Raw genomic sequence first — 68,330 nt, 5'->3', positions numbered from 1 at the left:
AACGCCTCGCGCTTGCGTGAGGCTACAGGAGCGTTCACTTACCTCGGGAAGGTGCGGCTCCGTAACTCCCGCACGAACTGGGGACTGCCAGTCTGCACCAGTCGCCCGGAATCTCTTCTAGCATCCGACTGCTTGTGACCGCCACGGCGCTTCCGCACTAGACAAACCGGGGCAATCGTGGCGTTACGGCTAAGCTTTTGCACGTTGTCGGTACATGCTACCATGATCCTCCGAACACGATAGTCCGAAAGCCATGTCCACTCACCCCCAAGAACTGATATATCACTCATTCAGGAGACATGCGTCCCAAACCCAGAAAGTTAATAAAAATAAAGGGAACTTACTGACTGGAGGCCCATGAGTGACCTGACAGTTGGGACAGTGATACAGGTCTATTTCTGCAGCTTTGTCCTCCTCCACCCCAACACAGCTAGAGCAACAACAACACAAAAAAGAAGAAATGCAACATGAGCCCGGTGAACATTTGTAAAAAAAAAAAAAAAAAAAATTGCATCGTTCAGCGAGCGCAGCGCTCAGTCACCTTCCATGAAACCAGTCCTGACAGACGTCACACTCGATCATGAAGCGGGTCACGTCGTAGGGCAGACGGCACAGGCAGTACACGGGAACCGAGGCCATCCTGGCAACGCCTGCGAGCGGCAAGGCCGAGTTCCGTGGCTGTGGCTCAATGCAGGTTGGGGTTGGGGGAGGCAGTTTCCAGGTTCTCTCGAGCCAAGTTCACCGTTTATACGCCCCACGCTGAGCTTGGCATGGCGCCGCACCTGTCAGACACACACACACACACACTTCAGTACATTCATTCATACCGCAGCCCAGCTAGCTTCTTTTGATGCTCCATGCTGATTGGCTACCATCACCACCACCTTCATCAATTTGTCTTATTTTAACACCAGCACACGCCACCGTCCACGTGGTTTTAAAGCAGAACCCGAATGAGTGACCCAGCCTAAATAAACAGCAAATATGATGTGCGATTAGGCGAAGTTGGCCGGGGTCTGCGATCGGGGCAAATCCTTTAGGGCGGATTATGGCATTACCAAAGTGACACGTTGCCTTGTGCAGTTAAGAAGTTACGGGACTGAGCACACGATCCGCGAACTCGACACTTTCGCAGTTTAAGTCCGCTATTCAAGTCTAGCGGCTCAGGCTGCCTTACTCGGCTAGCCGGCGGGCTAACGCCAGCGCTCGCTTTCACACTGACAGCCGACGAGAATCAATCAAGCAGCGAAGGAGAAGCCGTTTCACTAGCGCGGCCGGAGGGTTCAATTACCAGCGACACTCGGAATTAAATGGAAAACGTCGCTCCGATCCGCCGACGGGTTTAAGCCTATTAGCCGGCGCGCTAACAACTGTTAGCATTTAGCGAGCGAGCGGGGCGCTTTGTTTACAGGCCCGCGGCAGCCCGCAGCGAGTTATTTACTCCGCTTTTAACCGCACTCGCGTTCGGAGGTCGGGCCGGAGGTGGTGCTATTCGTCTGCAGAATTCCCGTGATGGAGGGAAGGACGGGGAGGAAGAAAAAAAAAAAAAAAAAGAACGCTCGGCAAAAAGCTTACCGGGTGGAGAGCGTCACACGGGGCGGAGGGCCGCGCGTTCCATGGCGCCGCGGGAATCTTACGCTAATCCGAGGCTCGGCGCGGCCTTCTGGGCTTCGCGGCGATCGTCCGAAACGCTCCCGTATCTCATCTCCTTCGCGTACAAACCCGGCCCGCGGGAGTCCGTGGAGGTTCAACGCGGGGACGGGGCAGCGCGGAGGACCGTGGGCTCAGGCGGAGCGCGTCGGAAGTGGCTGCGGGCGGAGCGGTCGCATCTCAGCCCGTCCGCGCAGGGGAGCAGCGCCGCTGTCTGTCCGCACAACTCGGAACAATAAAGTTGGTTTCGCACGCTGTCCTGGACACAAGCCCTCGATCTGTCACCGGGGACAAAACACCGCGGATAAAGTCCAACATTTGCTCAGTAGAGACACCCAATTAATATTTTGACTCCATTAAAAATAAATACGTCCTCCCTTTAATCGTCCACTTAGGTGAAAGTAAAAAACAATTTCCCTTCACGAGGAAATGCATAATTTCCTAAAGTAAAAATCCAGGGATTTATAATGACTGGTGTCCTAAATTCAAATTTTTCAAATTAAAATGTTATTTGTCACATACATAGTCATACACGGTATGATAAGCAGTGAAATGCTTGTAATTTTTTAAAATCATTTTTCGAATCCCTGTTTAAATAAAGTGTATTTAACCCTTAAAAACTCGGCTCCTTCGTTATCTTGCGTCTGTACGTGCATAAAAATAAAGCGAACGAGTGAATTTAGCGAACGAGTGAATTTCCTGACAGTGAAAGTGAAGTGAGTGTCATTGTGAAACACTGCAGCACAGCACACGGTGACACAACGAAATGTGTCCTCTGCTTTTAACCATCACCTTTATTGAGGTTAATAGTCCCAGTTAATGGCAGATGAACAAAAAAAATATTTCTCCACAAGCCACACAACTGCATTTACACAACATTCAATGCCATTACAAGCAATACACTTCCAAATACAAAAAAACCAAAAACAATATTGAATGCACTTTTTAAATAAGAGCAACATGGAGTGGGATGTGCAACGAGGCATTGTTTAATTCAATTTCAGATTAAATTAAAGAGAGAAAACTAAGGTAATAAATATGTATAAAATACATTATAAAACACATTACAAACAAGATCTGAACTGCGTGCAAAAGTTATAAAATAGAATGGATGTGCATATTGTATAATTATCATTTCCAGAAAATATTCCAACTCCTATTGGACAGGAAGTCAGCTGATGATGTTTAGGCCTAGCCCCATGCTTGGATGCTGAGGTTGGGTTTCGCCCCATCTTCGCCCCATCTCTTCACCTGTCCCTCAGTAAATGTGTCAGCGGGTGAGTTGCTATGATCAGGTAACAGGTGTGGTGATGTGTTTTGCTGGTTAAGACGTCACAAGGCTTGATGATGGAGTTCTGGCTTGGTTTTAGCAGGCCAAACAGAAAGCAGTGATCTCGTTTGCTGTGGTTCTGCAGAGTGAAAGTGAAGTGATTGCCACTGTTAAACACAGCACAGCACACGGTGACATGGTGAAACATGTCCTCTGCTCTTAACCATCACCCTTGGTGAGCAGTGGGCAGCCATGACAGGCGCCCGGGGAGCAGTGTGTGGGGACGGTGCTTTGCTCAGCGGCACCTCAGTGACACCTTGGCAGATCGGGATTCGAACCGGCAACCTTCTTATTACAGGTCCGCTTCCTTAACTGCTAGGCCACTGCTGCCCCAGAGACAGAATATCCACCGCCTGCAACAGTAGTTCCCACCTTTCTGTAGTGTGATACAAATAAGACACAAAATGCAGATCATAAATCATAAAGTGCATTTGACAGAAGAACCTAATTGCATATTTCCAATTTAACTTGGTTTGCTGTGCAATTCCTACTTGTCCAGGAGAGGGAGACAAATGGCAACGTTGCTTTATGTGCCACTTGGGTTCATTTTAAATCCATTATTAGGTGACAATGATTGATTACCATACTCAATACCAGATTCAGCTTGAGAATAATGTTTTGGTAAAGTTCAGGTCATGCCAGTTTGATCTTACACTACAGGTTGCCAATGTTTTTGTGTGATTTCTTCATTTCAGAGACTTTTTAATTGCAAAGAGAACAAAAAGTGAAAGTGAAGTGATTGTTATTGTGAAACACTGCAGCGCAGCACATGGTGACACGGTGAAACGTGTCCTCTGCTTTTAATCATCACCCTTGGTGAGCAGTGGGCAGCCATGACAGGCGCCAGGGAACAGTGTGTGGGGACGGTGCTTTGCTCGGTGGTGGATCGGGATTTGAACCTGCAACCTTCTGATCGCTTCCTTAACCGCTAGGCCACCACCGCCCCCAGTGAGGGGTCAGAACGGATCCTTTTTTTAAAGAAGAAGAATCAAGTCCCCCATTCCCACCACCTCCCTCCTGTTCCCTGGCTGCACTTTCATGGTAAACTCCAGTGACTGTGGTGACAGCTCCAGGATCCGGTGTGGGGGTGTAACGCAGGGGAGCTCGCCGAGTCCTCTACATCACTGCTGACATCTCCGATGGTGGCCCTGGCCAGAGTGTGGGGGCAGGAAGGTCTGGCTCCAACCGCCGTCCCCACTCCCATCAAAGATTGATGAATTGATTGCCGAGCTGCTGCCAGCGTGTCTGTCCGCCCTGCGCGACGATGCCCCGGATACGGCAGAGAATCCCAGCTATGGCAGCCACCGCAGTGCTGCTATTGTGGCCGGCCTGCAGGAGGCCATGGGGGCTGGCGGCCCAGGGAGTGGCCCTGACCCACATACTACTGTCACACCCCTGGAGACACACTTTGTGGGTGAATGTGAGTGGTGTAGGTGTATAGGTAAAAGAGGGCAAAAGAGTAATGTGGACCTTCATTGAGCACCTCCCAATGTAAGTTCTCAAAACGAATAATTGATCAGAGTCTCAATTTAACAGAACAAGGCAAGTAGACACAAAAAATATTTATGAATTTCTGTGGCAGCACGCACGGAAACATATTCCACAATTATACGTTGTTCTACCTTTGTTGTGTCCATGTGAATCCCATATTTCACGAATAGCATTCTGCAAAATAGACAATAACTACTTTTTAAATCTTTTCAGACATCACTACAAAGTATGAAATATCATTACGTATTTTTAATAAATTACATTTACGGACTGCCTTTTCCAAAGCGCCTTACAATCAGTAGTGACAGGGACAGCCCCCCCCCCCTGGAGACACTCGGGGTTAAGTGTCTTGCTCAGGGACACAATGGCAGTAAGTGGGGTTTAAACCTGGGTCTTCTGGTTAATAGGTGAGTGTGTAGGCTACATAGGCTACTACCATGCAGTAATTCAATATAATTGTATGTAAAACAAATAATTTGCACAGTCTCAGAGAACAGCTCAGGGCACATTTCACTACGTGTTGAACAGGTATAACCATTCACATATTCACATATAACAGTTTCACATTTTGGCACGAACAAGCATGTGCATCTCCTCGAAACGCGCTGTTCCAAGCAGATAAAGAAGCTGCCTCTGTCATCCTGAAACACATTGATGCACCCTCAGTTCATACCTCCCTGTCTCACTGCATTCGTTCATTTTCAATTAAACTACATGAGATGTTTCACAGTTTTGATCCCGGCTCGGATCTTGTGTGTGCGGTGTTTGTATGCTCTCCCTGTGCTCTCCCCTGAGTGTGTGAGTCAACGGCTTTTGTTCCACCAATAGAGCACCACTTATACCCAATTTTATATCAGTTTAATTGGTGCCCTAATACTGTATCTGAAGAAAAATTCAGCTTTGGGGCGGAATTACAGCCACTCTGATCCAGTCCCACAATGAGATTTCCCCAAGAAGTGCCATTGCAGTGTGTGTAGCTTTAAACTGAGGTGAACACGCATTCTTTACTCAAGTAAGGGTATAGATATCTGCATTAAAAAAAAGACTCTAGTAAAAGTATTGACTGAACTTTTAAACTCAAGTTAAACTAAAAAGTACAGGTTCAAAAACATACTAAATGTATAAAGTAACTTTGTGAAGGACAACACCTTTCCGATCTTTTCCATCTTTTCCTAGTGTAAGCAGAGAAAAATGAAGTGAAATTAATTCAAAAAGCTTAGTCGGCCAATCTTTTCTAAACACAGTCAAACTCAATGCAAACTCAATGTCCATGGTGTTCAAAAACTTTATTGGTATGCAAACAGATATACAAAGCCTACACGGTAATATTAAATGCATAACCTATGACTAGCAAGATCATGTGTAGGATTTAAGTGCTGTGTGAAAACTACCCACATCATTGTGTGTTTGTGTGTGTGTGTGTTGGGTTTGGGGGGTTGAGACACAGCCAGTGATGTGATTTAACTCTAAATTTGTTCATGTCATCATTCAATCTCCTGAGTCCCTTTAAAAAACAGGTAAGTAACTACACAGCCACCAAAACCGCAGGTATACCAAGAGGGAAAAAATTAAATATACGGCTAGGTAAGCGTTGCAGAGAGTCTGTATTCTGTGGATTTTCACGTCATTAAAATGCAAGAGTAATGACCCTCATTGGAAAATGTAGGGAGCAGAAAGTATGGAAAGAAAGTAAAAGTCGAAAGTTGTCACACAAATAAATAGCAAAGTAAAGTATAGACACCCACAGATTTTACTTAAGTCCGGCTATGAAGTATATGTACTTTGTCACTTCCCATCTCTGTCTTTAAATGCTAGTGAGGGGCATTCACAGAAATGACGCCATCAACACCATTTACCAACCACAATGTTTGGCGCGAGATGGAACCAAAAAAAAAGAATTTGTGCTCGTTTTTACATCCAGTCACCGAGCAACTGCAACGCCTCGCACGTTTGGAAGCCATGACGGTCGGTGGAGGTAATGTTTTAGGGGAGGGGTGGGAAATGCTCTGGGGGGAAAAAGCATGAGAAATGGGAGGTAACCTTTCCCCTCATGACGTCATAAGGGGACAAACTCCAGATCCGAACAGTGAAGCAAAGCACTCTTTACGTCTATCGCCATTTCTAGCCACTACAGGACCATAGACAGGCCGGGGGACTCGTATTAATGTTAAATCATATCACAAAGTCACATTTTCATGTCAGGGGACCTTTAAGGCTTTGCAACCACTATGAACCCAAAAAGTGAAAGTGAGGTGATTGTCATTGAGAAAAAGTGCAGCACAGCACACGGTGACACAACAAAACGTGTCCTCTGCTTTTACATTTACAGCATTTATCCAGGGCGACTTACAATCAGTAGTTACAGGGACAGTCCCCCCACTGGAGACACTCAGGGTTAAGTATTTTGCTCAGGGACACAATGGTAGTAGGTGGAGTTTGATCCTGGGTCTTCTGGTTCATAGGTGAGTGTGTTACCATTTAGGCTACTACCACCATCACCCTTGGTGAGCAGTGGGCAGCCATGACAGGTGCCCGGGGAGCAGTGTGTGGGGACGGTGCCTGGTGGTTCAGATTTGAACCCGAAACCTTTGTTACGTGGACACTTCCTTTCTCGATAGGCTGCCACTGCCTGGTATTACACAACCAAGGATGCAGCACTTTGCAGCCTCTGATGGGGATGCGTTTAGAAAAGTGCTGCTCGTCGCTGAGGCTTCGCTTCTCCAGCTGTGGTGTGGAGGGTGGTGTCTTACCTTGAGTGTTCTGGAATTAGCGCCTCCAAAGGGGCCGGATCTTGTCCTGGCCGCCCACATCCCACACTGTGAAGCTGATGTTCTTATACTCCACTGTCTCCACGAGCCGAGACAACAAATAACAGAGGGGAATTTCTATCCTCCATTAGTTCAACATGTCTACATTACTAGAGTTCTGTAAGGGCTATGGTTGGGATGGTGGTCACAATCTCCCCAAGCTTGAGCTTGTACAGGACAGTGGTTTTCCCAGCTGCGTCCAGTGCATCTCCTTCTTCCCAATGAGACTCCTCAGCAGGTCCCCAAAAACGTTGCCCATGGCAGCTGACTGTCTGCACTGCAACAAGAGCCTGGTAGGTACTGAGTGTCTTCAGGGAGACTGTCCCTGTAACTACTGGTTGAAGAGTGATAAATGCTATAAATGTAAAGCGGCGGTGAAATGTACGCGGCACCTGTCCATTTCAGTTTGATTCAGTTTATTTGTCCATTTCAGCATGATGTGGTGTTCAGCTGTTTTAAAACATTTATAAATTGAATTCTTTTAATTGAATTTACAAAGAATATATATTGCGTTCTGGTGCTGCCAGCACGGGGCTCGTCTCCGCGGGAGCGCGCACCTCTCCGGGAGCGCGCCGTGGTCCTGATGCTGCAGGCGCGCCGCCGTCACCTCTCCACCGCGGACGAGCGTCTACCACCTCACCTGAGCGGGCACGACGTCAGGCGGAAATCGGACGTGCTCAGAAAACTTTACTTACCCACCCCGCCCCCGGACGTTTTTTTGTGGCAAGTAACCGCCACGCCGCGAAATCTCGCGATACGCGACGGGCGGAAATCTCGCGATACTTACGGAGAACGGCGTGCCCCGTGACCCGCCGGTGCGTTCCAGTGTCGTTAACGGCCTACTCGCAGTTTGTGTGCGAAATGGGAACCAGGCAAGAGGCATCACCATATACATCCGAGCATGAAGTCTGAGGGCCGCACATATTGTACTGAATTATTCAGCCTTCATGAATAAGTAAATGGGGGGGGGGGGGGGGGGGGGGGGGGGGGGGGGGGGGGATTTGGCAGCCCGATGGGGGGGGGATGGAACTTGCCCTGCAGACTTTGGGGAGTCGTGTAAACGGGGCGCGTGGACGACGTGGCGCTGCAGGACCGGGTGAGGGTCAGGTGTCGCTCCATGTGCGCCCCCGTGATGGATGTGTTTATCAGTTCGGCGGTTCGGAGGACGAGGACTGGAGGGGGGTAGGGGAGAGCCCGGCAGATGTTTGCAGCTGCACACCAGATTACGGGGCGGAGTGGCGAGCCTGCCGCCTTCGCGAGCGCGCGGGGGGTTACGGGGGGGTTACAGTCGGTGGGGGCGGGGGTTATAATTTTAAAGGAGCCCTTCCTCTGATGTGCGCGCCAAGCCGAACCCCAGCGAACACAATCTCGAGCCGGGCGGACTAATGAGGGCCTGCGCAGTCGGCGGAATGGCTTTGATGTTCGGGGTAGCCGGCTCCTTGCGCTCTCTCTCGCGTTCCATTTCTCGCCGCGTCCCTCATCAAACGTGGAAGGCAGGCTGGACGCGGGGCCCAGAAGCAGATGTTTCCAAGCTTCTTTTTTTCATGCACGCATACACAACACACACACACACACACACACATGCTGGATGAAACGGACGCCTGCAAACAACTAGTCTGTCTTATTCTCTCTGGCAATTTGCGTTTTTTAAAACCCCTCGGCTCCGCCCCTCCTACCGCTATTAGACTTCTGAGATACGTTTGCTATATACCTTGTGTCATCGTGGAAATGCCCCATAAACTGTGAACGTTCAAAGTGTAGGGGTGGTAGTAGCCTAGCGGGTAGTACACTCGCCTACGAACCAGAAGACGCGGGTTCGAATCCCACTTACTACCATGGTGTCCCTGAGCAGGACACTTAACCCCGAGTGTCTCCAGGGGGGGACCGTCCCTGTCACTACTGTTCCTTTGCGATTCCGCACCACTCTCCCCGTCGGGACGGGTATAATCCCGCCGGTGGCACCCGAGGGCATCTAGCTACACACCCGGGTACGAGACAAGCAACAGGTACAGACAGACGAAACGGTGTAGTCAATATAATTATTTCATTTCCCTATAAAACATCTTCCACTTCCAGAATATGATTGTTAACACTCTTTAGGATTAAAAGTCTTCCGTCAACGTCCAGTCCCTCCGCGAAACAACACGAGTCTGTTTCTGATCGGAAAAGGAGGAGGCCAGAAGTGAAAAGGACGCTCCGGTCCGGCGAGAATCCGAGGTCCGACCCTCCTCACATCGGTCTACGTCGCGTGGAGTCGTTTGGCAACGTCTCCAGGTTGCCCGGAGCGATTCCGCCGAGCGGCACCGGTTCGCGCTCTGCGGCGTCACTCGAGTGTCATCATCTCCAGCGGTGGGGGAACGTCAGTCACCGTCTCATCCCGTAGCCTGTCCCCGGCCGCTGATCTTCGCGGGGACGCCGTTCCACGGCCCGGGTGTCGCCTCGTCCTCGTCCTCGGCCTCCGACTCGGCATTTCGGGAACGGCGCGAGCAGCAGAAAGATAACGGATCCCAGATGGCGGGATGAAGCAAGTGCGGAGGCGGATAAACAGACACTGCGGTGGCGGCGGAGTGGCGCGGGAGGGACGATGGCCACGCACGCTCACTTGCACACGTTGACCCGCTCGGTGACGCGGCACTCCTCGCACAGCACGTAGCAGCACCAGTGGAAGCGGCAGTGGCAGCGCTCGCTGCGCGTCTGCACGAGGATGTTGTGGCCGCGGCCGCAGCACAGCGGGCCGCAAGCCGTCCATGCCGGCGCTGCTCTTGTTGCAGATGCGGCCGTGGGTGCCGGGCGAGTCCACCGAGGGCTCGCGCTCGCAGAAGTCCGGGGACTTCTCGAAGTAGACCAGCTCGCGGAGGACGCTGCGCCGGCCCCGCGGCGGGTGTTGAACACCCCGCTGTTTCTTGTTCTGGGAGTTGATGAAGATGGCCGACCGGAACTTCTCCCGGAGAGAAGAGAGCCCACCAGGCGGAAACTGGGGTTGAGACGTACCAGCAGGTCTTGAACTGGCAGCTGCCCGACGTGCCGTGGCACTTGCACTTCCTCTTCATGTTGTCCATCACGACCTGCGCAGACAGAGACGGTGACACAACCAGCAAGATGTAATGACAAACACTGCAGCACAGCACACGGTGCACCACAGTGAAATGTGTCCTCTGCATTTAGCCCATCACCCTTGGTGAGCAGTGGGCAGCCATGACAGGCGCCCGGGGAGCAGTGTGTGGCACCTCGGCGGATCGGGATTCGAACCGGCAACCTTCTGATTACGGGGCCGCTTCCTTAACCGCTAGGCCACCGCTGACTCTGACTGACCTGTCGGCCGACACGGTTGTTGTGGATCTGCATTCGGGCGTGGATGTCCCTCGAGGAGCCCCACGGATGCAGCCAGTCGCGGGAGAAGCGCACCCCGAAGCGGGCGTCGTGGCTGCAGCCGCCCCACTCCCACGTGTCCTGCAGGGAACCGGCCTCCGCGGGCAGCGGCTTCAGCAGGGCCGCGGGACGGAGGGAGCGGAAGGCGTCGGGCGCGTCGGCGACGCCCCTCTGCAGGGCCTGCAGCTGGAGTTGCGTCAGCTTGAGGCGGATCTTGTCGTCGTCCAGCCGGCGCTTGGCCCCGCAGCCGCAGCCGCGCAGCTTGCCCATGCTGCAGGCCGTCGCCACCGAGTGCGCCACGCCAGCCGCCAGCAGGGCCTGGGAGAAAGCGCTCTCCCGGAAACCTGGAGCGTCGGGGGGGGGACAGGCATTTTTTACATTTACAGCATTTACCAGACGCCCTTATCCCGAGAGCCTTACAGTCAGTAGTTACAGGGACAGTCCCCCCCTGGAGACACTCAGAGTTAAGTGTCTTGCTCAGGGACACGATGGTAGTAAGTGGGATTTGAACCAGGGTCTTCTGGTTCATAGGCGAGTGTGATACCCACTAGGCTACTACCACCCTACTTTCAGTACCCTAACATCCTTACAGTCAGTAGTTACAGCCATGCACCTCCCCTACCCGGAGACACTCAGGGTTAAGTGTCTTGCTCAGGGACACGATGGTAGTAAGTGGGATTTGAACCTGGGTCTTCTGGTTCATAGGCGAATGTGTCACCCGCTAGGCTACTGCCACCCACGACGTCGCACGTGTTCTCCTCGGCCGGACTCACCTCGCCTGAGGATGGCGCTCTGGTGCGGCAGCTTGCCGTGGCTCTCCAGCGAGGAGCAGTTCCAGCGCTGGTCCCTGAGCTGGTGCTGGCACTCGTGGACGGCGACCTGGAGGCCCTGCAGGGCGGAGGCCGTGACGTCCGGGCTGTGGATGCACAGGCGCATCTGCCGCTTGCTCAGGCTGGCCAGCCGCAGGCACACCACGTTGGGGGTCAGCACCGGCTCACCGGCCACCTTTAGGCTGAGGACGTCATTACACAGGACCCTGTGGGTCAAAAAAGGGAACTAGTCGTAAGCCAAGGCTCCACCGGCTACAGCTACAACCACATCTTATCATTCCAAGAACGTGCGTAGAGTAAAGAGTTACACCGAATGTCCGTGGTTATTGTGTTACACAAGCGGGGATTTTCCCCGCACATCCCCTCACAGTGCTGAAAAGAAGGAGCGATTTCGCTGTCCTCTTATCGCTTTCCCCGGGACAGACGGAGGCGGGACGGGGGAAAGCGCAGCACGGGCGCGTTCCAAGCCTCTGTTCCCGATCAGCTCCCTGGCAGGGGCCCTCCGTTGCTTCGGTTGAATAAGGCCAATAAAAGAATCTGTGAAAAGCGCTCGGGGACGATTGCCATTGTCGGAAGGGGAACAACACATTGTTGTCATTAGAGGCATTTTCTGTCCACTGACAGTTGGTGAGGAAACTTCATCATGCTGCTTCCCGGCACAGCCACAACTGATGGTTTTTATTACTCTCTCTGTGTGTGTGTGTGTGTGTGTGTGTGAGTGTGTGTGTGTGTGTGTGTGTGAGAGAGAGAGAGAGAGAGAGAGAGAGAGAGAGAGGAAAAAACTTCTGTTGTGATGATAATGCTGACTGTGTCCGTTCCTGGAATAACGTGGACCCGGTCTGCTCGACGAAGTGATAAACGTGATAAACGAATAAACTTCACTCGACGTTTCGTCATCCGACGTTGGTTGCGCACGACCGGCGCGGCGAGTCCACACACACACACACACACACACACACACACACACACACGCTCCGGTACTCACGTGAACGCCGGCGACAGGAGCACCGCCGCCCAGACCAGCACTCGCTCCCGGCGCGGGGTGCGCGGAGTCTCCATGGCGCGCTGCTGGACGCGGAGCGCGGGAGAGTGGAGACGGGGACGGGGACGGGGACGAAGATGGAGAGGGGTGTCGCTCGGCAGTGGAGAGGAGGGGGATGAAGCGAGGGAGGGGAAATATGAGAATAAACACCCGCGGGGAGGACGTTGTCTGTTTATTTATTAACACCAACGATGGAATATGAATTATTCAAAATCGCTGGGACAGACCGGATTATAAAATATTCTAAACTTTTTGAGGTTTGTTTGTCGTAAATTAGCTGTATTGCCACTGAACACATAAAACTAAAAACTTTTTTGATTTATGAAACACTATAGACACACACACACACAAATCATGCACGTCAGGCCATTATTTTAATATTAACAAAAAAATAAGACGAATGAACGTTAGCCTTATTGCGACACCGGATTGTTTAATACAACTCTTCATTGATAGAGACGAGTGAGAAAAAAAAAACTTTAAAAGTGTGTGTGTCGTGTCGTTTCTTTTTTTCGTTAAAAGTCCGTGATGGCGTTTTATTTTATTCCCGTCTCCGTTTTTTTTGCAACAGCAGGCAGGCAGGAACAATACACACCCACCCAACCCACCCGGTCACCCCCATCCAACCCCACTCACAACCTGCATTTCATCTAGAAAAGAGGGGAAAATACACGTTCATTCTACAGACACCACGACGTAAACGGTGCGTGTCGTTTTATTATCGCCGCGTTGTCTTATTAACGGGGTGGTGGCGGCCCAGCGGGTTAACACACTCGAACCAGAAGACCCAGGTTCAAACCCCACTTACTACCATCGTGTCCCTGAGCAGGACACTTAACCCTGAGTGTCTCCAGGGGGGGACTGTCCCTGTAACTACTGACTGTACGTCGCTCTGGATAAGGGCGTCTGGTTATGCTGTAAATGTAAATGTGGAATTAATACACCGGTTTCATGCGATCAGTAATAAAGTGCTCACACTCCGAAGAACCTCTAAATATTCGGATAACAGATTATGTTAAATGATCGCGTTATTGCATCACATCGTCGCTTTATTCCTTCTTTCTTTAATCGAACATCTGTTTCGTCCGACGTGGAACCCGCGAAAAGCGCATTTGCATTCCGCTCCGGCGTGTACGTCTAAGTGGCTTAAAAAAAGTGGCCCGAAGTCGATTTGTGTATAAAAGGCCGCCGCTTTAACCGGATTGCGCCTCTAATCTGCTCCGCGTCGCATGAGCGCTCGAGGAGCGGGACAAAGGGGACACTTCCGCGGCCATTTGGCCCCAAACGTCCGGACCGAGGCCGGGTCCTCGGCATCACCCCGCCAGCCCTCCTCCGCACAGACAGGTGAATGAGGACGCCAGGTGACGTCAGGTGACGCCAGGGCACGGCGATGAGTATTTTAAAACGGGGCGGCTCCCCTAAACCAGATTAGGACTAATCTCGGTCTAAATCGCCCTCAGATCAACTGCGAGTCGGATGATCCGGTTAGGAAACCGAACAAAGCTGCATTTACACACCAAACGTCCCTCAGAAACCCGGTCCAGATGTGGGGCTCTCCAGCTTTCCACTTCGCTCGCCGATTAGTCGCGATTACTTGCCCCGCCTGCTCACTCGTGTTTCTATGGCTACAGGTTGGATGATCTGGTTAGGAAGCCAACAAAGCTGCATTTCCACAGCAAACGTAACCTCACAAACCCGGTCCAGATGTGGGGCTCTCCAACTTTCCACTTCGCTCGCCCCGTTAGTCGCGATTAGTCGCCCAGACTATGCGCCTGTGTTTGGGTTCAAGTCTCAGGGAGATGAATAACCTGGCCTGGGGGGGCCGAGGTGCCGGAGTGTTTTTATTCCCGTGAAATATTATTACTAATGCGTTATTAACGACCTCTCGGAATACCCAGCAGGACTCCAGTTCATATTTCAACTGGTCAATATTTCCCAGGAAGGCTTGTAAACGATTATTAAGGATTTTTTTTTCATTATAAGAAGATGTATGTGTTATTTAAAGATGGAGGGAGGGGCCGCAGCAGCCGGCCGGAGACTCGCGTCCCAGGACCCTGCACTGGGCGACATGGACGCCAGGCGGCCTTCCCTCCCTCCCTCCGTCCCTCCTTTCGGGTCCATTCGGGGGGGGGGCGAAGAGGACGGGAGAGGAGCAAATCCCGTCTTTATTCCCCCGCTGGCGCCCGGCGCGTCAGGAATGCGTCTCCTACCGGCCACCGGGGGGATGATGGCCACGGGACAGCTCAGATAGAGGAGAGGGTCTCCGCGGCAGCATCCCTCCATCCCGCTCTCCTCTCCTCTCCTCTCCTCTCCCTCGGCTGGAATGTGGAGCGGTGAGTGGAGCGATTTCTTGTTCTTGCAGCAGCAGCAGCACTTGGTCTGGAGGTGAATTCCATGATCGCTGTTCGGTGCTGCCTGCCGGGAACATCCCTCCTTTCCCCCGCTGTTCATTACAGTTTCTCTCCCTGTGCTCCAGACACCATGCGGATCCTCGCCTTGCTGCTCGGGGTGAAAGCCGCCTGCGTCCTGCTGGCCTCGTCGCTCTCCGGCACCGGGGCGGTCAACAACAGCGGCCGGTGGTGGTGAGTCGACGTTCCCGCGACGTTCCTGCGACGTTCCCGCGACGTTCCCCCTCCGCTGCGCCGGGAATAAAGCGGCCAATCAGAGAGCCGTGCGGCGCGTCGGTCGTCATGGCAATCGGCGGCCGCCGGTGATCGAAAATATCGAAGGAAACTAAACCTCGTAAACCTAAATTGTTCAGAATTTGTACACGCCTTTAACTTTACGTGAAGATTTACTTCGTACTGATAACAACAGAAATGAATGAATGATTATTATATAATATATGTGTATGTGTGTGTGTGTGTATATATATATATATATATATATATATATATATGTGTGTGTGTGTGTGTGTGTGTAAAATTATATATATACACACACACATACATATATTATATAATAATCATTCATTTTATTTTAGATGTTATCAGTACGAAGTAAATCTTCACCTGAATATATATATATATATATATATATATATATATATGTGTGTGTGTGTGTGTGGTGGTGTGTGTGTATGTGTGTATGTGTGTGTATGTATGTGTGTGTGTGTGTGTGTGTATGTATGTATGTGTGTGTGTGTGTGTGTGTGTGTGTATGTATGTGTGTGTGTGTGTGTGTGTGTGTGTGTATTTAAAATTGGAATATCGAGCCGTGGGGCGTCTGGTTCGCCATTATGTTTTTATTGAGTCGTGTCTTATCACGGTGATATACGTGGACGTTTTCATGGGAAAAGCCACAAAAAGAACAACCAGCATCAGAAAACGATGATATATTTTTAAAAAAAGTATAATATAATCATAATACAATATTTTTTACTCCCAACTGGGCTCCGTTTAATCCGAGTTCGCGTCCCACGGGCGACAAGCGTGGCCGTGGCCGCCCTCGCCCGGTCGTTTCGGCGGAGATTTCACGGTCCGCCCTCGCCAACGTCCACACGTTTATGTAAAAAAAAAAAAAGCAAAAGTTGACTTTTTTTTTTAATAATTTTTAAAAGTTTTAAAACTTTACCCCGTGACCCGTCCACGCAATCCGCCGGCCAGATAGACCATCTCACCACTGTCCTCCGAGCCCGGGTTCTGCGTAAAACATCGTCTTGCACCAAGTTTTTTTCCCCCTTGCACAATCTTTTTCACTTTATACCTTTCTGTAACACATATTTTATGTTTTACGTTAAAGACATAAAAGTGTAATATTTGCCATATTTGCATATTGGTAATAATTGCACACTTGCAATATTTGCAATACTGTGGTCTGCAGCATTTCGCTGCCTATCATACCATGTGTGACTGTGTTGGTGACGGATAAAATCTGAATTCCCAAACGCAGCATATCTCCCCACCCACACTGGACGGATGGATGGATGTGGTCGCAATAAAAGGGACAGTGATGGATGAGGGCTTTCAGGTGCACCCAATACCCCTCGCTCTTAAAAATGGCACTTCGCTCAAACATCGGCCAATTCGGGCCGGGAGTTGATGTCCGGAAGGGGGATAATGGCAGGTTATTAATGCTGCACTGCCGTCACGGCGCGGCCCAAACGGGACAATTGGATATGCGAACGTTTCCTGCAACACAAACACGACGGGGGCCGAGCCTCCCCCCAGGATTTACGTCGCGGCGCAAAGCGCCCGGGGCCGGGGTGGCGTTAATAAATCCATATACGTTGTCGGCGCCTCCGCCTCCGCACATAACTCAGGCCTCTTGACCGAATAAAAGTCCCCATTTTCTCTCTCTCTCTCCGCCGTCCTCTGTTTACAGTGGCCCTGCTTTTTTTTTTTTTCTCGTGACGCGCAGTTGTGCCTTCATGAAGGGGAATTAACGTGCACTCTCGTGTTCTGTACGGTTCCTCTCTGCCAGGGTCACGTTTTTGGAAATTTTTTGAAATTATCGTTCGAGGCCGAAGGCCTCCGTAAGGCGCGTGGACGGCGAGGCCCATCGGGTTTTCCTCTTCCTTCCAGGGGCATCGTGAACGTCGCCTCTTCTGCCAACCTCCTCACCAACACCAAGAACGTGCAGCTGGTCCTGGACCCCAGCCTGGCCCTGCTGAACCGACGCCAGCGGAAACTGATTCGCCAGAACCCGGGCATCCTGCACGCCATCGCGGCCGGCCTGCACACCGCCATGAAGGAGTGTAAGTGGCAGTTCCGCAGCCGCCGCTGGAACTGTCCCACCACCCACAGTCCCAACGTCTTCGGCAAAATCGTGAACCGAGGTGAGACGCCACAAATCCTGGAATTCAATAGAGAAAAGGTGGATTTTTCTTTTTGTGATTTTTCTAGACTTTTCTAGATCTTTCTAGGTAAGTGATAAAGCGAAGTGATTGTCACTTGTGATGCACAGCAGCACAGCACACAGTGAAATTTGTCCTCTGCATTTAACCATCACCCTTGGTGAGCAGTGGGCAGCCATGACAGGCGCCCGGGGAGCAGTGTGTGGGGACGGTGCTTTGCTCAGTGGCACCTCGGCGGATCAGGATTCGAACCGGCAACCTTCTTATTACGGGACGACTTCCTTAACCGCTAGGCCGCCACTGCGTGATCTTTCCCTTGGCTGGAGACACTAAACTTGCTGTCGTTTGGGCAGGTTGCCGCGAGACGGCGTTTGTCTTCGCCATCACAAGTGCGGGCGTCACCCACGCCGTGGCGCGGTCCTGCTCGGAAGGCGCCATCGAGTCCTGCACCTGCGACTACCGGCGCCGGGGGCCCGGCGGGCCGGACTGGCACTGGGGGGGCTGCAGCGACAACGTGGACTTCGGCCGGGCGTTCGGCCGCGAGTTCGCCGACGCCAGCGAGAGGGGCCGAGACCTGCGGTACCTCACCAACCTGCACAACAACGAGGCGGGCCGAGCGGTACGCATTTATCAGACATTTACAATTACGGCATTTACCAGACGCCCTTATCCAGAGCGACTTACAGTCAGTAGTTACAGGGACAGTCCCCTCCTGGACACACTCAGGGTTAAGTGTCCTGCTCAGGGACACAATGGTAGTAAGTGGGGTTTGAACCTGGGTCTTCTGGTTCATAGGCGAGTGTGTTACCTGCTAGGCTTCTACCACCTCTACTTTCAGTACATTACCACCCTTAAAATCAGTAGTTACAGGGACAGTCCCCCCCTGGACACACTCAGGGTTAAGTGTCTTGCTCAGGGACACAATGGTAGTAAGTGGGGTTTGAATCTGGGTCTTCTGGTTCATAGGCGAGTGTGTTACCTGCTAGGCTTCTACCACCTCTACTTTCAGTACATTACCACCCTTACAATCAGTAGTTACAGGGACAGTCCCCCCCTGGAGACACTCAGGGTTAAGTGTCTTGCTCAGGGACACAATGGTAGTAAGTGGGGTTTGAACCAGGGTCTTCTGGTTCATAGGCGAGTGTGTTACCTGCTAGACTACTACCACCACATAACCTCGGCGTCCGGTGTAGGCGCGGCCGTCTTTCCTTCCGGCTCATTCCTCTGCTCTTCCTGCAGACGGTGTCCTCGGAGATGCGGCAGGAGTGCAAGTGCCACGGCATGTCCGGCTCCTGCACCGTACGGACCTGCTGGATGCGCCTCCCCAGCTTCCGCAGCGTCGGGGACCTTCTCAAGGACCGATTTGACGGCGCGTCCCGGGTGATCTACGCCAACAAGGGCAGCAACCGGGCGTCCCACCGAGCGGGCCCCCGGCACCTGGAGCCCGAGAACCCGGCCCACAAGCCGCCCTCGTCCAGGGACCTGGTGTACTTCGACAAGTCCCCCAACTTCTGCGCCTACAGCGGCAAGGCGGGCACGCACGGCACCGCGGGCCGGGCGTGCAACAGCTCGTCCCCGGCGCTGGACGGCTGCGAGCTGCTGTGCTGCGGCCGCGGGCACGAGACCAGGACCGAGAGGGTGACCGAGAGGTGCCACTGCACCTTCCACTGGTGCTGCCACGTCAGCTGCCTGAACTGCACCAGCACCCAGACGCTGCACCAGTGCCTGTGATGGGGTCCCCGGCGGGTCTCCAGACATTTCTCTTGGCCACCGAGAACAGGGTGAATAGAGCTGGTCGGTTTGGGGAGGTGGGGAAAAACAAAAATGATCATTGAAGCGTTCTTTTTTTGCGAAGCTATAATCGAGAAAAAAAAAATCCCTCTTCCTTCTGTGGGGATCTTCACGTTAGCAAGAAATGTACAGAATGTCCAAAATCCATAAAACCGAAATACGAACGGGACTGAAACCACTTTGCGTGACGGCAGCTCCGGAGCAGGAAAGGGGGTGGGTGGGTGGAGGAAGACGCGGGGAGAAGGCCGAGGCCCGACGCCGCTTCCTCCCGGCTCGGCCGGGGAGGGGACAATTGGACACGGCCTCTGACAGACGTCTCTGCGGCCGGGGAACCACAAGCATGCGCTCTTGTAAAAACCCACGAGAAACCCGGCCTGAGATACCAGCGCTTTTTTTTTTTTCCTTCGCCACGGCAGCTACGGCAGATGTTGGACGGGCGTGGTGTGAACGTAGTATTAATACACTGAAGGACGACGGCGACATTTGATGATGCTGGATGGGGTGCACTAGCCACTGAATAGGTTGGACGCGTCAACTCCACGGAGACGTCGATGCAGTTTGTTCATCATCACACGCATCTCAGTGACATGACCACTAATACGCAGCAGCAGAAGTTCGGGTCTGGCGGAAAACCGTCCCCAATTTATGGCGAAACGCTGTTAGCGCAGCGAAGCAAAACCTGGAACCTCTCGCTTAAAATTTGCGTAAAATGTTTGCCGCGACATAACCGCACGAGCCTTACTTCGTAGTTTTGAGTCTTCAGTTTTGCTCTACAGTGTAAAGTGGCTGCTGGCGAGCAAAGTGGGCGTGTCCAAAGGTTCGACTGGCACGGTGAACCTACACGGGGGTGCAATAACTTTTTCTAAAGACCAATTGGGCCACAACAAGATTCACCACCAGCAACTGTCACAGGGGACCATGATAGCATATCAGCTGACAGAACCAAAGTGTAAATAATATCTATAAATAGAAATATATTTATGATGATGGGACATGCAGTGCGGGAACCGTTCGAGATTCCGCTTCGCACTAATTTATACAGTGGGACGGGACTAACTGTCCCACAGGACTTACATCTGTGGCCAAACATACAGCGACGTGGTCGTCTTGCTCCGCGCCCCGTGTGTATATGTCGTAACACCTGTGTTTACATGCACTGAATATCTTGTTCTCTGTAAATATGGAATATTTATTACTGTATGATGGATTTTTTGTTTTTATACTGCTAGGGTGGACAGCATCAAATAAAAAGTATTTTAGAACTTTGGTGGCGTGCTGTGGAACAGTTCAGGTGCTTCTGTTGTGTTCCTGTAGTGTCAGGGATCTATAAAACCACATGTGACACCAACATTTACATTTACATCACATTTGTCCTGCAAATCGTGCACGATTTGATTCATTTGCACCAAATGAACAGGGACGTCTTCATCTGGCACTTGCGGAATCAATAAAGTCGAGAGCGGAACAACTGATACTCGCAGAATCGATCACACAACTGTCCTCGTCGTCTCCATGACTCCGGCGCAGCCCACCACACGTTCCCCCCCCCATCTCCACAGGAACCGCGGAGGAGTCCCGGCCAGGGGCACACGCAGCCTCGGCTACATTCGCGCCTTGCTTTATTTACTTGATGTCAGGGGGAGAAACGAGAGAAATAACGGGAGAAATAACCCCCCCACCCCCCATCCCCCCACCCCGCGCCTGGCGGACGGGCCGCGACCACAGGGGCTTGGAAGCCGAGCGTCGGCTCTTCCCAGCCAGCCGCGGCCCAGCACAGGGGCAGGGAGGGTCAGCCAGACGGAGCGCCGCACGGCGGCACCGCGCCAGATATCACAGACGCCCCGACCACGAGACGAGAGAGTGGAACAGACAGAGGCCTTTTCGGTGGGAAGAATCGAGAAATAGAGGTTCTAGATGTGCCGTGGGGCTATATTACATTTACAGCATTTACCAGACGCCCTTATCCAGAGCGACTTAAAATCAGTAGTTACAGGGACAGTCCCCTCCTGTAGACACTCAGGGTTAAGTGTCTTGCTCAGGGACACAATGGTAGTAAGTGGGGTTCAAACCTGGGTCTTCGGGTTCATAGTCGAGTGTGTTACCTGCTAGGCTTCTACCACCTCTACTTTCAGTACCCTACCACCCTTACAGTCAGTAGTTACAGGGACAGTCTCCCCCTGGAAACACTCAGGGTTAAGTGTCCTGCTCAGGGACACGATTGTAGTAAGTGGAGCTCGAACCTGGGTCTTCTGGTTCATAGTCGAGTGTGTTACCCACTAGGCCACTAACACCCTACTACCGTGTGCATTAGAAGCACACGGCTGTAGATGAGAGACGGAGAGACAGGAAGTGAGGTCAGGCGTGGACATGAAAGAAGAACAGTGAAATGGTGGTAAAGAACCAGATGCCAAGACAGATGAAGAATGAGGGACAGACGTGTCCCTCCCAGAAGACAGGCGCTCGGCGTTTCGCCGCGAGATCCATGGTTAGCGGCTCCGTCGCCGTTTGTACGAAAGGGAGCGGCCTGACAAGGAGAAGCCTGGCGCGGCGATGGCCTGCTAGGGCCGGAGGACGGGGCGAGGGAAGGTTCAATTCCCAGGCGCTGCAGGGATAAGGCGGGCGGAGGGGGTCCATCATTGTGGGAGTGCTGAGGAGTCAGTGATAATTAGCTCAATTAGTGACAAAGGCAGTGTAATAAATACCGACTTAGTGTCTGGGTCCCCGCTGGCCTCTCCCTGCGCGGCCCACGATGCGGCCCAGGCCTGACGGACAATTCATTAAACCGACAAAATACCCCACCGTCCAGGCGTGACGCTGCGAGTTAGCCCCCTGCCGGCGCGGCCCATTGTTCTAATTGTCTGGGCTGGAGTCGCTCGCCGGCTCTCCTCCCCTCCGGCCCCCCCCCGGCCTCGCCCTCTCCTTTCAGCGCGGAAAAAAAAAAAAAAAAATGGCCGGAGGAGTTAATGCCCCTACCTAACTCCGTAAGCAGGCCATCGGCAGGTTGGAATGGAAAGAGTTTCTTAGAGGAGGGTGGCGGGGGGGCAGGCGGCGGGATTAGGGGATGGAGGGGTTGCCCGGGAGTGCCGGGACCGGCCCCGATCGGAATGCGGGGGAGAGATGAGTCCAGGAGCCGGGATGCGGGACAAAGCGAGAGTTAATTAGGAAAGATTGAAGGGGTTTGGCGACAATGGGCCGCCACCCGAGTCGAGATGAAATTGCTTCCGCGGATTATTGGGGGAGCGCGGTTTCTCCGGGCGCAGGGGGGCGGGGGGGGGGGGCGCTGGAGATGGCATGTGTGCGTCGGGACGGGATTGACGGGTACACCTCTGGTTTTTTGGGGAGCAGGGGAGCGAGAGAGGCCGGCCGGCTGTTCCCACAGTCTGTTCCCCTGCGGCCACCTTTGACACGCGGGCCTGCCAGGCGGCGCTCGGGGAGGGAGGGTGGGAAAAGATGCGGCGCGAGGGACAACAAAAACAAACAAGTCCTCGGGAAAAGATTAGACCCATCCTGCGTCTTCGGCTCCAAGGCACTGGTGCAGAAAGAGGTGGAGCGGGAGGAAGAGAGAGAAAGGGATGGGAAAGAGACATTTTGAATAGCACCCAAGGTAGCCTTTCACGGGATCAGTATAATCCCGTATAATCCATTAACAAAATGTAAAAAAAAAAAAAAAACTATTATTAGAACTTAAGTCATACAGGATATTCGAATTCTGGCTTCGTCTATTCAGAGGTGAAGCCTCCATTTGATGGAATTGGATTCGATTTCGTTTAGCGCTCTTGGGCCCTTTAAGGAGGCTCTCGCCCGAGAAATAACCCGGCGCAGGGAGCGCCTGGGCCAGGAGCAGTTTGGAGCTAATTGAATAAATGTGCGGATTAAGTCACTTGATAATTGTCCAGGACGAGACCGCAGCGTCCTGGCGCGTCCGCTTTCACCCCAGAATGCACCGCTGCTGCTGGTGGGCTTCCGTTTAGCAACGGAGCCCGAGAGTCTCGGCTCTGGAATCGCCGTAAACAGGTCGATTACGGCTGTGTGTTTTGGGCTTTTTTTCTCTCGAGGCGAAGATGATCTGTCATTCTGAAAATGGCAGAACAGCCACGGGGGCGGGTTTGAGGAGCACTTCAGTAGGGGTGCAGATGGAGCGTAGAGAGGTGCGGAGCGGGCGGAAGTGAGCCGGCTCCGCTCTGGGGGGGTGGGGACAGCTGGGAGGCAGGCAGGGTTCCAGAAGAACACTGACCCTCTCAGCAGATGGTGAGTCTGAAGGTGCCGTCATCTCCCATCACAATGGGTCTCCATTGCTAGCATCTCCATCACCTTCTCAGACGCCACGCCACAGTGGGCGACCGTCAAGGTGCACATGACCCTGCACTGCCCGCCACTAACAGAATCCAGAAAGAGCTTAACTAATTAAACAAACCACACAATGGGCCTGCATGTTGGTGCTGGTGGTGGGCGTGGTCACATTTGAGTACAAGTGAAAGTGAAGTGATTGTCACTTGTGAGACACCGCAGCACAGCACACGGTGCACACAGTGAAATGTGTCCTCTGCATTTAACCCATCACCCTTGGTGAGCAGTGGGCAGCCATGACAGGCGCCCGGGGAGCAGTGTGTGGTATTAGGAGGGTAGAGAGCGCTACACCTGGGCGTGTCACGGTAACATGTTGATGGTAACATGGAAGCACGTTGTAAGTCACTCTGGATAAGGGCATCTGCCAAATGCCTTAAATGTGAATGTAAATGTCATATATGGACAAGAGGGGGTTAAATTGTCCCGAATGAGGACAGTGTGTGACATCTGTCAATCGTGCAGCTCCTCCCCCTTTATACTTAGCTTACTTTTTTTTTAAATCATTACATTTACATTTACAGCATTTATGAGACGCCGTTATCCAGAGCGACTTACAATCAGTAGTTACAGGGACAGTCCCCCCCTGGAGACACTCAGGGTTAAGTGTCTTGCTCAGGGACACGATGGTAGTAAGTGGGATTTGAACCTGGGTCTTCTGGTTCATAGGCGAGTGTGTTACCCACTAGGCTACTAACACCCCAAATCATAAAAATTAATCTTCTAAAATGATAATAATCCATAATGTAAAGATGTATGGAAGTCTGTCTGGGAATGAAAGTTTGATGAAACATTTGATCAGAATCTGTGGTCCTCAATTTGTGTTTTTCCAAAATTTTGTTTTTACCAAAATGTCATTCTTTCGAAATACAGAAACTTTCTACAAAATTCCCACAAGACCTATTTGATCCCTGTTCGGTTGGAGAAAACGTTTTCAAATATTCCTAAAATTTGTCCCAAAAGTAAGTCGCACAGAGGTACCTTTCGTGTGTTTTGGACTTCCAGACATTCTGGAAAGATCTACATGCTGTTATACAACATTTAATAACAATTTTCTTGGTCTCCTAGGTTGTATTTGCTAAATGGTTTGAATGGGTGCATTTTTGAGGGTGCCACTTTTTTTTTTTCAGGCCAGGACGGGGTTCGGTGCGCTTCAACTTCAGGACGGGACAAGGGCGTGACCCTCCAGAAGCCGCGTCAGGCCGCTGTCTGCGGATCTCGCCGCCGCGTCCCCCCGAGGAGGGAGATGTTGAGCTTGGAGCGCGGCTGAGCCGGGAGGGTGGGGTACTCGGCCGTGCGTGGGACGGCCGCGGGACCAATAAATCACCGCAGCGGCATCCTGCGCGAAACGGGCCCCGGCCCTCCCGTTCACCCCCACCGACGCGACGGGCTGCTCTAAATCTTCCGCCGCACGTTTCACCGCGCGCATCTAACGTGTGGGGTAGTGGGTAGCACACTCGCCTGTGAACCGGAAGACCCAGGTTCGAATCCCGCTAGCTACCATCGTGTCCCTGAGCAAGACACTTAACCCTGAGTGTCTCCAGGGGGGGGGGACTGTCCCTGTAACTACTGATTGTAAGTCGCTCTGGATAAGGGCGTCTGGTAAATGTTAAATGTAAAAAAATTCACGTGGGGGCCAAGCAAATGTTTTTTGCCCCTATAACGTGTGTAAACATGCTTCTTCGGGGCATGTGGTGGCCTAGCGGTTAAGGAAGTGGCCCAGTAATCAGAAGGTTCGAATGGCTGTCATGGCCGCCCACTGCTCACCAAGGGTGACGGTTAAATGCAGAGGACAAATTTCACTGTGTGCACCGTGTATCACATGTGACAATCACTTCATTTCATCACTTCACTTCACTTCTCTGTGGCTCCGCCCATCATGTTGGACAGGCGTCCTGGCCCGGTGCCGGGTTCCCGCTTCAGGTGCTGGCCTGAACGCGATGAAAAAACAAGTTACTACTTCTTGGCTCGGGGTGAAGATCAACCTCCAGCCGCTCACCACATCGTCTATCTCGGGGGGTTCTGGCACGCAGCAGGCCGCTGGAGAGCCGCGCTCACCATGGCTGTTGACCGGCATGAGCGCCCGCATCCGTCTTCCCGCCTCATTTTCCCATTCTTTATTCATGAGGCCCAAAACCCAATCAATGCGAACATTGTCCAAACCCGAAGACAAAGGGGGCGGCGACGGTGGGGTGCCGGATTTTGGTTTTAATTACCGGCGGCGCTTTTACAGCAGCGGCGGGCCGCGGCTCAACTCTGACACACGGGCGGAGGAATGTTTATTTGCTGCGGTGGCTGTCAGGAACACTGACACATTCCTGCGTCACCCCGCTCTCCTCGCGAGGACCAGATTTGGCCGGGCCGGCACCGGCCTTGCCGCCTCGCAGTCGGCATTGAACACGTGGTGTGTTCCGAGTGCGAACTTCGGGCCGACATCTTCCCGTCCGGCGTGTGGCAGCCAAGCCCCGTAAAGAAGACATTTCTTTTGGCAACTTCCTAACGGCAGTGACACTTGGGGACGGGGGGGGGGGGCCACACAGCTCCTCTCCTCGGCTGCGCCCCCCCCCGTCCCGTCCCACACCCAAACGCCGTAATCGCTTCCAGAGGCTGCGTGCCGAATGGCCAACATCCCATCACTCCCCATATATCTCCCTCCTCCTGACGGCACTTCCTCGCCGCCGTGCTCACAAGCGGTAGGCGACAATTTGGTCCGTTTGTCGGGACAATTAGCCTGGAGACTTTCGGCGGTCGGCCCGTCCAATCGGCGGCCTCGTCTAACGAAGCAAATTTGGACCGGGGCGTTTAACTCGAACAGACAACAAGGCCGCCGATCACCAGGCTTCAGGGACAACTGTAGACACTCAATCGGCGCGATTACGTGTCAACTCGTGGGCCGACGAGGCCATTAAACAGGACGTACTGACACCTAGCGGCCATCACGGGAACATGCAAAAAAAAAAATAAAAAATGAAATGAGCTACCATACAGGAGTTGCTGGATAATTGTGGGGTAAGTTTCTAATTTACATATACACATATACATTTTTTTTTTTTTATTCCATTGAACTGCTGTTTCAAAAGGGTGTGTCGTCTTTTCGTCCTACCAACAACGCAAACCAACGGAGTGTGCTGGTGGAATGAGCGACCAACTCACATTAGAGCACATCATCACTGCTGGTACTGAATATGTAAAGATGTCACTGCCTGCAGGCCATGCATTGGATTGAAAAGTGGTGAACAAACCCGGCCACGCCCATCAAACCCCACTCTCATAAAAAAAAAATAATTAAAAATTAAGTGATCGTCATTGTGATACACGGCAGCACAGCATACGGTACACACAGTGAAATGTGTCCTCTGCATTTAAACCCATCACCCTTGGTGACAGTGGGCGGCCATGACAGGTGCCCGGGGAGCAGTGTGTGGGGACGGTGCTTTGCTCAGTGGCACCTTGGCGGATCTGGATTCGAACCCGCTTCCTTAACCTATAGGCCACCACTGCACTGAGTGTCACACAGATAAAACCTTTAATGAAGGTGGGGGTTACCTGAGGTGTTCTATACGGAACTGAGGGCACCGAGCGTAAATCAACCGGCTTGTTCTTAAAAGGTCACGCGCAGCTGGTTAAATGCCACGCCGTGGAACGTCACGCACTTTGACGTCTTTTTCGTCAGGGGAGGCCCCACAAGCTCCAGCAACAGAAAAACCAAAGTGAAACAAGATTTTTAGAAACGAGCTTTGGAGAACAAACTTTATAATAATATTATTAATTAATAATGATTATTCTGAGCAGAGAAAAAAAGCAGAGATTACTGTAAAAATTACTTTGTATTAAGAACAGACAAAACAGACAATAATAAACCATAATCTCTTACAACAAATATTACTTTATTGGACATGAAAAATTACTTCAGCTGAATGGGTTACACTCCTTTTTAAAACAAAGAAACAATACCTCTCGAAACGTCTTTTTAAAGAAGAAGATGAGGCAGTTTTATATTCAAACAAATTTGAGGTAAAGAGTTTTTCTTTGTCATATATATATATATATATATATTTATATTCTTCTCACAAAATATTTAAAAACATTGAACCCAGAAGAAAGCCCAAGTATGTAAGTGCAGGGACTGACACGCCACGCGCCCCGTCTCCCCTTCTCTTTCTCGGTTGCCGCTTGTTAAAAGTTGCTTCACAGTTCATATATAAAATCAATAATTCGTCACACGTATATGGGATTGGGGGGGGGGTGTAAAAAAAAGAGGGTAAAAGGTCAGGGGTTATAGGAATGGGATATTTTTTTGTGACTCAATTTCCACACGTTTCCACAGTTCCAGATCCCGTACACAGATGAGCACACATGCTACCATCTCACTCACACTCGCGTGGTATATATGTATATACACACATACATTTCTTTTCAGCCATTAAGTGCATTTATTTTCATCGTACGTTTAATCACATATGTTTAAATAACTTCAAGTACATCTTTATGTGTGTTGCAGTTAGAAGAGACGGAAAACTCCTCATCTACGAAAGACACACGGCCTTCGAAATCAACCCACCTTCAAAAGAGAAATACTGGATTTGGTCTCATTTGCGCCCCGCTTCTCCGCCCTTGGTGCACGGCGACCCGAACGTGTCTGGAGGTCTCCGGGTGCTTTAAGAAACAAAGTGCAACTCACCGGACCGGTGGATTGCACCGAGGGTTTGGGATAAAGCTGACCACCATGACGAATGGCCTTGGGACACACGCGGCACAGCCCAAGGACCCTAAACCACAGTCCACGTTACAAAAAGCTGGTAACAAACAAAGTTGAAAAATAAAATCTTTGATCTCAACTAAACGCATTCCTTGGTGCTCATATATATATTATATATTATGTCTGGTTTGTGCAAGAGACGTCCTCAATGAAACAAGCCACAACACTTTGGGTTTTGGGTAGGACGGTACAAAAATTCGGCCACCGTGTCCCGCGTAAAAAGTGTGATGGTTTCTCCAATCGAGCAGCGATCATCGTTCGGATTAAAAGTACCTTGGTGCATTAAATTAAGTTCATGTTAAATCATGTTATTACTACACGAGAAAAGCTAACAGGACACAAGTTAAATCTGATCGTTAAATGGCAGAATTCACACAAAACAGCCAAGCACCAAAATTGCACGAGGGGAGAGACGTCCGCCTCATCTTTTTTTTTTTTTTTTTTCTTGCCCCCTTCGTTAGGAAAATAGCATTTATAGAATTTTTTAAAAACACACTTTCTTTTTTTTTTTTTTTTTTTTAAACTGGTTTTTAGAACCTACATGTTGTCGTATCAAATTGTTAACTTGCTTTTCTAAATAGCATTTATCAGAAATCAGTGCAATAGAGCAATTTCAGGAAAAAGAAGAGAGAGAGCGAGAGAGAGAGAGAGAGAGAGAGAATGTTCCGAAGCTCGGTCATACACTCGTGACGGCCTCCAAACCCTAAAGCCTTTAGAGAACCAACAGTCCCAACAGCGCAAAAAAAAAAAAAAAAAAAAAACAGCAATAAAATAATAATAATTAATAAAAAACAAAAAAAAAAAAACTGGAAAAATACTCTCACATTTGAGCAGAGTTAGAAAGTGCAAACCTCCACAGAGGTGATGGCCCCTCCCCCTGGTTCACCGGCATCACCACCCGACGCGGCGGGCCGTTTGATCTGCACCAGTGTCTACGGGTTCGATCTTCCGAATGCGATGAGGCATGAGATTCGGCCTTATAAAAATGACGAAAGCAAGAGAAGGAGTCCTTCGCCGAGACGGAGCATGGCCGGGACGAGAAGCGGCGAAAGAGCTCGTCCGAGGCCTCGAGCTTCAAGGCGGGTTCTCTCTCGGTCAGCAGCACTCGCCATCAAATGTGCACTTTCGCCATGGAAACCAGAAATCGAGGCACAAGGAAGGGAACCAAAAACTAACAGTCCTTCACACGTCCCCCGCCCCGCTAAAACCGCAACGCGGACCGGTAATACGCAACAGAGCACGAGGCGATCGGTACCGAAATGACCGTCCGGGTCCCACCCCGCAAGAGCGAGCTGCTCGTCGCGGGGACACGGAAAGCGGCCGTTAAGGCAACACGTGTGTGTGTGTGTGTGTGTGTGTGTGTGTGTGTGTGTGCTCCCACGCGTATGGCTACTTGCGGCCCGACTCCCGTGGCGGCGTAGCGAGCGGCGCGTTTCCTGCCCGGAGAGGTGAACCGGGCAGGAAGGCACTTCTGAATCTTGCCGAATGAGCTGATTTTGGGGGCGCGGTCGCGAGGGCCCCCCCCCCCCCGGCACGAGACGCGCCGGAACGCCTCCTTCGTCCGAACGCCGGAGAGCGACGTGGGAAAAAAAGCGAACCGGTGCAGATCAAACGCGGACGCCGTGACGCTCCGAAGCAGCATGGTCCCCCCGTCCCCCCCGGAACCCCGTCCCTCAGCCCACCTGGTGCTCCCCGCGGACGATGTGCGAGGAGAACTCGTAGCGGTCCTGGCTGCGGTGGCCGCAGATGTTGCACTCGAAGGGTTGCCGGAAGCCGTGGCAGCCCATGTGGATGGTGAACATGACGTGGTCCAGGAAGAGGACGCGGCAGTGCTCGCAGCGGAAGGAGCGCACCGGCCGCCCGTCCCCGTCCACCACCTGCAGCGCCTCCCGGCACGGGGCGGAGGAGGAGGAGGGCGGCGACCGCGGGCTGCCGCCTTTAGCCGGGGCCAGCGGCGGGGGGCGCGGCCAGCGCGCGCTCCTTCTCTCTCTCCGCCTCCGGGTCCGTGTCTTTGGCGTGGCCGGGGCTGCCGTGCCGGTCGCGGTGGGTGCGGACGCCGTGGTGATGGTGGTGGGGGTGGTTGGAGTTCCCGGGTGCGCCCACGCCGCTCTGCTCCTCCGCCGTGCTCTCCGTGTCGGTGGAGTCGTGGCACCCGTTGCTGGGAGACTCGGCCGCGTGGCCGCGGCCGGCCGGCGCGTCTTCGTGGCCTTCGCCCGCCTCCCGTCCCGGCAGCCCCGCCACGGAGATGCCGCCGGCGCAGTTCAGCCTCTGGGCCAGGGACGGCGCGATGGGGGACGAGTAGACGGAGCTGATGACGGGCGCGAACTCGGACAGGCAGGACGGGTGGGCCGGCGGCAGGCGCAGGGGCGTGTCTTCGCCGCCCTCGCCGCCACTCCCCGCGAGCCGCGCACGTAGCGGCCGGCCAGGCCCGCCACGCCGGGGTCGCCGGCGAGCAGGCCGCGGCCCGCGTCCATCTCGGCGCCGAGTTCGTACGGTGCGTCCGGCAGGCCGAGCCGCATGTGCTTCTCCCCTAAACGCAGACACGAGAAGAAGAACGTCAGTGCGTCCAGGGACAAACCTGCGTCCCGCGCCCAGCCGCCGGGACCCCCGTCCTACCCAGGAACTTCTGGGGCGTCGACCTCTTCCGTTTGGTTATGCTGTTGGCCAGCCGGTCGATGAACGTCATCTTGTCCGCCGAGGGCTGCAGCAGCGGGTCGGCCACCGCGTCCAGGTTCCTCGCGTCCTCACCTGAGGGGCAAAGCAGGAGCGGTCAGAAGGGACGCGGGGACGGCCGGGGCGGGGCTTTTAACGGCGGCGGCGGGCTACCCTGCGCGGCCTGGGTGCTGTGCGCCGGCTGGCGGTCCAGGCCCTGGAGGTAGCTGTGGCACCTCTCGCGGTGCTCCTCCAGCGTGCTCAGCTGCTTGTAGCTGCGGCCGCAGTAGCTGCACTTGTACGGCTTTCCCACCGTGGGCGAGGACACTGCGTCGAGGGACACGAGAGACACGTTACTGACGTCCACACGGCGCCACAATCTCTACAAACTTGTCACATGCTGACCATCTGTGACGTTTGGGGTGGTGGTGGCCTAGCGGGTAACACACTCGCGTACGAACCAAATTACATTTGTGAAGTGATGGTCATTGTGAGACACTGCAGCACAGCACACGGTGACACAACGAAACGTGTCCTCTGCATTTAACCATCACGCTTGGTGATGACAGGCGCCCGGGGAGCAGCGTGTGGGGACAGTAACTTGGCGGATCGGGATACGAACCGGCAACCTTCTGATTACGGGGCCGCTTCCTTTAACCGCTAGGGCCACCGCCGTCCCAGAAGACCACAGTTCGAACCCCGCTTACTACCATCGTGTCCCAGAGCAGGACACTTGGGGGGGGGACTGTCCCTGTAACTACTGGTTGTAAGTCGCTCTGGATAAGGGCGTCTGGTAAATGCTGTAAATGTAAAATGTACGTTCGGGGGAACTACGGAACCGCGTCATTTCACTGTAATTCCGCGACGTTCCGTTTCCCCGAACCCGCCCCGCCCCGAGAGCCACGACCCCGTAAACGTGTATCAATGTGAAATGAAAGCAGGATTTCCTGTTTTCACGACTTTTTAAATGTCAGCCGCCTGGTGCGGCGGGGGCTCGCGACTACAGACGTTCAGCTTCCTCTGCGTGGGCGGGGCAGGGCGGGGCCGGACTCACCCGAGTGGGTGCGGAGGTGCCCCGTCAGGGCGTCGCGCCGGCGGCAGGCGTAGTTACAGAAGGGGCACTTGAAGGGCTTCTCCCCAGAGTGCAGCTTGATGTGGCGCAACAGGTTGCCCTTCTGCGTGAAGGACGCTCCGCACTGGTTGCACTGGAACGGACGCTCCCCTGTGGGGACACACACGTCCACCGCACACCCTGCTTTCAATCATCACACGTAGGCGCGCCGCATCTGCACAGGCACGGCACACGCTCGACCGCCCAAAAGGGGGGAACCGTTAAACGGGCGTGAAAAAAAACCCACCAATCAGGAGCTTCGGCTGCCGATCAAACGTAGAGGAGGCGTATCAACACATTAATAAAATGTATTGTGCACTAATACAATTAAAGATAACGGCACCGAAGCTGCCAGACCCAGGTTCAAACCCCACTTACTACCATCGTGTCCCTGAGCAGGACACTTAACCCTGAGTGTCTCCAGGGGGGGACTGTCCCTGTAACTACTGATTGTACGTCGCTCTGGATGCGGGCGTCTGGTAAATGCCGTAAATGTAAATAACTATTTTAACTTTTTTGTTTTTTTCTCAATTGCCGAAAACTTCGGAACGTTACTGCGTAATACTACAAACGACCGGCGGTGGTATTAGGACGAAGGGACAAGTTCATTCTGGCATGGTAGGCTCCGGTTTGACGCCTCACCTGTGTGGCTGCGCTTGTGCACCATGAGCACGTTGGGCCCGATGCAGATCATGCCGCACACGTCGCACTTCAGCTTGCCGTTGGGCAGCCGGATGGGCCCGGGCGAGGCCGACTCCGGGCTGGCCATTTCGCCGTAGCCGCCGCCGGCCAGGCCCCTCGCCCCTTCCTCCCCGGCGTCGCCCTTCTCGTCCCTCCAGCCGTCGTCCCTCTCGTCCCCTCTCCTCTCTGCGGGCGGAGCGCCCCCTTGCTCCTCATCGCTGTAGAGCTCCACCTTGATAGAATTTGCTGAGGCGAGAAGGTAGGAAAATGCCCAGCGGTCGCTCAAAAAAAACGTTCATGAACAGACATTAATATTCTTTACACCGCTCGCTTATCCATCGAGCCGTCCCGACATCCGTTCCCGGTTAAAAGTGTCCACACCGATTCAACGGACTCATAAATTATGTAGCCCATAGGGTGGTGGAAGCAGAGCACAGACAAAAGGGTGCACTGACCACTAAGGGAGCGACTGGGAGAGGAGTGTTGGCTGTTCGGGGTGCTGACGGTGGGACCTCTCAACCCTGCGAAAAACTCCCGCTCCGTAGACGAGTCTCCGCTGCCTGCGCACGACAACACACATCACATAACGCAGCCGCCACTTTCCTTTCTTCAGCACTTGATGAAAAAAGGATTTTTCGATTCAAATGTGATCAGTAGGCTATTGAGGAGTCAAAAGAACATATTCTTACAAAGATCACCAAATGAAAAAGATAATGATTCTGCTGTCTCTTTTATCCCCACAGCTGTATTAATGTAAAATAATTGTTTTAAATTGTTGATACTTCAGCCAAGAAATTTTGATCAAAGCATATATGGCCCTGCCCAGCAACTTCGAAAGAAGAGAAAAATACTAAAGTAAAATACAATATCATAACATTGATTTACTTATTGAACATAAAAATGGTCAAAGTTGTAGGCTACACATATATATATATACATATATATATATATATATATATATATATATATATATATATATATATATATATATATATATATAATAACAAAATGTAAACAAGCCAGAATGAAGGTGCTTTTTTGGGGTTTATAACTTACCAGACATATAAGATCTGCCATTGCAGTCATCAGCATTCATCCTCACACCAGCTGACTGCAAATAAATAAAACGAGGAGAGAAATGAGCGAGTAGAGAGAAGAATAAACCCCAGAATGATCCATTACGGTCAACTTTAAACTCACACTGCGGCACCTGAGCGCAAGAGGGGAAAAAAAAACGCTGAATTATTGATCGAAGCTACAACGTCCGCTCCCTCCTGCCGAGTAATATCTCGGGGAACTTCATCGAGCTCGATCTCCTCCTCCCCCGGGGTGCGCCGGAGACCCGAGGTCAGAGGTCACGGGCCCCCGTAAATATCACGTGCGCGTTTTTTTTTTGTAATAATTTTTGTTTTGTTTTTATTTTTTTTGTCCTTCTGTCGAATCGCACACGATCGCGGGGACGTCGGCCGCCGAGGCCGGGTGACAGGAGACCGGGGGGGGGGGGGGGGGGGGGGGACGAGCAACAGGCGACGCGAGCGGCCCGCCGGACGGCGACTCGACGCAGGAGCGCGTCGCCGCGGCAACTTCGCCCGACTGGCGCCGCCAGCAGGCTAACCGAATCCCCGCGTAGCTAACGCGGCGCGGCCGCCGCGTCCGGCACCCGTCGAGCGACGGGAAGGACGCGACGCGCCGCGGCGACGCGCCACGGCGGGAATAATGTTTCGCGCGAGCCGTCGGCGTTGCTATGGTACCCACAGCGGCCGACGGATGCCGTCGATCGCGCACAAAACGGCGCCCGGCGCCGCCCCTGCGCCCCGCGGCGGGGTGTCGCGTCTCACCTGGCGGCCGACCGCGCTCGGGGCCGCTCCTACTCCGCTGCGCGTCCGTCGCTTCTCTCCGGCGAGGGCAGCATCTCCGGGATCTTTCGCCTGGAATCCCAAACAACTTCCGGGCCCACGCCGGGATACAGGCGCGACCAGCCGAGCGCCGAGACGGCCGATCCGCGGCGATCGCCGAACGCGTCGATTCCAGGGAATTCGGCCGAGAATAAGAGTGACCCTGCAGCACGGCGACACGGTGACACGTGTCCTCTGTATTTAACACGCCACCCTTGGTGAGCAGCGGGCACCATGACAGGCAGCGTGTGGCACCTTGGCGGTTCGGGGTTCGAACCGGCGACCTTCTCATACCGAGTCCGCTTCCTTACACAAGACGGACGGATACAGAAGTAAAATATTATTAATATTATTATTGAAATAAAATAAATAAAATAGTGGATAATTCGTTAGTTTACAGAGTTGGGAGAGACCGACACCCAGTTCTTCTCTGCATCTCTAGACATCCGTGTGAAATTATTGCCGCTTTCGCTTTGTAAACATTATTATTTGTGTGTGTGTTATTTTTATTTTATTTTTTTACACTTTTTCACAATCTTCTCCTGACCAATGTCACCTTTGTTGTTGGGAAGATGACATTTTTTATTGCGTCGTTTGCTGATTATATACAAGGTGGTAGTAGCCTAGTGGGTAACACGCTCGCCTATGGACCAGAAGACCCAGGTTCAAACCCCACTTACTACCATCGTGTCCCTGAGCAAGACACTTAACCCTGAGTGTCTCCAGGGGGGGACTGTCCCTGTAACTACTGATTGTAAGTCGCTCTGGATAAGGGCGTCTGATAAATGCTGTAAATGTAAATTATATCAATAAGCCCAGCTTACACGCTCATTTCGACATTTATTAATTTCCACTATTTTACATTGCAACGTTGCAACTGAATCGTCACCCTTCCATGAATGTAATAACCGGCAACGTAAACTGGAGAAAAATATCCCGCCGTTTCCTGCTTAGCCACCAGATGGCAGCACGTAGCAGACTGGGGGGCCATGAAAGAAGCTTTGGTTTTACCACCGGCTGCCAAAACTGCCTGTTGGGAAAAATGAGACACGTTTAAACGTCACTGATCATTTGCCCCGATGGCGCCGTTTTTTCCGGAGCAGCGTTTCGTACGCCTCCTGGATCTTAATGAACGTCTGCTGGGCCTCCAGTGGCTTGTCTGGGTTGTGGTCGGGGTGCCAAGTCTTAATCAGCTCTCTGTACTGGTGGGTGATCTGTTCGAAAGTGGCGTCTTCACCGGCAGACAACACCTGGAACACCGGGAAAAAAAATACAATAAGATAAGATAAGATAAGATAAGATAAACCTTTATTAGTCCCACAAGTGGGAAATTGCATTGTCACGGCAGAAAGTGGATAGAACCAAAGGTAAGAGCAGCAAATATATGTATTTATCTACACAATGTACAATCGGTATTTACACATGTACAATGGGTAAACCTGTACAGTTGGTAATTACCATGGTGAATTTGATGTGTGTGTGTGTTTGTCTGTGTGTGTGTGTGTGGTCAACGGTGAGGTCTTTGTTATAGAGTCTGACAGCGGTTGGAAGAAAAGACCTTCTGAACCTCTCCTTCCCACATCGTGGGTGCAGCAGCCCGCCACTGAAGGAGCTGCTCAGTGCTGTCAGAGCTTCCCGCATGGGGTGGGAGACGTTGTCCAACAGTGTCGTGACCCCCAGATCCTGGTTCAGTCCTTAGTAATCTCAAGACTGGATTACTGTAACTCCCTTCTAGCTGGTCTTCCTCTATGTACCATCCGACCTCTACAACTCATACAAAATGCAGCAGCACGACTGATCTTAAACCTTGATCTTCAAACATGGAGTAGCACCGTCCTACCTCACAGCCCTTATTACACCTCGCACTGCACCTCGGTGCCCCTTCGTGGTGGAATAAACTACCCCTCGAGGTCAGAACAGCTCAGTCACTGAGTATCTTCACACGGCAGCTCAAGACCTTCCTCTTTAGAGAATATTTAGATGAACTTGTAACCTTCTTATTGTCTAACCTATTTATAGAAACTAGAACAGAGTGAATAAAAAGATTGTATTCATAGTTGGGGGTCCTAGTGAACCAGAACTGATCTCTTCAACCATGGTAACATGGAAGCACGTTGTAAGTCGCTCTGGATAAGGGCGTCTGCCACATGACTTAAATGTAAATGTAAGTGTCGTAAGGGATGGACGTGTCCATCCATCCGTGTGTCGTAAGGGTGTTAATAACCTCTCGTCAGAGAACCCCCCCCCACCTAGGGTGGTGGTGGCCTAGTGGGTAACACACTCGCCTGTGAACCAGAAGACCCAGGTTCGAACCCCACTTACTACCATCGTGTCCCTGAGCAGGACACTTAACCCTGAGTGTCTCCAGGGGGGGGACTGTCCCTGTAAATACTGACTGTAAGTCAGCATCTGGTAAATGCTGTAAATGTAAATGGCGGTTGTCCCGCTGTACCTTCAGAGCCTCTTTTTCCCGCTCGCTGTACTCCTGCAGCAGAATTTCCAGCACCTTCCTCCAGGCCTCTTCGCTGTACCCCACGCCCCCCGTCACCGCACGCAGCACCCTGTACGGCAACAGCAGGCAGTACTCCAGAGCCCCCCTGAGCCACGGGAGGAACCAGAGCGCGTTCAGCACGGCGGCAACGCAGTCCGACGCGTAGTACAGTGTGGCGGTGGTGTTGTGGAAGACGCAGTATCCGAGGGGAGCAGAGAACGCCATCAACGCCAGGCTCAGGCGGTAGAGGCGAGGAACTGGGAGGAAGGGGACAGAGGATTAGAAACAGGAAGGCACGAGGGCCTAGCAGGAGATAGTTCCGACTCTGTTCTCCTTTGTCGTCCCTGGCTGCTCCATTCGAGACTAGGGTGGTTCTAGACAGGGTGGAAGTAGCCTAGTGGGTAACACACTCGCCTATGAACCAGAAGACCCAGGTTCAAATCCCGCTTACTACCATCGTGTCCCTGAGCAAAACACTTAACCCTAAATTGCTCCTGGGAGACTGTCCCTGATTGTAAGAAATCCCTTACTGATTGTAAGTCGCTCTGGATAAGGGTGTCTGATAAATACCGTAAATGTACCACTTCAAACGAGTCTAACACACACACACACACACACTCACAAAATTAAATAAAATATATAGGGGCAGTGGTGGCCTAGTGGTTAAGGAAGCGCCCCCGTAATCAGAAGGTTGCCGGTTCGATCAGAAGGTGCCACCGAGCAAAGTACCGTCCCCACACACTGCTCCCCGGGCGCCTGTCATGGCTGCCCACTGTTCACTCAGGGTGATGGGTTAAATGCAGAGGACAAATTTCACTGTGTGCTGTGCTGCTGTGTATCACGTGTGACAATCACTTCACTTTTACTTTCATATTCGTCTAGCACTTAACAATTCCCGAGCATGTTCTATTCTTGACAAGTTGGGCCTTCTCAGGGCTCTTAGTTTTGTAACTCAAAATCTATAGAAACCGAATGAGAATTGCTGGAGTCTTCTTGTAGGTCGCTTTGGAGAAAAGCGTCTTCCCAGTAAAGTAAAGTAAAGTTAAGACAGGAAAGCGGGCCTTACACAGCGGCTCGGGCGGAGTCCCGGCCGGCCGCGGGGGCTTGAACCTCCGGTGCTGTGCAGCAGCGACGCTGGCCGCCAGGCTGATGGGCAGGGGGGAGAGCTTGCTGCCGTAGAACACCGGGGACGTGACCAGGCACGCGGCGAGGGTCCTCCGCAGATCCGACGTCTGGGAGCCGACGTTGGACACCAGGTGCACGCCGGCGCCGACGCTCAGCGGCAGGACGATCAGGTAGAAGTAGTCGAGCGAGTTCAGGCCCACCAGGGCCACCGTCCCAAAGTAAACGCCGACACACACCTGGCCGGCGAACCGGGCGGGGCTGGCGGGCGGGGGCGTTTCGGTGGAGGGTCGTCTCCTCTTTCCCTTGGCCTCCTGATTGGCTTCGCTGACGTACGACGGGATTCGGAAGAACTCTCTAGCCCACCCCATTCCGAAGCCCCCCATCGTGAGCATCCAGAGAAGGGCGTGGCTGTCTCTTCCTAAGTACAAGTGATGGAGCCCCAAGGGTCCACCCATCGCCCACAAAGCATAAGTGACCATGAGCTTCTTAGCCATGGTGACATCTGTCAACTTGACCAATTCTGGCGGCGCAGTAAATGTTCAATGAACCCTGGAAAATGATTCAAGTGTTCAAAATTACGAAGTCAAACTTTTGATCAAAGAAAATCTACGCAGTCTTATTTCGGTGAGTGGTTTTGAATTTTACGCAATGAATAAAAAAGGCTGATAAAAATCCACGCGCTCGCATTAATCCACCGTTCTGTGTTGATTCAAAAATCATTTTCAGTACAATTGGTCGTTCAGACAAACTCACCCAGCCGTGAATTCGGCTTCCGCGCTGATCTCGTGGCGCGAAGCGGACTTTGGATTCAGCTTTGATATAAAGTCCAGGTCAGATCGGTATCTTCTGGAGCGTTGTTCCTTCAAAGGTTCACTAGATCATTTCAGCAAGTCAAATAAAAAATAAAAAAAAGAAATGATTTTACATATATCATTTGCATATGCAAGATTTGCAACATTTACATACCTATTTACATCCCATCCATGGTCTTTAATGTAGCCAACATTAAATTATTACCAACCAATCATCTTTCCCGGTGACAAGTTATCTACCAATCACGTCACGGTAGGACTTTTTTTCTTTAGCCAATCACGATGAGGCAATCAATTCAAAACGCTTGCCTTCTTCAACACATGGGGGCGTTCCTAAAGTACCGCCCGCCCCCTCTTCGGCTCGAACTCGTGGAAGTCTTTTTAAAACGGCCCCGCCCATCTCCCCGCCCACCGCACATGCCCCGCGGACGGCGGCGGACCGCGAGTTTATAACCGGGGCCGCGGCGACGCGCAGCGCCGTCGCAGGATCCGAGCGGGCCCGGCGGGGCGAGGGGAGCTCTTCGTCAACGTCGCCATGGACCGCCGCGTGGGCGATGATCGCCGAGAATGGAGGCGGACGACGTGTCGGTGCGGGAGCAGCTGTTCCACGACCGCGTCCGGGAGACGGTGGTAAGTCGCCCCCGGTCAATCTGTCTTCTGGTTGTCTCAGAATGTCTCTCAAAACGCGTCTAAAACGTGGACCGTGAACGGTGGCTACGCAGACATGGCGTTTGGAGGAGGTGTCCCGAGGTGGGGACAGCAGTGTGGACTGTTGACTATAACTTTAATCAGATTGCCTGATCTGTGGGGTGGACTGGGCGAGTGAGAAGGTGTCTCGAGGTAGGGGGTCGTGGGAGACCCTGGGGGGACAGGAGTGTGGACCTTTGACCATAACTTTCATCAGATTACATTTACAGCATTTACCAGACGCCCTTATCCAGAGCGACTTACAATCAGTAGTTACAGGGACAGTCCCCCCCCCTGGAGACACTCACGGTTAAGTGTCTTGCTCAGGGAAACAATGGTAATAAGCAGGATTTGAACCTGGGACTTCTGGTTCATAGGCGAGTGTGTTACTCACTAGGCTACTACCACCCAGATTACCTGATCTCTGGGGTGGACTGGGCGAGTCAGATGGTGTCCCGAGGTGCGGGGGGACACATTACCTGATCTGTGGGGTGGACTGGGCGAGGGAGCCGGCTGTAATAATTTCTTGTCCGCCGGACAGCTTTGAAGTGAACTTCAGACCCGAGCGGCGTTACAACGCGGCACTGTCCCCGTACAGGGCTGTCCCGTCCTCTACATAATCCAACGTCCCACCATGGATCGTGCATTAACAATATAACAATATAAATGTTTTTTTTTATTGTGTTCAGAGTGACTGGTATATTTCACATTTAAAAGCCCTTTGTTCTTGTTTTTTGGATTTAATTTCTTTGACTTTGTCTGGCTGTCCTGTGCAGAATTAATATTTAATTTGTAAGCACCTGTTAGCAGCCAGTGATTTACATCAAGGGAATGAACTGTTGACCGAACAATGAAGTTGTACGATCGTTTTTTTTAAAACGCTTAGTAGATTTGTGCCTCCCGCCCTTCCCTGAAAAGCTGATGGAGGGGAAAAGCTCGTATAGGATGCGGGCTAATCATTCCCGGAAAGGAGGGTTTCCAGCACTCCAGGTTATTGATCTGAAATTTGCCCCCCGGTTTCAGACCAGATGTGACGTGCTCTCGGTTTTTTACAGCTTTTTTACGTTTTTTTTTTTCTTATATTAAATCATACAAAACCTTTTCAGTTTCAGGCCTGTTCGGATTCCCAAAATCATTTCTGTTCGCTAATGGTGTGTGAGAAGTAAAAAAGTTCACGTGCATTTGCTTCGTGTTTTGTAGAATTGCCTTGGAACGGAAGTGCTTTGGGGGTATCCTTCCACGAGATTAGTGGTAGTGGCCTAGTGGGTAACACACTCGCCTGTGAACCAGAAGACCCAGGTTCAAACCCCGGGGGACTGTCCCTGTAACTACTGACTGTAAGGCGCTCTGGATAAGGGCGTCTGGTAAATGCTGTAAATATATATGTAAATGTTTAGTAAATGTTTTTTTTTTTTTTTTTTTTTTTTAAGAAAATCACCAGTTCTGTCTGCTGAAGGCTGTTTTTGTACGGTGATCGTGATTCAGACGTTAGTTCCGATGTTCGAATGTTCTGTCCCATTAAACTGTGACTCGGTAGATTATGTTATCTAATGTAGGGCGGTCCTGGGTGAAGTACGCCGTGAAATCGCCTTCCTATGTCGTGCGGTGAATGAAGTGAAGGAGGAAAAGACATTTTTCTTGTTCCCCTTTCGCTCCCGTAAGTCGGAGAAGGACGCGAGTGTCAGTCTGGCCGTCATCTGAGAGTCACATGGACCAAATTCCTGCTGTTAAGACCCAGCTTTTGTGTATTTACCACAGCTTGGTCTATTGTTCTCTTGTTTGTCTTTGGTTACTTTAGGGGGTGGGGGTGTTTTTTTTTTTTTTTTTTTTTTTTTTTTTTTTTTTTTTTTTTTTAAGGGTGCTTTCACACCTACAGGCTTTAGTGCGCTTCAATCGAGCTCAACTTCATTTTTAAAAACAAGGCAAGTGAAGTGATTGTGATACACAGCACACGGTGCACACAGTGAAATTTGTCCTCTGCATTTAACCCACCACCCTGAGTGAGCAGTGGGCAGCCATGACAGGTGCCCGGGGAGCAGTGTGTGGGGACGGTGGCACCTTGGCAGGTCCGGATTCGAACCGGCAACCTTCTGTTACGGGGCCGCTTCCTTAACCGCTAGGACCACCACTGCCCGACCGCATTGAGACCAACAAAAAGAGGTGGGCGTACCAAACACTATCCCACGATTAGGGAACAGTGAATTATGGGTAAATGTCAATAACGTCTTGACCGTTCCGTGTAATCAATGTTCGCAACCTCCTGTGTTGTCTTGCTATTCGCCTTCGGCGACTCCCAGCGCATCAGCGTATTTTCAAGACGCAACCGCGCTACGTTTTCAAAAAGCATGTTTGACCTAAAGTGGTAAATGCATGAAAATTATAATATAAAATCTCGTAAATCGACTTCGTTCGTGTTCCTGTATTTACGTTGGTTGTTGCTGCGGCGATAAATCTGACCAGTCAGCAGGGAGAAAGCTCTGGCGTTATTCGAAGTGACTCCATTTGGTTGGCTTGGATTTTTCAGCTGTCACGTCCTCCAGAAAAACGGTTTCTGAACTTCGCAGCTCCTGATTGGTCAGAAGAAGACACCCTAAAGTGGGTCACACCCAGCCCCACCCCCTCATCTGAGCATGCACAGTGTTTGTTTGGGTCCTCCCCGGGCCCCGAGTCCAGGTCCAACACGGCACAGCATTTGGACCAGCCTGTCCGCTACAATGGCGGCCTGAGACACGTTGACCTCAGGAGTGAAACATGCTGACTCGGTTATGTCCACTTTTGTTAAACCGGATGGGCGGACTGCCCAGGAGAGCCACTCTGCTCTGTTTGCTCATTGGGGGGGCGGAACTTCTGCGTCCTGTCCTCTGCCCCACTCTCTTCATCTGTCTTCCTGTCCCCCTCCCACCTCCGTCGGGGTCTGAGAGGACCCATAAATCTCTCTTTATGAAGCAGGTGAAACTTCTCTTACGCTCGCCATCAAATATTGACGGCCATTGTGTCCACGCCCCCCGCTGGGTGTCAAATCCCTGACCCAGGAGTGTGGAGGCAGTCGGGGTTGTCCCACCAAGATCCTGCTTCCTCTTCTGCCATGTTCTGACACTAGAGAATTGTCACTGAAAAAAGGGGACGTTAAAAGTCCAATTTATTTATTTATTTATTTTCCCAGCCCCCAAGATATAAAATTCATGTTTCACGTTTCTGATTCCTAAATAATTCCGTTTGAATTCTGTTTAAAAAGTAGTTCTCGTTTCTTTTGGAGACCGTGAGGAGGTTTATAGAGCTTGTACACTAATTTATGCACAGAAGTCGCCTGGCAAGTTGATCTAAGACTGTAACCTCGTAATTGTTTCCTGTATAGAGAACATCATATGATGCACGATGTGTTTCTCGCTCCGATTTCGGTGTGTTTTAAGGCCAGGTTACGAGCACAGCTCAACCGCTGCGGCGCCTTACGGGGAGGTCACTCGCTGCCCTAATTCCGGCCTGCAGGTTTCACCCCCCTTTCTCTACCGCCGTGGGGATGAAGTGATAATCTTCCACTTCCATCTGTCTCTCTTGGCTGCTTTGGTTCCTTACAATAGGAACGCGCTCCGTGAAAGATAATTTGATTTTATGTTGAGCAGTTCTTTTGAATGCTCACTAAATATGCAAATTAGATTGACCCGATTTCACTTCAAATTTGAGAAAACAAGATCAGAAACTCTATCTTTAATGACATTTGTGACTTTGACGGGCAGAATGAGGAAGTCGATCGCTGGGCTCGTCACGTTTTAAACTAATTGCACGTCTCAGCACGGGTAGGTTTTGTTTCTCCTTTTGTAGATACGTATAAATCCTGAGGATGCCTGACCTTACCGCAGTGAACGAGCCCCGTGCCTGACCCGTTTCAGTACTCGCTGGTCAAACCTCAGTCCTCTGGGGCAGTGGTGGCCTAGCGGTTAAGGAAGCGCCTTAATCAGAAGGTTGCCGGTTCGAATCCCGATCTGCCACTGAGGTGCCACTGAGCAAAGCACCGTCCCCACACACTGCTCCCCGGGCGCCTGTCATGGCCGCCCACTGCTCACTCAGGGCGATGGGTTAAATGCAGAGGACAAATTTCACTGTGTGCACCGTGCTGCTGTGTATCAAAATGACAATCGCTTCACTTCAAAAGAAACGGTGAATCGGGTTTCGGATGCGGGGTTTCCTCTCTCACTATTATATATATATTCTAGTGCTGAGGGTTCCATAATCCCGATACCCGCGGCTTCGCATTACTCGCCCTTCTGTTTAATTATAGAGTAAAATTCATGCAGAGTTACTTCATTTATGCACCGAGCACAACTGCAATACGGTCGGTGTCGTGTAGAACTGCATATTCGCTGAAAGCGGAGCACATCTTGTTGGGGCTCGAAAGTAATTTTGTGCCCTCGTGTGCTCGGTGACCGTGAAAGCGAGAAGGAAGTTCTCAGCCTGCCGGTTTTTCACGTTCCTTCTCCCCCTTCCCTCCCGGCAGATCTGCGTGCTGCTCTTCGTCTACCTCTACATCCTGTCCTACTTCATCCTCACCTACTTCAAGAAGAATGCCGAGTTCGTCACGGGTGAGTGCCGCGGGGCGCGCGAGACGCCCGTTGTGGACGTCCCTCGGCAGCCGCCTGCGGCCCAGTCACGCGAGCGAGGGCAGAAATGAGGGGTCCCCCGTACAGAAGAACCGAATCGCCAACATTGCACCAAATGGTTCGGGCAAGGACATGCAGGACGTGCGGCTCACCGTCTTTATAGGTTTTCTGTATTGGACTGGTTGCGTAACCTTGGCCGCCGTCAGTCTGGGACATTTCGGGGACGGATGCGTCCCTTTGGCCAACCAGACTCTGTTCAGCTGGAGTCTCCGGTCAGCTTCCCTGTGGTTTTTTTTTTGTTCCCCGTCTCTTGGCCCTCTGTGTGCAGGGACAGTCTGCTATGCTCAGATGTCCCCAGGCTCAGTTCAGGCGTCCTTTTTTTTTTTTTTTTTTTTTTTTTTTTTTTTTTTTTTTTTTTTTTTTGCCTTGCAGATGAATTTCATTGCGCAACGTTCAATATATTCACTGGCAGGTCTCGTGGAAGGGTGCCGACTGCCAACGGCCTGTTATCGCTAGAAGAACAGGTTCTTATTGGACTGCAGTTGACTCTGTTACTCAACCTTGTGGTTCCAAGATGGCTTAAATATAACTACCTGCCCCACGTCCTCTGAACTCCCGTTTTAGAGCAGAATCCATGTTCATGACTTTTGACCTCACATTTACCAGACCCCCTTATCCAGAGCGCCTTAGTTGGTAGTGACAGGGACCGTCCCCCCCTGGAGACACTCGGGGTTCTGGTTTATAGGCCAGTGTGGCTCCTACCCCCCCCTAATAGACAGCAGCGTGGTAAAGGTACACAAGGCAGCGTGATGTTGGACAGTGGGCAACATTTCCAGACATGTATAATGGTTCCAGTCACAAAATTTGCATAGGACTGAGAAGTCAACGGTTGCGATTGGCAGTGCTCTGTCCTCTCATTATTTTGTAGAGAAGCTGTAAGGACCAGATGGGGAAATGTTCCAACGTTTTATGGGTATTTTTGATCCATACATCTATTTATTTATTTATTCATTCATTCATTTTCCGGATAATTTTTTGCTGCATTCCAACACAGTGTGGTAAAAAGCAGGGTGTGTTTAAGTTCCCTCCAGTACTGCTGTTGTCCTGTCTTTTTAGGTTTTTTCCTTCATGTCTGTCTAATTTATCCCCCCCACAGATGACATTGAAGACGCTACAGTCAACAAAATTGCGTAAGTGTCCTCTAAGTGCTTTTGGTTTTTGTCAGTAACACACTGTGTGTTCGGCAGCAGTTTTATCTTGTCTATTGCAGAACACCGTTATCAGGGTAGGCTTTGCCCTTTGACCGTCCACCGTGGCGTCCGTGCTTATCGCTCGGCGTTTTACTCGCTTCTCTCTTCTTCTCCCCCCCCCCGCCAAGCTTGTGGCTGTGCACGTTCACCCTGTCTGTGGCCGCGTGTGCGGTTCTCCTGCTCCCCATCTCCATCCTGTCCAACGAGGTCCTCCTCGCCTTCCCGCAGAACTACTACATGCAGTGGCTGAACGGCTCGCTGATACACGGTGCGTCCCCCCCCCTCCCCCACGCGCTCATGCCAACAGACCACTCAGCGCTTCTGCGGGATCACCGCGGTTTTCCCAACCAGTCCACTCCACTGCACTTACGGAGGTCGTTAATCAGACCCGCCTACGCCGAGTTGCCGCTAATGGTGCGGTTGAATTATGCAGATTCTGTACTGGCCTGGGAAGTAATAAAATGTGGAATTCAGATGCGTGAAGCGGCCACTTTTCATACCTGCTGAGAGCGCAGTAGACTCACACAGTCTACAAAAGTACAAAGTGAAGTGATTTGTCACATGTGATACACAGCACACAGTGCACACAATTTGTCCTCTGCATTTAACCCATCACCATTTAACCCTAAGTGAACAGTGGGCAGCCATGACAGGGGCCCGGGGAGCAGTGTGTGGGGACGGTGCCTTGCTTAGTGGCACCTCAGTGGCACCTTGGCGGATGGGGATTTGAACCAGCAACCTTCTGATTACGGGGCCGCTTCCTTAACCGCTAGGCCACCGCTGTCACTGGTCAGGGATTGATATTATTATATACATATTTTTGCAATGTACATGGAGAGCTCATGGTGCCTGTGTAATCTGTGGAATTTAAATAGCAATTTGAGTGGGTCAGGAAAAGTCAGGTGGGTTCTGTGCTTGGGGTCAGCATGGGGTTATCAGAACGGCCACTCCACAGATATTATCCTTTTCTTCCAACCCTTTCTTAACTAGCCTGCGTCTGACTGCACAACTACCATGTATGGCAGAAATATCTTCTGGACCCTTCAGCCAGCTGGTTAAAAACAGTTCTGGACATGTCTGCTGTGCAGGGAGCACAGGAGCAGCAACCAGCTGTTTTTTGCTTGCAATGAGTGTTTTTGTCAACTAATTTGGAATGTGATGAAATATCTTAGTCAATGAACCTCTGTGACGTGACTGAGAAGACGTAAATGCTGGTCATGTGACCATAACTAATTAAATAAATCGTAATATTGTTGACTTAAAAAACAAGACTAAATGTGGCTTACAAAATAAAAACTAGACTAAAATCACGTTGACTAGAATGAGCCAAGACTTTATTTCCCCATGTTTAATAGTGTAATTATTATTATGCAGTATTTCTGTTTCCTTGTTTATGCCGTAATTTAGATTTCAGAAGGCTTGTGGTTGGTCATGGATATATGGTTAGGGGAGTCCACTGGAATGGATGTAGTGTATTCTTGAGTCTTTAAGGTAACAATAATATACAAATAAGAAACATTATGAAACGAAAATGGAGTTTTTGTTTGTTCTGCTAGGTACTTATTTTATATTGGCTGGGTTTGAATAGAATTGCATTACTTAAAGAGACTAAAATACAATTTTCTTTGACAAAAGGTCTGAGCAGTCAGAATTTACTTTAGTCTAGTTTTAGTCAAATTTGATGAGACTAAAATGACTCTGGACGTGACTAAGACTAATAGAAAAACTAAAATGACAGCTTCGCTCAAAGACAGGCAACCACATAGCTGTTTGACCCGCACTAAATCTGACTGATTGGCCAATGCTTTGGGGTTATTTGCATAAATGGGTTTGATTGGCTTGTTTATTCCGTGCTTGGCCTCCTGACCCGTAATTAGATGGTTGCCAGTTCAAATCCCTGAACTCACTGCTCACCAAGGGTGATTGTTAAATACAGAGGACACATTTCGTTGTGTCACTGTGTGCTGTGCTGCAGTGTTTCACAATGACAATCACTTCACTTTCACTTTAAAGCAGATGTTACAAGTCTGCTTGAACAACCTAACTGCTTAACTTGCAATAAATCTGGTTGACTGGCTAATGCTTTAGGCAATTTTGCATAAGTGGATTTGATTCCGTGTTTGAGAAGTTAATTTTTTTTACAAATTTTCCATCACAAGCAATTCGGTTCAGTGGTGCAAAGTGAATGGGAGTCACTGCCTCTGACTCCTTCAGCATGTACATGCTCTCTGTAATAATAAAAAATGTAATAGCAAGCTTTTGTCTTTATTTATTTCGTTTTGATTGACTTTTTTTTTTTAATTTACGACTGTTTTCCTCCCCCCCAGGCTTGTGGAACCTCGTCTTCCTCTTCTCCAACCTCTCCCTAGTCTTCCTCATGCCTTTTGCCTACTTCTTCACAGAGTCTGAAGGCTTCGCAGGTTCCAAAAAGGTACTTCTCTTTCTGCTTGCGCGCACCGCAGTTTATAAAGACGAGGGATTGAAAATGCTGTGACGCGGCGCAGGGCGTGATGTCGCGGGTGTACGAGACGGCGGTGATGCTGCTGCTCCTGAGTCTGTTGGTGCTGGGCATGGTGTGGGTGGCGTCGGCTCTGCTGAATGACGACACGGCCAGAGAGAGCCTCTACGGTCGGTGCCGTACGGTTTCGTTTTTGTTATTTTACCAGTTGTGTGTGTATACAGGACTGTACCAAACTTTTAGGTTTTTCCGTTTTCCACCTAATATTGATTTTTAAGAAGTGAAAGTGTGAATAATGTTCAGAAGACTGTAGGTTGGTCTCGCCCAACTCTCTTTCTGTATACATGTCATTTATTCAATGAAAAATCTGCAATAAACGCTTTAGGTAAATCACTGTTTGATATTAGGGGGCTTTAGGTTTGTTGATAGACGTTCAGCGTTTAGTATTGGTGCCCTTTGCCTGGTACGGTACGAGTATGTGATGAAGTAACGCCTGTCTGTTCTCAGACCTGTGGGAGTACTACCTGCCCTACCTCTACTCCGGCATATCGTTGTTTGGAGTGCTGATGCTCTTACGTGAGTATCCTGAGTGTCCTGGGTCTGCGTCCCCCTGGGGTTCCAAATAACGGACCTCGTGCACCCCTTCTTTCTCCGTCTGCAGTCTTTACGCCCTTTGGCTTGTCGCGCATGTTCAGCATCACAGGAAGTCTGCTGGTCAAGCCTCGGGTGAGTCTCTGTCTAGGAAGTAAACTGGCCTCAACAAGATTTGAGGCCTTAAGGTTCTAGAGATGCTGTGTGTTGGACCTTTTTCTCCTTCCTTCTGCTCTGAAGCTGCTGGAGAATGTGGAGGAGTCGATGAGCTGTGCCGTCTTTGAGGAGGCCTCGCTGTCCAGGAAGCTCAGCAGTACGTTTGGACTGCGCCACTGCTTGGTATTCGGGGGTAAAAAGAAAACCGTTACTTTTGCCGTTAGATTTATTGCTCTTCGCGTTCTCTATAATCGCAGACAAAACGTCCTGCTGGCTGGACTTCAACATGGAGGCCGTGAGGCGGCAGTTCTACAGCGTCCAGGCCAAACGCGTTGCTTTGGGTGAGCATGGGAGTCCACGCGAGCAAAGTACTAGTTAAACTGACCGCGAATACTCATTTATTCTTCCCATCCGAACCCCAGAGTCGAGGAAGAAAGCATCCCCATGGCAACGGAACCTGGGCTACCCGCTGGCCATGTTTCTGCTGTTGGCTCTGACCGTAAGGCAGCGCTTTTTGACATCTGTTTTGGCCCCCTGTTCACCGTCCCCGGCCCTCTGAGCAGTGGTCTTCCTCTTCCTCAGGTGATGTGTGTGCTGTCGGTGTGTTTCCACGTGCTGGAGCTTCTCTTTGACGAGACGGCCATGCCCAGGGGAATGGAGGTAAATCTTGGTCCCCAACCATTTGGGCTCCATTTCTATCATTTATTCGGGTCTGGTCATCCAGTCTGGAGTACCTATCCTCTCCATGTGATTCGCTGCTTGTAAATTGGTTTTGGCGATTGGTAAGTGTTTCGCATGTCGTAAATTTTATTTAATTAAATTTTTTTTAAATGAAATGTTAACTTTATTTGCTATTCCTGGCCACCGTCGTCAGGTGATTAATTTTAATTAATTAATGGATGGATGCTGAGGAGGTGAAACTGAAAATCATATTTTTAAGGGTGGTAGTAGCCTAGCGGGTAACACACTAGCCTATGAGCCAGAAGACCCAGGTTCAAACCCCACTTTTAACCCTGAGTGTCTCCAGGGGGGACTGTCCCTGTAACTACTAGTTGTAAGTCGCTCTGGATAAGGGCGTCTGGTAAATGTAAATATTTTAAACCAGCTCATTTCGCCACACATCTCCTTTCCCGCTTAGTCTGGTGCTCGTAGCGCCGGGCTTTTAAAAAGCCGTGCAGGTCAGGCCGGGGTCTGGTCTGATTCTTATGGGCCTCGGCGCAGGCTCAGCAAATTACTCTTCTGACGGAGATTTTACATCGCCCCCTTGTGTCCATTATTGCTAAATGGTCACTTCTAACATCAAAAACAAAATATATAAAAATGATTTCTGCCGACGAATAAAAAAACGTGTAAACTTGCGTAAGATGCATGTTGTCGGGCGGGAGGATCTTTGATAAATGACTGACTTTGCTATATATGTGTGTGTGTGTGTGTGTGTGTGTGTTAAAGGACCCTCGTCTGGGAATGACCGCCTCCTCCATGTTCGGCTCGCTAGGAGCCGCGGTGCAGGTGGCCCTCATCCTGTATCCTTCGCCCACGTGTCCGTTAAGGCTACGGCACACATCACGAAGGCTTGCCTTTGTCAGTAGGATTACTTTGACCCTTGACCCCGCGTCAGGTACCTGATGGTGTCGTCCGTTGTGGGTTTCTACAGCTCCCCTCTGTTCGCCGGCCTGCTGCCTCGCGCCCAGGACACCAACCTCACACGGGTATGCGCCACCGATAGATGCCTAGATAGTTCGGGTTTACGTCCGCCGGCCTGCCTGCCTGATGTGTGTGTGCACCACTCTCCTCAGATCATCGGGAACTGCGTGTCTCTCCTCGTGCTGAGCTCGGCGCTGCCGGTCTTCTCTCGCACCCTGGGTAAACCCCGTTTTTTTTTTTCAGTGCCTGTTGCTGCATGTGGCCACTAGAGGGCGCCCGACTTCCCCCAGAAAAGTGAACCGTGAAGGTTTTCTGTAACAGACCGACCTGTTGTGTTCCGTCCGTCGGTGATCACGCTGATGTAAGCTATGGCATGTTCCGGATTCTGTTGGTCTCACCAGGAATCACAAGGTTCGATCTGCTCGGGGACTACGGCCGGTACAACTGGCTGGGCAACTTCTACATCGTGTTCCTCTACAACGTGCTGTTCGCTGGCCTTACCTCCGCCTGCCTCATCAACATGCTGACCTGGGCCGTCCAGAGGGAGCTCATCCGAGCATTCGGTCAGTCGATCCCGGTCAGATTGTATAAACATTATAACTCTGTCCACAAAAGAGCACCGTAGGAGGCCATTTGGCCGAACAATTTAAAGTTTTTGTTGCTTTTACTGCCAAGAGTCTGACCGGCTTCTCGGTTAGGTGTGTTCCCCCGTTTCCCCGTGGGCTGGTCTTTCTTCCTCAGATAGAAAGAGCACAATTCTCTCCGGAAGGCAACGAGGGGACAGGAGGGGAGTAGAGGCCCCCCAGGGGCCGAGGGGACACGCCCTTTTTCTGGAGGTCGCACGCCCTCGGGCCCCCCCCTCCCCCCAACACAAACAAGGTGGTCCTGCAGATAGCATCTCTCCTCCTTTTGCTTTATTTTTAATTTTTTTTTCTGCTACCAACCCCTGTCTGCGCTGGAGGTCCGAGATCTCCATTTCTGCAGACTAGGCGCGTCTGCGGTGAAGCCAATCAATACCAATATGTGTGTCCTCCTAGAATAATATTGGGTTGTACCGCTTTCACGCTTCATAGTTTGGGATGAAGCATTGTTGATTTTTTTTTTTTTTTTTTAATGTTTTTTTTAATTTGTTGTCCATTTATGAATTATTGCCTGCAGTCATTATAAACCTGGGAAAAGCCATGGGATTTGGAAAGAGTTTTCCGAGTCTTGGAAAGTTTTTGAATACGGAATAAGCGTGTAGCGAAGTACAGAGTTCCCGTAAGACTGCTGCGAGAAACGTTGTTCTCGCCTATGCCTCCATATTCCAGCATTTCCGCGGCCGCGTGTCTCCTTTTTAAAAAAAAAATCATGTGAACTTGGAGGAAGGAGCACCTGTTTAAGTTCCGCTTTACCCATTTTGGTAGATTTGACTGGTAAATTAGCACAGAAATTTCAGTGAACATTTGGTCATGGGGGGGGGGGTTGGAAACCTTGTAAAAAGACACCAAACAAGTTGTCTTATTCGCAGGCCTCCACAGGCTGCCCCTGACCGTCTCTCGCACCACCATCCCCTTCAAGCTAATGCTGGCCAGCGGACTGTCCAAGATCCAGTGAGGCCGACCTGAGACCCTCGGGCAGCCGGACGTGCTCTCGGCGCCTCTCGCCGGGCCTTCGGGGCTCCGGTCCGCGGGCCACGTTGAAGGAGCACCACGGCCCGCTGAGCAGTTGGAAGATTAAAAAAAAAAAATAATAAAAAGCTGCAGCAGGCGGCGGCGTGTGAAACGTGACCAGAGAAGATTGACGCCGTAACGAACAGGAAAACCCCTGACGGATGGGGACTTTTTTTTTTTTCTTTTCTCCCCCCTCTGTGACTCGACAACTTGTGGGCGCCATCGTCCCCCTTCCCCTCCTTTTGTAGTGTTCACCTTCTCAATGTCATGGTGGGCCCACGATGCACGGCCAAATAATCCTGAACTGAACTAAAGAAATGGGTGAAGTCACTGGTTTTTTGGAGTTATGGGGAACGGGGGGGAGGGGGACCCTCTTTGCTTGATGCGTGGAGGAAGCCAGTTCGGTGTTGCTGTGGTTTGGACCGTTGGCCTTTCGGCCGCCTCAACTGTGAAGCTGTTTTATTACTCTCTTCCTGCGAGTTAAAAAAAAAAAAAAAAAAAGAGAGAGGAGAAGAAGAAGAAACAAAGAAAGAGAAGAGCAAAGTTTACTGTCCAGGGTGTGTGTTCACAGTTCAGAGAAAAGTGTGCAATAGTAAAGTTTTGTGGTGTTTTCTTAGTCATATTTAAAGTTTCTATTTATCAAATGGTCACAGAATACATCCTTTTAATCTGATTCCTGCATTTCTATGTTTTAATTCGTCTACGTGGATTTTGTCCTATTTATTTGAAAGGTTACAGATTCAGACAGTAGGGGGCAGCAGCTCCCAGATCCTCCTCCCTTCTCCGTATCGCTCGCCTCCCCCTGGGCCTGTCGTGGTAGACTCAACACTGATTTATTGTTTTTAAAAATCCATTTTATTTCTCAAATCGAGCGTGCGGCTCGCTGCGGCGGGCCCGATTTCCCTCACTGTCTGCAGTGGTGAGGAGGGTCAAAAGATGCTGGACTTTAAACGACAAACACAGTCACATAACAGACCAAATTTTAAGACTTTTTTTTTTTTTTTTTTTTTTAAATGTATGCTGCTTTAATTAAAATATTTTAATGTTTTTTTTTTTTTTTTTTAAGAATACATAAGGGACTCAATGTTGCTCTTGATATTTCTCATTGAGAGCAAAATAAAAAAATTAAAATGTTGGGTTTTTTACACATATATAAACAGTCTTTGCTGCTTCTGTGTGCGTGTCTGTTGTGCGTCTGATGCTGTTCACACACGAGCAGGAAGCCTCGCGGAGGACTAGGCGAGCGGCCGCGGCGCTAATCACACCCATCTCTTTGTTTGGGGGTCCTCTGGTGTGAGTGTGCGTGTCCGTCCGTACATCTGCGCCGGCCGTCCGGCCCTCCCTCCGCCCGGCTGCGGTGGTGCCGCTTTAATCAGCGGTGGTGTTTTGCCCCGAGTCTGTCACCAAGGACCCCGCTGCCCGTCCTAAAAACACCCCACACACATGCGGACTTAAAACGGCGGAGATCCCCCTCCCATCAGCCACCAGCTTTCCCGACTGATCACTTCCCCTTTTTCCACAGTCCCCCCCCTTTTGAAAGGCCGAAAAAGAAACTCTGAGCCATGGTGATGCTGATCATGATGACTCTTCCTCCGTCTTGTTTTCTTTCTTTTAGATGTCCTAATTAGGCCCTATTTTTTTTATTTTTCATTTTATGTCTGTAGGCGTTGTTATGAAGTGCTGCTTCCTCTGCCAGTCTGGACCAATTCATTCATTCCATTTACAGCATTTACCAGACGCCCTTATCCAGGGCAACTTACAATCAGTACAGGGACAGTTCCCCCCCCGGAGACACTCTGGGTTAAGTGTCTTGCTCAGGGACACGATGGTAGTAAGTGGGGTTTGAACCCGGGTCTTCTGGGTCATAGCCGAGGGTGTTACCCACTAGGCCGCTACCAACCTATACTACCACCAATGCCCTGTGAGTGGTGAGTGCCGATATGAAGGAAGGCCCTGCTCTGCTGACATTGTCCATCGTCTCACGGCCCTGTGGTTCTCCTGGGTCCAACTCGAACGGCATTAAAAGCTTTATTTCGGCATGGCCTGTGGGGTGGGCCCCGGACTCGGGCCGCCTTACGCCGAGCCCGATAAACTATCTTTATTGTCAAAACACAAGAATAAAGGGGGGGGAAAAGTGGCACAGATTAGCTTTCCTGACAGTTGGCCATTTGAAGTGCGTGCCAAAGTGCATTATGGGCTGTTATTCCTGCCACCGGCTGCCCGGCGCATGGTAAACCGCTCGCAGGAAAGGGCGAGGCCCGCCCGCTAATCAGCTGATAATGGGGTGGCCCTGTCCGTCCGTCCCAACGCGCCCCGCCCTGCGTGCACGCTCGCGCCACGCTCGCTCCCCACGCCGGACTGGGGCGACGGCTAGAGAGCCCCCACCTCAGCGAAGGCCGCGGGAGACGAATTAATCTACTGCGCCTTATCACGGGTGCCCAGTATATAAATTTTACTTTCGACCTCTGACCCGCTTGTCTCGGCTCAGGAAGTTCTGGTCTTGTCAGCTATTGTCCACCCTTTTTGCCGCATCACAACACTGCTGTCGCCATTTGGACGAGAGAAAAACCATTTAAAATATTCAAAGCGAATGAAAGAGACGTGGTTTTGAGTGTCTGTAGTAAAACATTATTTAGCCACAATGTCTGAAACTGGTGGTGGCCTAGAGGGTAACACACCCGTCTATGAGCCAGAAGACCCAGGTTCAAACCCCTTACTACCATCGTGTCCCTGAGCAAGACACTTAACCCTGGGTGTCTCCAGGGGGGACTGTCCCTGTAAGTCGCTGTGGATAAGGGCGTCTGGTAAATGCTGTAAATGTAAATGAAACTAGTGAGCGTGAGTTCTCGGGAGGATTTTGGACTCAATTCACTTCTTTAAAAGAAATTTGCTGGGAGGGACGCAGTGACTCTGCTGTTATAGAGACAAGAGGAGGCGACAAAAATGTCATTTCATCACACGTCAACAGGCATGCTTTCTTGGCATATCCGTTTTTTTGTGTCCTGTGGCCTGCATGCGCGGAGTCTTCTGTACGTGCCTGTGATGTCACGGCGCTGCGCTGCATTCTGGGTGTTATTTGAGGTGAAGGGTAGCGGCGGAGGCCTCCGGCCAGAAGCGCGCCGCCCAGCCTCTTCCTGCTCCGATAACGGGGTGAGAGACGGTGGAGTTGGGGGTGCTGGTGCCCCTCCTGGCGGGCGGAGGTGCTGGACAAGTGGTGGGGCTGGAGGGGTCGTCGGCTCCTTTTTATACTCCCCCCACCCCCACCCTCCTGGCTCATCTCTGTCAGGAAGGTGAAGCCACAAAATGTCCACTCAGCTTCTGCACCTTGATTTAAAATTGGCTTCATACGTACAGCACAAGGAATAAAAGTAAAGTAGCCGCAGCTCTTGCAAAGAACAAATTGCATTTAAAAATGGAAATGAAATAAATAGGCCAATAAAACAATGCCAGGGACGAGGCCTGTCCGCTGTGAAAGTCCAGTTTTAGGGACACTCGGCACCATGACAGCTTGGCAAGGAAGGAATAATCCGTTGGAGACCTGGGACCCCTCTGTGTGGCGGGGCTCGGGGTCAGGGTCGGGGTATCGGGCCGAGGCTCCAGGTGGGAGCGCAGCCTTCGCAGCCGCGGGCCGTGAAAAGAGCAGGAAAGATCTCGCTCTCGGCGCCGGCGCTGCGCAGGAAGCCGGGCCGCTCAGAGCACCATATACTCCCATCCTGAAGTGGGGGAGTGAGCGCCACTCAGCGCCAGGAGGAGGGGGGGGGGGGGGGGGGGGGGTGCGACGGGGAGAAATGAAGGCTAATAATTACGCCATTTCCATTTAGAGCTAGACGATTGTTTCTGGCCCGGCTTTCATGTTCCCGGTCTGCAGTCCCACCAAATCAGGAGCCTCCAGCCCTCTGGAGGGTTGTCACAGACGTTCTGGAGAAGCAGAAGCAGAAGCCGCAACGCTCCGAAATGCTCTCAATGCTTGAAGAACTGCAAAGTTAATTAATGAGGAACAGCGGTTTGTCATCATCTGTGATCTTGAACCCAGCCCTGACTCCTCTCCGTTATCATGAAGACAGGAAGATGCGGACCGCCAGCCCTCCCTCCTCCACCGCCTGGGCTCTCCGGAACGTCCACTGTCCCCTGCGCGCTGCCCCCTGCCTTGCTCAGGATTCCAGTTCAACATTTCGTGCCAGGTTTGGCCGCCCCTCCCACACCAGGAGCACAAATAATAAAGTGTTTCGGAAATAATCACATTTCCATGCACAGATTAAAGCTGTCCAGCGGTCCTATTTGACACGGCCCCATGCATTTCTGCACACGAAGAGTGATGTACGCAGGAAGACGGAGGCACCGGACACTCGTCTGCCCGGCTGATTTACACGGGTGCGAGTAACCCGACTGACGCACGATGTCCTTTGCAGGGAGTTACCTCTATTTTTCTCTTTCTTCGCTCATCTGTAGGGTGGCATTAAGCTTCGTCTTACGTTTTTATTACTCCTGAAGACCCAGGCCATTGTTCTGCTGGGATAAAAATAATATGGCGATAGACCCGGTGGGCGTCTCCAGTCAAGAGGTCCCAGTTGCTGGAGGCCGCGTCGTGTCAGGTCGTGTGTTTGGCTTTCAGGGGAAAACAAAGGGAAAGAGATTAGAAGTGGGAAAGCGTGCGTCTTCGGCGGGAAGGCAGACCCTCACCTTTCAACCAGTCTATTAATAAACCATATATTCATGAAAAAGAAGAAACAGAGCCTTTCGTACATTAAATGTGGCTGAAGGTGCTTCATAGAAAAAGATTATTACTGTTCAATTTGTATAATGTACACAACAAAATGAAGGATTTACCCCGTATCGCTAACTTTTGGACCTCAAGGTACCTATGCGGACTCTTCTTCAATGCAAAACTGTTGCTTTCAGTTACAAATAATACACTACTAGTCAAAAGTTTGCATGCACCTACATTATGGCGGCTACTGAGACGGTGGCAGGGGTGACCTAATATAGAAAACAAAGTATTTTTCATTGCTTTACACTCAACCTCGAAATCTGTCCAAATCTGCTCCATGAGACGCAGTTTAATGCGCGTGAAGGAAAAGGTTTATTACACAATTCTCTGTGTTTTTGTCAAGAGAAAAAGAATAGGTGTGTCAGAACTTTTGACCTGTAGTCTAATTATATTATGTGACAAGTCCCTATATTTATGCATATATATATTTATATACACACACACACACACACACACATATATATATATTGGTTTATTGATATTGATCATTTTACTTACATCAAGCATATTTCATAGGGGACTGTATACATCCGGTGGTGTTTACTTGTTTGTTTGTTTGTTTGTTTATTGGTTGGATACTTTGATTCATTGTAACCCGCAGACTCCTCCAGCGCGCACCCGACGAGAGCGCGCGCGCGCGCGCGCCACGCGCAGGAAGCGAGGGCGAGCCCGTCCGGTTACTAATAAGAGCCGGTGGACAGGAGCGGACAGTTACCAAACCCAGAGGACACGGGACTGGACGGGACGGGACGGGAGGTCCCACGTGGCGCGCCGGGCGCGGTCCTTCACCGCGGACTTTGAACGCTCTTCCCGCAGACGGAGACGGGATCGCGGGGTGTCCCTTACACCTGTTACCCCGTGTGGACATTTTCCGGTTCGCAACGCGGTGGCGAGGTTCTAAGGCGACGCGCCGCTTTTACTGCTTCCAGTTGCGTCTTTTTTTAATCCAAAGTTCGATGTGTTCTTACACGCACTGATATCTGAAACGCATTAAAAATGCGCAAGATTCCTCAGACGACAACAGGTGTCCCGCGCCGGCCCCGCGCCGCGCCACGACACCGCCGGTGACCGTCGCCGCGCCGCACGCGCCGCACGCACCGATGGCGACGTCCCCGCGGCTCGGCCCGCTGGCGGCGTGCGCCTGCGCCTGGCTACTGCTGCTGCTGGCCCACGCCTGCGGCCCCGGGCCCGGCTACGGGACGCGGCCCCGGGCGCGCAGGCTGGTGCCCATGAAGTACAAGCAGTACGCGCCGCAGATCTCCGAGGGCAACCTGGGCGCCAGCGGGCGCGCCGAGGGCAAGATTACGCGCGACTCGGAGCGCTTCCGGGAGCTGGTGCCCAACTACAACATCCACGTCGTGTTCAAGGACGAGGAGCACACGCAGGCGGACCGCTTCATGACCAGGGTGAGTCCCCACGCAACAACGACGACGACGTTTATTTCCCATGCAGCCCAGAGTCACATACAGCACGTCCCAATGGGCTTTGACGGGCCATACAGCTGACCCTTCTGCGCACAAGGGAAAAACTCCACACGAAAAAAGTCAAAAAAGAATCTCACAAGGTGTGGGGGCCCTTCCTGGAGTATTTTACAAGTCTCAGGATCCGACTATTAGCATCACCCAGTAAAGTTCCAGAAACGATATTGTCGCCTTGTTCTTTTTCATTAACCGATCTGCCTTGAGGACGGGTTATTGCCCACGATATTATCATTATTGTTCTTCGAGGCCATTTTTCCTATAATACTCTAGTGCGATGTTACCCAATGTTATCTTTGTTATATTGTGTACATTGTCTTTTTTTTATTTTTTATTTTTTTGTCTTTCTCTTGCTTAAACTCAATAAAAATATCTTTGAGGAAAAAAAAAAAAGGTCGGAAGAAACCTTGGGAAGGAGTGATACAGAGAGGGACCCCCTTCCAGGGTAGAGTGGGCCTGCAAGTGGTGTCCTTGCAGGGTTTGGTGATGGTCCAATAAGAGAAAAATATGTGTCCATTATGATGCAACTGGTCCATTAAAAACCCCCTGAACCTCGGGACGTGCAGTGGTGTGCTGTGAGACATGTCCCCTGCTTTTAAGCATCACCCATGACAGGCGCCCGGGGACGGTGCGTTGCTCAGCGGCACCTCGGCGGTTCGGGACTCGAACCGGAAACAGTCCGACCACGGGTCCGCTTCCCTACCCGACCCAACGGGCTCCCGCTCCGCACATCTCCATAGGCGACGTGTAGGTTTCTCGCCGCCGCCTTCGGAGATGACTTTGGCCTTGTGCGCTTTAATCTTTAACCGGCTTCCCGGCAGCCCGGCAGTAAAACAATTCCTGTGTTTTGTCTCCAGGCTCCGTGTTTGCCTTGCAGGGAGGGGCTGCAGGTACTACACCTGTGAAAGTAGGCCGTCCACCGGCGCCACGCCTGACCGGTGGGCACCATGAGACTTCTCACCAGGTCCTTATGAGGAAACTTCAGCTTTCATTATAGCCCTAACAAATCAGTCTGAGGGGGTCAGAGGTCGCAGTTATTTTTTCTTACATAGATGTGGTGCTAGTAGCCTAGTAGGTAACACACTCGCCTATGAACCAGAAGACCCAGGTTCAAACCGCACTTACTACCCTCGTGTCCCTTCCGTGTCCCCTCTGGATAAGGGCGTCTGGTAAATGCTGTAAATAGTCTGCAACGCTTGTTTTTTCCTACCTGCCAGTCACATTGACTGTTGGAGGCACCGAATTGCCGGTTCCCACATGCAGAATGCGAGGCGCTTTTCTGTCCGGCTACGTTCCCACAGGACCGTACGTGATGCGTATATACGATTAAGTGCATGTGCCCTCCCGGTGGTGTACGTATGCATGTGCCCTCTCCATGCCAGGCTTTGAAAGCCGGGCTTTGTGCGTCCTTTCCGAGCGGTCCTGCGGGGTCGCCTGTCCGGAATTCTCGCCTGCTGAAGTAATGGCCACCGTCGGAAAAGCCGCTATTGTGGTTTTTGACAATGCAACGCCTCTGTCCTGCAGGCCCAGCGAGGGGAGAAAATGTCCCCGGTTTGTTTTCTGTGCCTCCCTCTTTCTCACCCTGGCCGCCACTCACCCCGGTGCGCGCCCATACATTCCACCCTGCTGCCCTCTCGCACGGGCCCAGAGTGGCCTTCTCAGCCTCTCTCTCCCTCTCTCTCTCTCTCTCTCTCTCTCCCTCTCTCCCACACACACAATGTACAGACATCGAGCGCGAACACACCTTCGTCTTCGCTGGGACTTTTTTAACCAGGAGGGGGCTCTTGAATGGGCCGCGCCGTGCCGCAGCGCCATTTAAACTGGGCCCAGCGGGCGCCGGGTCCTGCTGGAGAATCTGGCGGCGGTAAAGAGCGCAGAGAGTGACCCTGAGGCTGTCGGGGCCTTTTATTTTCCGTCAAAATAAAAAAAAAGAGAGAGAGAGAGAGAGAGAACTCCACCAGCCTCGGCGAAGGAGGCTGACCTTGATGGTTCTCTGGCGCGGCGGAGACGGCCGTGGAATGCGGCAAAGCGGTTACAGTAGCTTTGTTCTCCGTCGCTGGCCGCAAGCAGGGGTGGACGTGGCCTTTTCCCGAGCCGGGCGCACGGGGGACAATTCCGCTGATGTCAACCTCAACACGTTTGACGCTCCGATCGGCTAAAAAGGCCCCGTGGCATTTAGGCGGCATTTGTCACTCGAGTTGAGGGAAAAGGGCCCTCTCTGTACTGTAAATGAATAACAAAGGACGTCTCCGCCCGAGAGCGGGGCGGCCGCGACGGGGACAACCTGCATGCTGAACTGGAAACACTGTAAGTGAAGCCCACTGGGCCGTGGCCAAGAATCCCCCAGCATCCCTTCCGCCGCGGTGGAAAATTAACTTCTAGCAGGAGGTGGCGAGTGTGTCGATTGTGATGCCATCCTGTCGCTTTGCCTTGTTTTACATTTTCTACATATTTATTTATTTATTTATTTATTTGTACTCTTGCACTGTTTTTTAACTTTATACTTTGACTTCACTCATTTGCACACCTCCACCCTACCTGTTACACATGTTTTATGTTTTATGTTAGACATAAAAGTGTAATATTTGGATATGTTTGAAATATTTGCATATTGGTTAATTGTATACTTGAAACATTTGCAATACTGTGGTCTATAGTAGACGCAAAAAGCATTTCACTGCACATCATACCGTGTATGACTGTGTATGTGACAAATAAAAATTGAATCTGATTTGAATTCCAGCGCTGTAAGGACTGCTTGGATCGGCTGGCTCTGGCTGTGATGCTCCAGTGGCCCAACACCAGGCTGCGGGTCACGGAGGCGTGGGACGAGGACGGGAACCATCCTCCGGACTCCCTGCACTACGAAGGCCGGGCGGTGGACATCACCACCTCGGACAGGAACACCTCCAAGTACGGCCTCCTGGCCCAGCTCGCCGTGGAGGCCGGCTTTGACTGGGTCTATTACGAATCCAAGCACCACATCCACTGTTCGGTCAAAGCTGGTAGGTCCTGTAGATGTTCTGACTTGTCTGGATTAAACTTTTGGGGTTAATTGTCTCTTTTGTTCTGTTCAGACCACTCGGTAGCCCTGGAAAGAGGCGGCTGCTTCCCAGGATCGGCACAGGTGCACGTTGCTGGTGGAGGACGGAAGTCCATGTCGTCTCTCAAGCCCGGGGACACAGTTCTGGCCGCGACCGAGTCGGGTCGACCCGTTCTCAGCCAGGTCCTCCTCTTCCTGCACCAGGACCGCGAGAGGACGGCCACCTTCTTAGTGCTGGGCACAGAGGATGGACAGCGGCTCGCTCTGTCCCGCAACCACCTGGTCTTCCGCTCCACGCGCCACGAAAAGCACCTCACCGCCTACCAGGCCTGCTTTGCCGCGAGGGTAAAACGGGGAGACTACGTGCTCACCCACGGGACGAACGGACGGGTGCAGCCGTCCCGCATCGCGTCCGTGACGCAAGAAGAGCGGCGCGGAGTCTACGCTCCTTTGACGGAACACGGGACTCTGTTTGTGGACGGCGTGCTAGCGTCGAGCTACGCTACTGTAGAGGATCACGGACTTGCACACTGGGCCTTTGGGCTTCTGCGCTACGTCTCCTCCCTTACCCAGCTTTTCCAAGCACTCAGTCCAGGGGAGGAGCATTTGGGACGATACACCTCGAATAGGACTTGGAGGAATGAGACGCCGAATACATCAGGTGACGGGCGGAGCAAGAGACCAAGCCACCATTGCAATCAAACTGCAGTCGAACCCAGAGGCGGTCGGGCGGGACAGGTGCACTGGTATGCCAGGGCCTTATATGTGCTGGGGCGCATCGTTCTGGATCCCCAGAAGTTTTATTCATAAACGCCTGAAGTGGATGAGGTCATTCACGTTCCTTTTAAGAAGGCATTCGTCTAACGTTTCCGTACGTTTTCTATACATTATAATAAAAAAAAGTACTTTTCTAACATTTATTTTGCATCCTGGCCGATGTGCTGTTGTATAATTAATCAACTAATTAACAATTTGTTATTATTATTCTTTTATAGAAGAAAATATAGACGTTTATGTGTACGTTGGAAGAGAGGAAATATTTGGTGGAACCAACAAAATCTTTATTTTTGTACTTTTGGAATTGTAATATATACCCATAAATCTATCCGTTTAGATGAATTGTTTACCGACATGTATTTGTTATAACTGCTCTCTACATTGTAATAATTTAATGCTGTAAATAAAAAAATCCATTTTTATTGAAAAATAAAATATTGTTATGTTTCTTTATATAATTGGCCTGAATTTGTACCTTGTGTTACGCACTTTTCATAATGTCAGGAATATTTCACCTTAATGGAATGAAAAGACCATCGTGGTTGTGCCATAATCCTGCTACTCAGTGCATTATTAACTTAAAAATGCGGCATGTATTTACAAATTATTAACTCTTTGCTCATGATCGAATCCAGCGCTATTTGCACTCTTTTCATAAAGGAAGTTTCCTGCCTGCCTTCTTTGTGACATTGATAACAGGCACTAAGGAAAACTGGGGTTAATGATAAACCAGGAGGCAGCCAATCTCACCTTTATCTGACGGCCATTATTAATCGTGGTGGCTGGACAAAAATTGCATGCAGATTTTTATTATTATTTGCTTTTTGAGGTTCTGCATGACACGTCTTTTATTGAAATACTGCTTTAACTGTAGTGGAATTCTTCTTTCATCTGTAAAAAGCTGTGGGCCGCCTGCCTGGTACACAGGGAACAATTTGCCTCAGGGTCTGTGACATTTAGGAACAAACTGCCATTTTCCATCACCCGTTCACAGACTGAGTGCTTTAGATCTGCACAGCTTTAGTGAGAGAGAAAGGGAGAGAGTGAGACATAAAGAGACATAAAGGGTGGTAGTAGCCTAGTGGGTAACACACTCGCCTATGAACCAGAAGACCCGGGTTCGAATCCCACTTACTACCATTGTGTCCCTGAGCAAGACACTTAACCCTAAATTGCTCCAGGGAGACTGTCCCTGTAATACTGATTGTAAGTCGCTCTGGATAAGGGCGTCTGATAAATGCTGTAAATGTAAATGTAAATAAAGCATTTAGCGGAACAATAAATTGTATTCAATAAATGCTGTCTACATGGGTCTTAATAATCCTTTAGTTTGACTCTGGATGGCATAAATCACACTTAATGCAAACGAAAGCAGACAGAACTGGTATAGTTGAATCAAAGTGGGACATTGATTTTAATTGAATTATAACGGTAATCGAAATAATCCGACACATTTTGACTCTTGTTCGTCACTGTTATTGTATCTCAAGGTTTACTGTTGGAGCTCAGTTTGAATTCAAGATTTTACACCCCCTTGTGGACAAGAGGACAAGGTAACAGGCCAGTGCTGAGTGGGACCTTCCAGTGCCCTGTCTTCTCTAATGGCATCATGATCTTCAATACATTGTAATATCTGGCTCACAAAATACATTTTTATAACTGTAAACCTTTTGTATTCCGGGGAGAGGTTGTGCTATTATTATTAATTTGTTGTTATTATTATCATTTTAGAAGAAAAAAAAGGAATGAGTTAATGAAATTAATTAATGAAATAAATACATATTTCACTGGAGAAGTGCAAAAATGTCAAATTAACATCAGAATCAGAATTACAAGGAATTTGATTCTGGTAGATGGTGTCTTTCAAGTACAGAGAAGAAGAAAAACAACAACAACAATGTATGTGCAAGGAAGTGTATGTTATTGTACAAATTTGTTCATACTGTTTATAAATAAATATATTAGTATAAATATATGTATGAATGAACATGTTAAAAAGGTTTTTTAAAAAACCTAAATCTAAGGTGAATCTGCCTGCCAGTTCTAAAAATACTGATATTAATATAAGTACACACTCGGGGCAGTGGTGGCCTAGCGGTAAAGGAAGCGGCCCCGTAATCAGAAGGTTGCCGGTTCGAATCCCGATCCGCCAAGGTGCCACTGAGGTGCCACTGAGCAAATCACCGTCCCCACACACTGCTCCCCGGGCGCCTGTCATGGCCGCCCACTGCTCACTCAGGGTGATGGGTTAAATGCAGAGGACAAATTTCACTGTGTGCACTGTGCTGCTGTGTATCACATGTGACAAATCACTTCACTTTCTTTCTTCACTACATTTTACCTTCACAGCATTTACCAGACGCCCTTATCCCAAGTGACTTACAATCAGTAGTTACAGGGACAGTCCCCCCTGGAGACACTCAGGGTTAAGTGTCTTGCTCAGGGACACGATGGTAGTTAGCGGGTGTGGCGAGTGTGCTACCCACTAGGCTACTACCACCATAACTCCCTCCCTACTTTAGAAAGTCCTGCTGCAGGTAGCCATGCTGACTGACAGCTGCGAACGTTTGCAAGAGGATAATCCTGCAGGCGGGACATGAGAATGGGGGCGTGTCCGGGCGGCGATGACGCCGCTCGCTCGGACCAATGGCTGCGGCGCGACCCCAGAGCCCCGCCCCTCCACACTTGCCAGCCGACCAATCGCAGGACCGAGAACTGTGGCTCGGTAGTTCGCACTAGTCCCGAACGTCGCGAAGGACCGCTAATCCCGGGGAAACCTGGCGGCCCCTCGCTAATCCCGACACCGCGACCGGAGCCGCTTCCTGCGCAGAACCCCCCTTCTCCCCAGCGTGTCGTGTCACAGGGTGGCAGAATAAATCCGAATAAATCATGGCGGCAGCCGAGCGGATCTAAACGACGCATCGTATTAGATTCGTGCGGCCGTTCCACGTACCGCGTATATACCGGTTATTTACATTTACAGCATTTATCAGACGCGATATACAATCAGTAGTTACAGGGACAGTCCCCCCCTGGAGACACTCGGGGTTAAGTGTCCTGCTCAGGGACAAGATGGTAGTAAGTGGGATTCGAACCTGGGTCTTCTGGTTCACAGGTGCACCGTGTCCCACTAGGCTCCTACCACCCTACAGGTTATCGGATGGCGTGTTTTTTTTTTCTTCCATGTGCGTTCTCACTCATCAATACGAAACAATAGTCTTGAGCGCAGCTTCGTGAGGCATAAAAGGCAAATCCGGGGCGCCCTAAATCACCCCAACTGGACCCCATTCACCCCATAAAAAAAAAAAAACCCGGTCCACACGGGCCAGCAGGCACCCTCGAACTCGGGGCTTTTATGGCGTTAGCCTGCGAGCTAACGCTGCCGGTCCCGGCGCAGCCTCGCCGAAGGTGGCGGTGTTGAATGGATTGAGGGAGGGGGGTCGAAAAAAAAAAACAGAGAGAGAGAGAAACGAGAAAGAAAAAAAAAAAAAGTGGCGCTGACTCCGAAACGGACGGCGCCCGAAGTTCGGTCGGAGAGCAGCAACAGCCACCCGCCCCCCCCTTCCACCGGCGAAGTTTATTAAAAGCCAAGACGTCGCCGCCGCCGCTCCGCGGACCGCGCGGTCGCCCATACGCGGGACCATCCGGCGAGATTTGCCGTAGGAAGGGGAAAGCGAGCCCCGTCGTCGAGAGCTAGCCGTTAGCCCACGGCCCCCCGCGCGTATATATATATTTATTATTATTATTTTATTTTCTTATTATTTTTTGATGAGTTATGATTAAAATCGCAGCGGGCCGCTTTTCCAAACGTCTCGCCGGCTAAATAAAATAATAATAATAATAATAATAAATAAAATAAAAAAAACAAGGCTAAGCTAGTTTAGCCAGCTAGCGCACCGGCTAGCTCGGCTAGCCGCGTGAAATGAAACCAAGCGGCGCGGCTGGCGTCTGCCGGATCGGCCCGATGCAGGAGGGCGCAGGAGCCGCGTTTTAAAGGTGAGTTGGGCGCCGTCCTCTCTTCTCCCCTTTCCTGCCTGCGAGGGGACGGGACGCGGTTCGAGGCGGCGCGGCGCGGCTCGGCTCCGCTTCGGCTTGCTGGCTAGTTCGGTCCCGGTCGCGTTTTTGTGCGGTTCGTCCCGCTGCGTGTTGGTGAAACGGCGGATAATACGGCCGGCTACAGTAAAGCCGTTCCGGGGAGAGAAGTTAGCCTCCCCTCGGAGTTTCGCTGCTTTCATTTTGTAAACAGATCCGACCTCCTTCACCCCCATTTTTAATTCGACGCGTGGTTCTTTTTTTTTTCCTGTTTCGTGCGTGTGTTTTATTGCATTTTATTTCCTTCGCGTCGTTAAAAGTGCTTGCAGGTACGACCCCCGTCACCCCGCCGCTGTCCGCTCCGGCCGGGCCTGGGCTCTTCGTGGAAGTTGCGCTGCCCCGGGCCGTCGTCTGTTGTTCGGCTTAAGCCCCGTGCGGGCGGATGACCTCTATTTTCGAGGATGTAAACACCGCGGAACCGGCGTTCGGTCCCCCACGTTGAGAATTCGCGAATTTCAACCTCCCCCTTATTTTACCTTTACAGAGCGACTTAGTCAGTAGTTACAGGGACAGTCCCCCCCCCCCCTGGAGACATTCAGGGTTAAGTGTCTTGCTCAGGGACACGATGGTAGAAAGTGGGATTTGAACCTGGGTCTTCTGGTTCACAGGCGAGTGTTTTACCCCATGAGTGAAGTGAAGTGATTGTCACATGTGATACACAGCAGCACAGCACACAGTGCACACAGTGAAATTGGTCCTCTGCATTTAACCCATCACCCTGAGTGAGCAGTGGGGAGCCATGACAGGCGCCCGGGGAGCAGTGTGTGGGGACGGTGCTTTGCTCAGTGGCACCTTGGCGGATCGGGATTCGAACCGGCAACCTTCTGATTACGTGGCCGCTTCCTTAACCGCTAGGCCACCACTGACCCACTAGGCTACTACCATCCTATTTTTAGAAGCCTTTTTAATGTGCGTTTGTGTTCCGTTCAGAAAACACATTTTAAACGTCTGATAACCACGATTCTACTTCTTTATTTACAATTAATTGCTCATATCGTCTCTGTCTTGCCAGCATATCGTGTTTGCTTTTATAATGACTTTTAGAAATAGAATTTACACTGCGCATAATCCAAGCTTCGCGATGCCGGATTGTTTTTCTTATTATTGATTATTATTGGGTATCGGTGTCTGCTTTTCGGAGGCAAGTCACTCGCACGCTGAGCGACGTGCTTAATGTCCCACTGTCGCCGGCTTGACTTTAGCTTTCGCCGTCGTCAGAGGCGGATACTCTGGTCTGGTCTCACCGCAGCCTAGAAAACGTTGGCCCTGCGATGGCAGCCGCCTGGCAGCGGCGGGCAAGCTCCTCCTTAGATGTAGTTACGATGGAAAGATCCGTGGCCCGAATGCGTGGTGCCAGAAATCCTTGTGTGCACGGGATGCGCTTGCTTTTAGTTAACGTTTTTGTAAGTAGTGTCCGGTTTCTTAAGTGTTCTAAAATTTATACCGTTTGTGTTTCTATTTGTTTCTGCTCTTTAAGTGACGCCATTAACGTGGCACATGTATGAGAGATACGCAGAGTAGATTCCCCCGCTGTAACACGTCTACATATGGTCAAGCAAATATTCTGTGGACATCCACGCTCATTGCTGAAATACGGGCGAAACGGATTTGCCCGGAGGCCAGGTAAAATAAAACAATAAAATAATTCCCAGGTACTACTTTTAATACACGGCGATCTGTCAGGCAGGGACTGGGCAGAAAGATTTACCCCCCTGCTTATAACCAGATACTCAGACAAATGCAGTGTTCCTGTTGCTTTACTGTGAACAATCGTTTATTAAATCTAACACATTAAAAAATAATAATAATAAAAATGTAAATATGGATCTGAACACACAACAGTATCTTAAATTGCAACATTGAATTAAAATAAAACGACAAATTGTTCAGGCCTTTTTTTCATACATTTACAGCATTTATCAGACGTCCTTATCCAGAGCGACTTACAATCAGTAGTTACAGGGACAGTCCCCCCCCTGGAGACACTCAGGGTTAAGTTTCCTGCTCAGGGACACGATGGTAGTAAGTGGGGTTTGAACCTGGATCTTCTGGTTCATAGGCGAGTGTGTAACACTCTAGGCTACTAACACCCTGCCATACAAGTCAAGTCTGTTGATTGGTTGCCAGCACAGGACACATGAAACCATCCATTACAGGCAATCTG

At 51.0% G+C, this 68,330-nt stretch overlaps 9 protein-coding genes and 1 long non-coding RNA gene across 15 annotated transcripts in view; 4 read left to right on the top strand and 6 right to left on the bottom strand.

Moving 5' to 3' along the window:
* Positions 1–1,878, bottom strand: part of phf8 (PHD finger protein 8) — a 9,744-nt gene extending 7,866 nt beyond the window's left edge. The window contains 4 exon segments of the mRNA XM_028994571.1: positions 43–157; positions 345–430; positions 542–782; positions 1,576–1,878. Coding sequence (XP_028850404.1) covers positions 43–157; positions 345–430; positions 542–639 — 299 coding nt within the window. The 5' untranslated portion in view covers positions 640–782; positions 1,576–1,878.
* Positions 1,879–6,256: 4,378 nt separating this feature from the next.
* On the bottom strand, positions 6,257–7,537 carry arf3a (ADP-ribosylation factor 3a). Its single transcript, XM_028993352.1, is given in 4 exon segments — positions 6,257–6,282; positions 7,222–7,318; positions 7,377–7,483; positions 7,486–7,537. Coding segments are annotated over 4 exon segments (282 nt in total).
* A 2,196-nt stretch (positions 7,538–9,733) lies between these two features.
* On the bottom strand, positions 9,734–13,050 carry wnt10b (wingless-type MMTV integration site family, member 10b). Its single transcript, XM_028994502.1, is given in 6 exon segments — positions 9,734–10,017; positions 10,019–10,258; positions 10,260–10,343; positions 10,591–10,991; positions 11,421–11,683; positions 12,463–13,050. Coding segments are annotated over 6 exon segments (1,203 nt in total). The 5' UTR covers positions 12,537–13,050; the 3' UTR covers positions 9,734–9,876.
* A 1,624-nt stretch (positions 13,051–14,674) lies between these two features.
* On the top strand, positions 14,675–19,317 carry wnt1 (wingless-type MMTV integration site family, member 1). The gene is made up of 5 exons (XM_028994503.1): positions 14,675–14,852; positions 14,996–15,101; positions 17,043–17,296; positions 17,668–17,933; positions 18,554–19,317. The coding sequence occupies exons 1-5, from the start codon at positions 14,843–14,845 to the stop codon at positions 19,043–19,045; spliced, it is 1,128 nt and encodes a 375-aa protein (XP_028850336.1). The 5' UTR covers positions 14,675–14,842; the 3' UTR covers positions 19,046–19,317.
* A 10,564-nt stretch (positions 19,318–29,881) lies between these two features.
* ikzf4 (IKAROS family zinc finger 4) lies at positions 29,882–34,600 on the bottom strand. Its single transcript, XM_028993956.1, is given in 10 exon segments — positions 29,882–30,161; positions 30,163–30,601; positions 30,604–30,738; positions 30,825–30,956; positions 31,035–31,187; positions 31,915–32,082; positions 32,614–32,898; positions 33,108–33,212; positions 33,709–33,763; positions 34,491–34,600. Coding segments are annotated over 9 exon segments (1,737 nt in total). The 5' UTR covers positions 33,749–33,763; positions 34,491–34,600.
* Positions 34,601–35,612: 1,012 nt separating this feature from the next.
* dnajc22 (DnaJ (Hsp40) homolog, subfamily C, member 22) lies at positions 35,613–48,761 on the bottom strand. The gene is made up of 5 exons (XM_028994481.1): positions 48,542–48,761; positions 38,917–39,036; positions 38,105–38,712; positions 37,000–37,295; positions 35,613–35,797 (listed from the first exon to the last, which is right to left on the bottom strand). Exons 3-5 carry the CDS (start codon positions 38,655–38,657, stop codon positions 35,615–35,617), a joined length of 1,032 nt encoding a protein of 343 aa, XP_028850314.1. The 5' UTR covers positions 38,658–38,712; positions 38,917–39,036; positions 48,542–48,761; the 3' UTR covers positions 35,613–35,614.
* lmbr1l (limb development membrane protein 1-like) lies at positions 39,368–52,122 on the top strand. Of its 4 annotated transcripts, XM_028994479.1 has the most exons (17): positions 39,369–39,605; positions 44,155–44,239; positions 45,414–45,447; positions 45,636–45,775; positions 47,835–47,938; positions 48,012–48,135; positions 48,473–48,541; positions 48,627–48,691; positions 48,797–48,869; positions 48,970–49,053; positions 49,135–49,211; positions 49,295–49,372; positions 50,162–50,235; positions 50,331–50,421; positions 50,509–50,575; positions 50,758–50,919; positions 51,867–52,122. In XM_028994479.1, exons 1-17 carry the CDS (start codon positions 39,543–39,545, stop codon positions 51,950–51,952), a joined length of 1,476 nt encoding a protein of 491 aa, XP_028850312.1. In that variant the 5' UTR covers positions 39,369–39,542; the 3' UTR covers positions 51,953–52,122. The 4 variants fall into 4 exon arrangements, with proteins under 4 accessions (XP_028850309.1, XP_028850313.1, XP_028850312.1 ...); XM_028994476.1 differs by having other exon boundaries at positions 39,368–39,605; positions 50,331–50,575; XM_028994480.1 differs by lacking the exon at positions 45,636–45,775 and having other exon boundaries at positions 39,368–39,605; positions 50,331–50,575.
* A 5,259-nt stretch (positions 52,123–57,381) lies between these two features.
* Positions 57,382–62,422, top strand: dhh (desert hedgehog signaling molecule). The gene is made up of 3 exons (XM_028993666.1): positions 57,382–58,182; positions 60,998–61,259; positions 61,332–62,422. Exons 1-3 carry the CDS (start codon positions 57,877–57,879, stop codon positions 62,105–62,107), a joined length of 1,344 nt encoding a protein of 447 aa, XP_028849499.1. The 5' UTR covers positions 57,382–57,876; the 3' UTR covers positions 62,108–62,422.
* A 3,004-nt stretch (positions 62,423–65,426) lies between these two features.
* Positions 65,427–68,330, top strand: part of kmt2d (lysine (K)-specific methyltransferase 2D) — a 35,344-nt gene continuing 32,440 nt past the window's right edge. For 2 of the 3 annotated variants that reach the window (XM_028993130.1, XM_028993132.1), the window contains exon 1: positions 65,427–66,070. The gene's annotated coding sequence lies outside the window, so the exon portion shown is untranslated. The remainder of the gene's footprint in view (positions 66,071–68,330) is intronic. The other variant, XM_028993133.1, reaches the window with a different exon arrangement.
* The window catches only part of LOC114797890 (uncharacterized), a 1,792-nt gene continuing 1,706 nt past the window's right edge, over positions 68,245–68,330 (bottom strand). The window contains exon 3 of the long non-coding RNA XR_003751010.1: positions 68,245–68,327. This is a non-coding gene — a long non-coding RNA (uncharacterized LOC114797890). The remainder of the gene's footprint in view (positions 68,328–68,330) is intronic.

The sequence above is a fragment of the Denticeps clupeoides genome, chromosome 10, assembly GCF_900700375.1.
Source record: "Denticeps clupeoides chromosome 10, fDenClu1.1, whole genome shotgun sequence".
Lineage (NCBI taxonomy): Eukaryota > Metazoa > Chordata > Actinopteri > Clupeiformes > Denticipitidae > Denticeps > Denticeps clupeoides.
The sequence above is the reverse complement of the archived record's forward strand: the minus strand, read 5'-3'. Positions and strand labels throughout refer to the sequence as shown.

Bases quoted from the DNA above. Each gene is read 5' to 3' on its own strand.
- wnt1 (XM_028994503.1), top strand. The intron at 17,297-17,667 runs GTGAGACGCCAC...TCGTTTGGGCAG, and splicing joins CGGCAAAATCGTGAACCGAG to GTTGCCGCGAGACGGCGTTT. The intron at 17,934-18,553 runs GTACGCATTTAT...CTCTTCCTGCAG, and splicing joins ACAACGAGGCGGGCCGAGCG to ACGGTGTCCTCGGAGATGCG.
- dnajc22 (XM_028994481.1), bottom strand. From the start codon at position 38,657: ATGGCTAAGAAGCTCATGGTCACTTATGCTTTGTGGGCGATGGGTGGA. The intron at 37,296-38,104 runs GTAAGGCCCGCT...CCTTCCTCCCAG, and splicing joins GACTCCGCCCGAGCCGCTGT to TTCCTCGCCTCTACCGCCTG. The intron at 35,798-36,999 runs GTACAGCGGGAC...CCGGTGTTCCAG, and splicing joins GGGAAAAAGAGGCTCTGAAG to GTGTTGTCTGCCGGTGAAGA.
- lmbr1l (XM_028994476.1), top strand. From the start codon at position 39,543: ATGGAGGCGGACGACGTGTCGGTGCGGGAGCAGCTGTTCCACGACCGC. The intron at 48,136-48,472 runs GTCGGTGCCGTA...GTCTGTTCTCAG, and splicing joins GGCCAGAGAGAGCCTCTACG to ACCTGTGGGAGTACTACCTG. The intron at 50,236-50,330 runs GTATCCTTCGCC...ACCCCGCGTCAG, and splicing joins GTGCAGGTGGCCCTCATCCT to GTACCTGATGGTGTCGTCCG.
- dhh (XM_028993666.1), top strand. From the start codon at position 57,877: ATGGCGACGTCCCCGCGGCTCGGCCCGCTGGCGGCGTGCGCCTGCGCC. The intron at 58,183-60,997 runs GTGAGTCCCCAC...TTTGAATTCCAG, and splicing joins CGGACCGCTTCATGACCAGG to CGCTGTAAGGACTGCTTGGA. The intron at 61,260-61,331 runs GTAGGTCCTGTA...TGTTCTGTTCAG, and splicing joins CCACTGTTCGGTCAAAGCTG to ACCACTCGGTAGCCCTGGAA.